We start from the raw sequence: 60948 nt of genomic DNA, 5'->3' as shown, positions 1-60948 counted from the left end.
CGGAATCGGAGCTGCCTGGACCTGCAGCCACAACAGCTGCCATAGGAACAGGAACCGTGGGGCCCACATGTGCAGCCCGGACATGACAGGCAGAGGTCCGGGGCACAGTGAGCCACCAAGGCGAATGGGGCAAGGAGAGTGACCCAGAAGACTGGGGCACAACAGGTAATCCAAAATAATGGAGCACAATATGCGATCCAGGAGACTGGAGCACAAGGAGCGATCCAAAATACTGGGGCACGTACACGCAACCCAGAGAAGTGGGACCAAGTCCCTGCGCTGAGCAGGAGCCCAATAATCTGCAGCCATGTCACAATTGGCAGCCATGTCACAATTGGCAGCCTGTCCTGCATGTGCCCCTTAGCAACCAAGCAGCCCTCCCCCACCTCAAGTTCTAACCTTTATTTAGGCAACCTTTATTATTCTTGGGCTGAAGTGCCTACAGAAGAGGGAGCCTTTTCCCCAAAATCACCAGCGACTAAATGGTTCCTTTCACCTGCAGAAAAGATAACTATCTCCCTCTGGGTCTCCCCTCTCCACTCACAGTGAGGCAGGATTTGGACTGTACACGTGGGTGGCCCCAGAGCCCAGGCATGGTGGGATGTGGGGAGGGGGTGTAAAAGAAGGTGGGAGGAGGGGAGTATTGAAGAGCTCTCCAAGAAAGCCACAGGGCCTGGCATCTTGTTATAATGTACCCCACGAATCACAGAAGGACGTCTCAAGAAGTCGAATTAAAGAGTCACGTTTATTGCAATCCGGGGCTCTGAGGGGGCATTTCACTCTCCCAAATCTCAAATTGATAAGATGGCCGCAATACCAGATTTATAGAGGCAAAAATCACAAAGGTATTGACTACATCCCAGGGTTTGGGATGAGGAACCTGGTTGGCAATAAAGCAGTTTGCAGAAGCAGAATTAAGCATGTTAATTATAGTTTTGGATCTCAGGATCACTGCCTTGTCAGAAACACATTATCTAGAGCCCGGGCTCTTGGGACCACTGAGTCACCAGGAACACATTATCTAGAGCCATCGAGGCAATTTAGAGTAAATGTGCTGTCCTGGTTTTGGGGACTAGAAGAATGTGCTTCCTAAAACCAGTAAGATCACAATCAATGGGATATTCACATTACAATCAATAAGGCATTCAATCGAATGGGATGATTTCTATAATTCAGAAAATCAAAATAACTTTTCTATTGTTAAGCCAAACAGCAGGGTTAGAGTTAAGCTACAGTTTCTACCTGAGATGGTTGCTACCATACTTTATTCTCAGGAAATTCAGAAGAGCTAGTCCAGTCTGGCAATCTGAGCTCCTCTTCAAAGCTGAAATCTGACAGTCTTCCTCCCATGGCCATACTGCTTCCTGGAAAAATAGCTGACCTACAAAATACACCAGTTACAGTGGTGTGGAGTGGGACACACTTTACAGTTCAAAAATGTTGCCATTTTCTTGAAATTCTCAATATCCATATTTGATTTTTTTTTAAAATTCGCACCCAAAGATATGTTTATTGATTTTAAAGAGAGACAAGGGGGTAGGGAGAGGGGTAGAAAAAGAGAAACATCAGTATGAGAGAGAAATATATCGGTTGCCTACAGTACACAACTGATATCACACGGCATCCTCACATGGAGAGTAGACAGAGAGGAAGCAAGCTCTTCATGACCCTTACAAGGACACTATTCTCATTCATGTGGGCTTCACCGTTATGATCTCCTCTAACCCTAATTACTTGCCAAATGAAATAATACTCTTGCATTGGTCATTGGGTTTCAACATATGAATTTGGGTTGGGGTGACATAGATATTGAACCGTAACATTTCAATTTTGGACTTAAGCTAAGTTTGTGGTTCTTGGTTACGCTAGACCTATCAAACTAATACAGACTCCAACTACCCTTCAGGAATGGTTTTGAACTTCAGTGATGAGTGGGTTGAGAAATCTTCTCAGGTCTCTTGATTAATATAAAGCTAACTGAAAATAGCATATACATAAATAACTTTCCTTAATCTTTAGAGAATAAAAGAATTATCACCTTTTAAAAATATATTTTTTGTTGATTTCAAAAAGTAGGGAGAGGGAGAGAGAGATAGACACATCAATGACAAGAGATAATCATTGACTGGGTGCCTCCTGCACACCCCACACTGGGGTTTGAGCCTGCAACCTGGGCATCTGCCCTGACGGGAAATCAAACCATGATCTGATCGTTCATAGGTTGATGCAGCCAGGCTATTTATTACCTTTATAAAGGAACATTTCTCAGCCAGACCCCACAATTAATTTACAGCTTGGGGTGTCAGGATAAAATCTGTGTATTTCCAACCACCCCAGGCAGTTGATCCATAATCCACCAGAGACGAAGAACTTGAAGAGCCCCAGATAAGGTCAGTTAATTAAAAAATGAAATTATGTTCTAGGACTCCATCTACAAGGAAAAAATGATGAAAGAAAAATCAGAAACTCAAATCAAGCTCCAGATAACTGAAAATTCCAAAATCCTTTCTTGTTGGCTGGGAAAATCTACATCAAAGTATAAGTATTATTGTTCTGACTAATTAATGATGTCTATGCCCATGGGAATGCTGGCTAGCCATAAAACAGCAAGAAAGAACACTCCCCTAGAGCAAGCATGTCAAACTCGTGGCTGGCGGGAATGAGGCATGTGCGGCCTGCCGGCTGCAAGTTTGACATGCTTACACTAACAAAACCATTTAAGGCAGAGACTTAAAAAAATCAACTGAAATCAGCTAACAAATTCAAAGATCAAGTGGCTTGTTTTTCTGGGAAATAAATGAATAAGAAAACATAATTTTTGTTATTTGTTTACTCTTATACTATTTATTAAAGAACCACTGATGTGAAAGTAATAAACCAACTCATAGCCACAAATGCCATTGAAAGCAAGCTCTTGAAATTTGCTGTAATTCCGGTTCATTCAAAGAGCCCATGGTTCTCTGCCACCTTATTTTATTTTTGACAAAGTCTGGTTGCATTTTCCAATGAGTTCTGGTAAGCCAGCCAACAACTCTCTGACCTCTCCTATATTTTTTGGAATTTTAAGCATAAAGCCAGCAAGGACTTGCCTGGGGTTGAGGGAACAAAGTTATTTCCGATTAAGACTCTAATTGGATAAAAATCATTAAGAAAATAATTTAGTAATGCCAACTAAATTTACAAAGACTTATATTGATCCTTAAGTTAAAGATTGAGTGTACAATGGCAAGCTAAAATGAAACATTGTATACCGAGCAGTGCTGGGGCCGTGGTCTTCTTCCCGTGCCTGTGTGGCAGCCTTACTAACTCAGAGACTTAAAATAACCACAAAGGATGATCTGAAATTAAAACTGTTTAAAAAATATATATTTTTATTGATTTCAGACAGAGAAGGAGGAGAGGGAGAGAGGAACATCAAGGATGAGAGAGAACCATTGATTAGTTGCCTACAATATGGACAGGTGCCCTGACCGAGAATGAAACCCGGACCCTTCAGTCCACAAGTCAGCGCTCTATCCCAGAGCCAAACTGGCTAGGGCTGAATTTAAAACTAAAAGCAGTAGTCACGTTCTAGGCTAGAATCTTACCTGACTAAGTTCAATTTTCACCTTACTAAGCCTGTATGTTGTCTTTTTGCATCTACCATAATATTCCTTTGGAATCTCAAAATAATTTCCTTTTTCTAGACCCCTCAAAGCACAGATACCACATTAGAAGGGAGACCACAAATGCCCTCACTGTTATTGAACTAGTTGCTGACTATTAACTATCTTGTACCCACCTATGTAAAAGAAATATGTGCCGCTCTAACAGGTTTGGCTCAGTGGATAGAGCGTCGGCCTGCGGACTGAAGGGTCCCGGGTTCGATTCCGGTCAGGGGCATGTACCTGGGTTGCGGGCACATCCCCAGTGGGAGATGTGCAGGAGGCAGTTGATCGATGTTTCTCTCACATCGATGTTTCTAAGTCTCTATCTCTCTCCCTTCCTCTCTGTAAAAAATCAATAAAAATATATATAAAAAAATTAATAAAATATATTTTTAAAAAAGAAGTATGTGTCTATCATTTTACTTTTCATTCTATCACCAATGGATTTAATACATGTAAGTCTTATTTGGATTGTAATGTATCAAATAAGGTGCGAAACTGCCATTCTCTGGAGCATTTTCTCAATCCTTTGAGATTCTGCTTCCCAGCAATTGTCAGTTTGGCTCAAATAAACTCACAAAAGTTCTTACAGGTTTGAATATTTCTTAGGTTGACATAACCCAAACTGATCCATTTCCTCAACATAATTTTAAAACCACACAGCTAGGCGTGCAAAGGGGAGTGTGTGTGTGTGTGTGTGTGTGTGTGTGTGTAAGAAAGAGGAGAGAGGGAGAGGGAGAGAGTGAGGGAGAGGGAGAGAGAAAAAGAGGGAACAGGGAGGGAGACAACCTCTCTAAATCCTTAAGTCCCTTTTAAAGAACAGATATATAATATAAACCTAAAGGAAACCACATTAGAAACACAGAGAGGTTTGCAAAACAAGAGGCTTCTTTCATCCCAAAATACCAAACCAACACAAGGGGAGAAAAAATGAATGCAATGGATCCATGTGCCAAAGTTTTGGTCCTGCCTCATGGAGACACTGCAAGCAAAGCCAAAACAAATGTGATAATTCACCTGATTCATTCCCAGGCTGTGCCTTAAACACACTATGTATTTGCCGGCTCACTGGTCAACACAGAGAAAAACACTTGTTTTCATTCTCAGTAAGGAACTTTGGGAGGTAACTTGGGCAGGCACCAAGAGAACAGCATTAAAGAGGAAAATGGGAGGGCTGGGGGCAGAGAAAGAGCGAGCCAGTATGTGGCCTGCAAACTGAAACAAGGCAACCTCCATGAACAATTCGCTCTGTCCTCTGGTAGATGTAGGTGTGCTGTTGTGTTGTGTTGTGTTTGTTTCTATTGTGTGTGAGTGTCACTCGATGTGCCCTGGCATTTCTCCTCAGTCGGGGGAGTGGAGGTTGGGGTTCGGGTTTGGGAGAGCTCGGGTGAGGGCAGAGGAGGTGGGCAAGAGCCCTCAGCCATGGGCTGGGTGGGTACCTGTAGGCGCTGTGCCTCCTGAAGCTGCTTTCCCTGCAGTCACTGGCTGAGTCGGCCTCTTCCTCGTCCTCCCCTCCTCTTCCTCACCATCTACCCCTCTTCTCCATCTGTGGTCAACGTACAACACACACTATTTGGATCTGAGCCACGGAGCCCCTTATGGCAGTGAGGCGCACCTATGACACAAGAACTCATTTTTTTGGTTGATTTTTCTTTGTTAAATGGCATTTAAATATATCAAATAAATATCAAAAATATAAATCTTTGTTTTACTATGGCTGCAAATATCAAAAAATTTCTATATGTGACATGGCACCAGAGTTATTTAGGGTTTTTCAAAATGCTGACACACAGAGCTCAACAGGTTCGCCATCACTGCCTAATGGTCCCAGGAGCTCAGTGCCTGGATGGGGGGAATGTAGGGGAGGAGCTGGCAGCAGCTACCTCCTGTGACTGCTGTCCCCTCCGCCGTGCATCATCTAGGTCCCCACCTCAGCCACCTCACGGTGCTTCCATAGAAGAGGATTAGGCCAGACTTAGTTGGACCATGTGTCCCATGGCTACAGGTCCTGTGGAGAGGGAGCCTGCATGGAACGCATCATGCTTATAGGCAAGGTGAGGCAGGGACATCTATACCACCACCATGAAAGCTGTTGGATGAAAGAAATTATCTCATTGGAAAAGGGGGTTCTTTTTCCATTATGTGCTGGTACCTGCTGAGCTAGCGATCTGGTGAGCCACTGAAAGGGGTCAGGAAATGAGTCTCCAGGACAATCCCATTTGTTGTTCCTCACCTCCTGGATTCCTCACACCTCACTGATCCCCATTCCCAGGCTGTGCCTTAAGCACACTATGTATTTGCTGGCTCACTGGTCAACACAGAGAAAAACACTTGCTTTCATTCTCAGTAAGGAACTTTGGGAGGCAACTTGGGCAGGCACCAAGAGAACAGCATCCGCAAACTAATTAACCACGTAGGAACTGGAGGCCCTTGCACTCTGCCTAGAACCCCACCTAACCACTTCAGATAAGAATTCCAAATTGTCCCCATTTACCCTTTATTCTTATAGAAAATCTCATCCTCATTAGACAATCCTTGTCATGTAGCGTCTGTGCCATGTTTTGCTTGTATGTGGCATTGAGAGGTCTAAATGTATCCCTTAGCCAAGGCGGCTGCTTTCTCCAGAAAAAGCCCTCCTAGAAACAGACACATAAATATGAATTCTGCGTTTCCCTTGTTTCTCCTGCCACAAAACATGCTGTCCTGTTTCCCAGTCCCACTGCTCCACTAGGGGACGCTGTGCTATTGTCCTGTGTGTGGTTGGCACCATTCTGCATCTCAGATTGCTAAGCCACCAGCAGTTATCTGTGGTCATTTAGGTCTATTATTAAATCTTATTCACTCAGAATTTCTTTCACTCACTCAGGCATTTAACTCTCACTGACTTAATGTGATGTAGTAATGACTCTCCTCTCTTTGCAGGAGTAGAGGAACCAGTACATTCACTTGGAATCATGCGTCAAAGGATCTGTGTTGGACACAGAAGTAAGTAGGTAGGTTTGGTGCTGGGCTGAGCTGGAGGGAGCGGAGGAACACACACATGACCCGCAGTGGGGTCCACAGAGGCTGAGGCAGGACAAGTGAATGGAGCAGTGGCCCCACCAGTACGTTTCCAGAAATAAAGTCCTGAGGAGGGAAGTCGTAGGCAGTTACTGCTCACACATTCTTCGTTATCTCCAGCAACTCCTTGATAGCTGGCCAACAGTTAGGAAGGGATTTTTGTTGTGTGTTTAATAAAAATGCTTGATTATTTTTTTTAGTTCTGGATTTCACAGAGACAGAGAGAGAGAGAGAGAGAGAGAGAGAGAGAGAGAGAGAGAGAGATACTAGATGCCTACGGCCAGCCCTCCTACGAGAATTGAATTTGAAACCGGGCATTTGCCCTCACCTCCTGATGCATGGGACAAAGTTCAACAAACTAAGCCATGCTGACTTGAAGTAACCACAAAGAATGGTTTGAAATTAAAACTTTTTAACTAAAAGTAGGTTATGGCAGGTAGCTAGCCGGCCCCACCCCCTGGTTGAACTTCTGGTCAAGGAGACAATTTGCATAGTAGATTTTTATTACATGGGATATATATATATATATATATATATATATAGAGAGAGAGAGAGAGAGAGAGAGAGAGAGAGAAAGAGGAAATATGCAAATTAGGCCAGGACACCATAACATGTCATGACCATACACCAGGAGGTTGTGCGCACAGGTGAGGCCTGAGCTAATATGGAGACAGAGACAGGAGGGCTGGCAAGCCGTCGTGCTGGACTTGGGCCGGCCCCCTGGAGCCAGAGCGGACACAGACAAGGACAGGGCTCGCTGGCAGCCTCTGCAATGGAGCACAAGCCTGGAGAGGAGACTGTGGGCCCGCATCCCGTGGAAGCAGCAAGGCTCCCTCTGGCCTCCCGCAGAATTGGCGTGAGTCCCTCCCGGCTCCTGTGAGCGCTGGTGGCTCGATTCAGCCTCTTGTGGAAGCTTCGCAGCTCCCTGTGGTGCACCTCGGTTCCCCCTGGCGCCCGCAGCAGCAGCAGGTGGACTACTGCACACGATATCGCAGGATGGGCTACTAGTATCAGAATAACTTCCCCTGACAGTACATCAGGACTCAAATCCACCTATCACATTTCCTTATGTGCTTTTGGAATATGTTAAACCACCCCTAGAAAGTTTTCACTTCCAAAGCATACCCACATATACACATTTACCTGATTGGGGCTGGGGATGGGGTGAGGGTGGGGGGCTTCCTCTGGCTACTACCCTTGGGCAAGCTTAGCCCCATCTTGGGCACCACCTCAGCCTGGGCAACAGCCCACTTGCCCCGGCTGTTGCCTAGGTGCCTGGAGCAGAGCACCTCTCCACGTGGGTCCAGCATATGGGCATCTACCATGTGGGGCACAGACAGAGCTGGAGCTGGGGGCTGCATGAGTGGTCTGCCCCTGCTGGCCCCTCCAATGGGAGTGCAGGCAAGGAAAAAGGGAGAGCTGAGTGGGAGGTGCTGGGGCCAGGCAGGAGGTGCAGGCCTGCAGAAATTTGTGCAGGTAGAAGGCCCATCGGAATTGCTGAGGTCCCTCTGGATCAACTTCAGACTTTTCTTATCTCTGGCTATGTGACCAAAACTAACAATGGGTTTAGCATGGTCAGTCAAGGGAGCTATGTCTCCAAGGAGCCTAGAAGAGACTGAGCCCATGAAGGGACCACTATAGGGCATGCAGTGAGGTTGGGATAGGATGGGGGTGTGGGGGGTACTATAGGTAACCCAGGCGGCTCTGTACTGTGGCATATATCTCATCAGGGCCTCCCTCCTTGTCTCCCTTTCCAGCTTGGAGAGGAAGGCAGGGGAGGCCTCAAAGGTGTCCCCCTCCTGACCCTTTGATGCCAAGAGATCTCGAGGGTATTGCAGGGGATGGGGGAGGGCGGGGGGAGGAACTTATGCAACCCAAGCAGGCCAGGGCAGCAGTTAATCCACTCCATCCACAAACAGCCCTGCCTCTGACTTAAAACCCTAAGCCAAAGTGCTATAGATTTTAGGGAAAAAACTCAGTACTGATCAGAATATCCTATTTACATTTGACTCTTCCTCCTCTAGCCCCTCTATAAGAGGCAAAGGATTGAATATTTTCATGAGAGTTTATTTAAATCTTTGGAAGGTAATTTTAATGGAAGGCTACACAAGATCAGTATTTGAAGCAAAACCTTAACCAAAATTTCCCTCCTCCAAGCATCCTAGCAAGAAGTCATCTCTAAAATTTTAAAGTTAATGGTTCTTTCAGGTATTGCTTAAAATTAAAAAACAAAAACATGCAAGCAAAAAACCGGTGTTGAAAGGCAGAAAAATTCTGCTCAGAGGGTTAGTGGTTTAACAATGGGAGAACTTGATGATGTATTTGAAAAGATGAGTTTTAAATCAAAGAAAAAAAGAGAGGTCCCTACTACCCAAACACACTCCAGAAACAGACCCTCCTCCAGCTTACCCAAACGCTCCTCGGCCATGCCGACTCCGAGATTCCTGCACTCAGGATGACACCACCTGTAAAGCACAGAACTTCAGCTTTGCTTCTGAAGTGGTGCAACCACAATACCTTCATTTTCCCTTTCTTCAAGGTCAGAAAGATCCTGAAGCTGTAAGGATTTTGAAGTAAAGGTCCTTCCCAGAGTCTCAATGTAGACTTCAAAATGTTTTGTTATTAGAAATAAAAACTAAATTCCAACAATCCCAGCTATCAGTTGAGGTGTTCTGCGGCTTCAAAATCAAAGAAGACTTGCAGATGCATTACTAGACATAAACAATTGTTTTTATAAGTACCATAGAAATACCGGAGAAAATTATGGACAGCATCACCCAAGTCTATGAAATTATTATTAATTCTAGCTGGCAGTCCAATACTCAGATACTTCCACTTACAGGCCTTTCACATCTCCTCCCCACATCCCAGGTCTATTCTTGTCTCTAAAGTCTAGAATTTCAATGTTGAAAGGAGTCTAGTTAGTTCATTGGTCAGCAAACTAATTAGTCAACAGAACCAAATATCAACAGTACTTCTTCAAAATAGACTCGCCCAGGCCCAAAACCAACTTTTGCGCATGGGCCACAAAGTTTCAATCGCACTGTAAATGCACACCCACACGTGGTATTTTGTGGAAGAGCCACACTCAAGGGGCCAAAGAGCCGCATGTGGCTCGTGAGCTGCAGTTTGCCAACCACGGAGTTAGCCAAAGAAAATCCACAAAGTTTACCTTGATGATTCCTTTTGAACAATCACTGAAAACAATGTAGTAAATTGCCAGTTCTTAGTTAGCACTGGGAGCTGTTTAGGTCAAGGACCTCATGTTGAACTGTCCTATGTCTGATGCCAAGATGAACCATAGGACAAAAGACATAGACATAAGAATATCACAAATCTGGAGAAACCAAGATGCTGGCATAGGTAAACACTGGAAATTGCTGCCTCCCACAACAAATTCAAAAAACAACTAAAAGACAAAAGGACATCATCCAGAACCACAGGAAAGCTGGCTGAGTGGAAATACTACAACTTGAAAAAAAGAGAAAAGCACACTGAGACTCAGAGGAGGTACGGAGGTAAAGTGCAGAGGTACAGAGGCACACACGGCAAGGGCTGGCAGGAGGGAGTCACAAGCCCCCGACTGCTCTGAACTCCAGTTCCAGGTGAGTCTCTGGGGACCTAGACTCATACAGGGAGAACCTGGACTGTCTGGCAGCAGGCAGAACTCAGAACTCGAGGGCGGCTTTCTCTCAGGGGTGCCTGCAGCAATTACCGGGACACAGAGGGGGGGCGGGCCTTAGCGCAGGGCTGAGGATCAGCCATAGCTGCTTGCTCCACCCTGTTGTTTCCCTGAGACCCCACCCCACCCAAGCTGCTGCAGAGGCTTTTGCATATGAATGCCCTGGCCCTTTGCCATATGAACATTATCTAACAACTGCAGCTGGGACAGACAGACCCAGAACTTCCAAGAGAAGGCCCAAGGCCCCACAGCAGCTTGCATTGCTTCACAGCTGGGACTCATCTGGGCACCTCCAAACCCCAAACAAGGAAGGGGAATCTGCAGATATCTTCATAGCTCCTGTCGGGTAGCCTCAGGCAGAGGCTAAATTAAACCACCTTATATCCAAGAGCCAGTGTACCCAGTGGTCAGAGTGAGACCATCCAGATTACAACTCCTCAGATCCATAAGGGACACACTCAGGGGGCAGACTCAATGAGCACCAAAGCCCCACTGAAGCAAGTCTTGCCCCAGAAGGGTGTCTTCAGCACAGAAGTTCTCCCACTGCAGACACAGCTGATTCTCACAGCCAATTGGTCTGGAGGTCAATTCCTCCCAGTGATACCTACAACAATCAAGGCATAACTACAACAAGACTGTGCACAAAGCTCACAAAGGGCTGCACCAACAGTGTCCACCTCAGGTAATTGGGGAGGCTGAGCCACTGGTCCCTATAGGACACCTAGCACACAAAGCCACTCTATCAACACAGGGAAGCAGCCAAAATGTGGAGACAAAGAAACAGGTCACAAATGACTGAAATGGAGGAAAGCCAACGACTGGATGTAGAGTTCAAAACCATAGTATTAAGGTTTGTCAAGAATTTTCTAGAAACCGCCGATAAATTTAGTAAGAGGATATGAAAAAAGACCAACTAGAAATTAAGCATACACTGACTGAAATAAAGAATAATATACAAAGATCCAACAGCAGACAAGAGGATCCCAAGAATCAAGTCAAAGATTTGAAATACAAAGAAGCAAAAAATACCGAACCAGCCGAAACTAGTTTGGCTCAGTGGATAGAGCGTCGGCCTGCTGACTGAAGGGTCCCAGGTTCAATTCTGGTTGAGGGCATGTACCTGGGTTGCGGACACATCCCCAGTGGGGGGTGTGCAGGAGGCAGCTGATCGATGTTTCTCTCTCATCGATGTTTCTGACTCTCTATCTCTCTCCCTTCCTCTCTGTAAAAAAATCAATAAAATATATTTTTTTAAAAATACCCAGCCAGAAAAGCAAAAAGAATCCAAAAATACGAAGATAGTGTAAGGAGCCCCTGGGACAGCTTCAAGCGTACCAACATCCGAATTATAGGGGTGCCAGAAGATGAGAGAGAGCAAGATATTGAAAACCTATTTGAAGAAATAATGACAGAAAACTTCCCCTACCTGGTGAAAGAAATAGACTTACAAGTCCAGGATGCACAGAGAACCCCAAATAAAAGGAATCCAACAAGGACACACCAAGACACATCATAATTAAAATGCCAAGGGCAAAAGACAAAGAGAGAATCTTCAAAGCAGCAAGAGAAAAACAGCCAGTCACCTACAAGGGGGATACCCATACGACTGTCAGCTGATTTCTCAACAGAAACTATGCAGGCCAGAAGGGAGTGGCAAGAAATATTCAAAGTGATGAATGCCAAGAACATACAACCAAGATTACTTTATCCAGCAAAGCTAACATTCAGAATTGAAGGTCAGATAAAGAGCTTCACAGATAAGAAAAAGCTAAAGGAGTTCATCACCACTAAACCAGTATTATATGAAATACTGAAAGGTATTCTTTAGGAAGAGGAAGAAGAAGAAAAAGGAAAAGATAAAAATTATGAACAGCAAATACATATCTATCAATAAGTGAATCTAAAAATCAAGTGAATAAAAAATCTGATGAACAGCGTAAACTGGTGAATATAATAGAACCAAGGGCATAGAAAGAGAGTGGACTGACAAATCTTGGGGAGAAAGGGGTGTGGAGGTACAGGAAGGGGAAGAGGGTGGGGTGGGAACTGGGTGGAGGAGAGCTATGGGGGGAAAAAAGAGGAACAACTGTAATAATCTGAACAATAAAGATTTCATCTAAAAAAAGAATACCACAAATCTGACACAGAGACTTATTTTTAATACACCTGAAATTTATGAATTTCATAGTGATTGTGAATATTAAATAGGATACATTTTAAGCAATAAGTTCATAGTAAACTATAAGTATTATATTTTAAGCCACAGTACTTTTCGGCACCATTTCTAGGGGCCCTGGCTAACTGAAAAGTTGCACTGAACCCTGGTGGTGAAAATGATGATGGAACAACTTAGAAAGCCATGCCTATGCCAATATAGGGTTATGGGTACCCAGAGGCAGTAAATTGTTTTAGTCATCCCATCCTGTAGCTCCTGTTTCAGACTATAGCATGAAGAACAGAAAAAATGGACCTGCCACCAAGGTAGGATCTTAATTTGCAGCACTCCCCTCCCCAAGTTACTAACCCCTGTTAGAAGATACCTCTGCATAAATTTTATAAGCAACTAAAACAAAGGTCATCTGCATCTAAGATTCAAAGCTGTTTTCAGAATGCAAATCTTCAGTGTTAACTCTCTAAATAACTTACACATTCATGTGGATTTCTCATATCCCTAGACTTTCCTTAAAGGTGTATTTCAATTTTTAATGTACCGCAGGTCCTCAAATTCAACATCATTTTGTTGTGTCCTAATGTCCACAGGAACTTAACTCTTATCTTATTAATTAATCTATATGGTAAAATTGTTTTTGTTTTACATCATTTCACTTAAAAGTTGCAGAACATACCAGCATGGTTATGTGAGCACTTTGTGTACATGAATGGATTTATAAAATTCCAATAATACAAATAAAGTCAAAGCATTATTTTTATTGAGTTATTGGTACATCTTCCTCTATCACTAGTTTGTAAGCTCTTCAAGTGCTAGAAGGAACCATTATCTTATTTTTTCATCTCCAGAACCTAACACAGTTCTTGGCATATGATAGGAGATTGATAGTCTGTTGATTGAGTGAATGAATGAAATGAGCAAATATGAAAATGAAATTACTTTATCCAACTGAAGCTGACTGCTGACAAGCAGGGCTGAAGACAAATTTTTAAATGCTGACTGCTGCAGGGAAAGCCAGCCTGTACAGTGAATCAGTGAAGCAGCTCTGGACAACAAGGAAGCTTCCGAAGCTGGTCCCTGGGGAGCAGAGACAGTTGTCTCCTTGGATAACCTGGCCACACTGCTTGCTGGCAACCATTTTCCTTCATGATACTGAAAAAAAAACAATCTCTCTGATGCCTTAGGGCTTTCCTTGATTTTAAGACATTATTCATTTTCTGAATTTATAAAGAGTTTAATCATGTGTACTTGCCAAAAACATAAAGATACAAATAATCACTAATAATTAAGGCCCTGAATTTAAAAAAATAAATCTACAATACTCTCTTTTCTCAACTATATATTAACATGTGGAACATTTCCTTCATTACTCTGTCAGTGATGGGCTTTATGTTGTGAAAATCTCAAAACCTAAAGCTTATGCAATGAATAGGTCTTAATGTCCAATTGAGAGGGGAAGAAATGTATTACAACGGATACCAAGTAACTGTTTCCTGATCTTTCGAGTACCTGTAACATCTGAATGGCTGTGTGAAATGGCTACAGGCTTGAAAGAGGTAGATTGGCGTCTGCAAATTAATGTCTGCTGATCATCTTTTCAGTGACAGGATTGAAGAAGGTGGTGAGCAGGGGACACAAGTGAAGGTGGTCTACCTGAGTCATATCTGAGGAGAGTTCTCAGATTCAGTAGAAGTGAAGTCAATGAGGAAAGGAACATGGGTAAGAATAGGCAGCGAGGTCAATAAAAAGCCAGATCATGAAGTCAATCAGAGAAGCTTATGAAGGCATAATTATAACATGAAAAGTTTGGGAAATCTAAGCCTCACTCATTCATTCAGAGGATTCAAAATGGTCCATGAGAGATTGGATAGGTGGGAAGACATCAACCAAAGAACTTGCATGGGTATATGCATAACCCATGGACAGAGACAATAGTGTGGTAAAGGCCTGAGGTGGGGGGCGGGGGAGGACTGAAAGGGGTCAATGCGGGGGAAAAGGAGGATATACTTTCAACAATAAAGATTTTTTTAAAAAGTCATGGCTAATAATAATAAAATGGTCCATGAAAAAAGAATGATGGTTGAATTGAGGCACATACCTGGTAATTAACTATACTTCTGGGGCTCTGTGAAAGTAAAATTGGACAGCACTTAAATGGAATAATGTTTCTACAATGCATTAAAGAATGTTTAAACAGCCAAAACCGGTTTGGCTCAGTGGATAGAGCGTTGGCCTGCGGACTGAAAGGTCCCAGGTTCCATTCCGGTCAAGGGCATGTCCCTGGGTTGCGGGCACATCCCCAGTGGGGGATGTACAGGAGGCAGCTGATCGATGTTTCTCTCTCATCGATGTTTCTAACTCTCTATTTCTCTCCCTTCCTCTCTGTAAAACATCAATAAAATATATTTTAAAAAAATAAAAATAAAGAATGTTTAAACATTTTTTCTGGGAACTGAAGGGAGTTCTCAATAGGCAGTTTGGGAGTGATGATAAAGCATCCTTTGGGTTGTAACGCATGAGAAATTTTGTCAAGCATACATATCTTAAAACCACATAATAGTAAATGCAAGCAAGATTCTTCCTGTGAACATTTCTTAAATTAAGGGGCAGCATAAAATGACATGGGGCTTTAACATCATTAAATTTGGGTGTGACCTCGAGCTTCCACCGGTATTGTCAGGAACCTTAAGTAAGTCCCTTCACCCTCCTGAGTTTACGTTTCTTTATCTAATAACAAGAGTAATCACAATAAAACCGGACCCAGCGGCAGGGTGTAGGGAGGCATCCGCAGGCGTTCTGTAAGCCCTGCAAATGGCAGCCTGTTACCCTGAGTTCAGTGCTTCCTGCGGTGGAGCTGGGAGTGTGCACCTGGGCCCCTTCACTGGAGATTTCGGGGAAAGCTGCTCTGGTCTCAGGCCTTGGGCTCCGTGGGCATCCCTGGCTGAAGAGCAGGACCCTCCATGAAGGCACGGGAGCCGGGCGGCCCTGCAGCGGGGAGGCCAGGCTGGGAGCACCCGAGGACGCTGTGGGTGGTCCCCGGACATTTAAGTGAAATGTCAGCCGGGAAAACAAAACCGCCCCTTCCCGCCTCTTCCCCAAGGCACCTGCGGAGGGGTCATTTCATGAACCAGTTTTGTCTGAAATCCTAACATTCGAGAAGAACGAGGAGGCCACCTGAGCTGCTGTGGAAAGTTCTCTCTCGAAAATCAGTGCCTGCGAGCAAGGGCCCCGCACAGAGGACCTGAGGCGGCTGAGGTGCCGAGGCTGGACTCGGGGGCGCCCCGTCGCCCGGAAGCCGTGTCTCCATCCTCCCTCCACCCTGGGCTCAGCTCCCAAACCGCCATGGTTTTCTTACTGGCGGTCGGATTCGCAAAGGGCACGGACTCCCGCCTTCCACCTTGAAGGGTTCCGCGCAGACCCTTGAGTCGCCAGCGGCACTGCGCCTGCGCCAGGCTGTGCGAGGGGCGGGGCCAGCTCGGCACCTGACCTCTCCTTGGCCCCGCCCACTCCGGGATTCTTCGCCTGCAGATTCATTCTTCCCAAAACAGACTATGGAGTGCTAGGGAGTTAGCTCTAACTGCTGAATTTTTAGAAATGTTTCCACTTCCTGACTCTGAGAAATGACTACTAAAGATGTAATCCTTTGGCCGTGCCGTCAAGCGCTGGTCCGCGCGGGGTCATCCCAGCGCGGGTCCCCTCAGCGCTCCCACCACCCGCCTACTCCCACCCCAGCCCCACCCCCGCTGCAGAGCAGAGCCGTACAGAAGTAGGGTGATACACACCGACAAGGTAACCCTGGGTTATAAATTAGGTGAAAGTCATGACAGGCAGAGTGAGGTGAGGCGGGCGGGTGGTGACTGGAGTGACTGGAGGGCTTACTGGACGTGTGGGAGGGAAGGGTCTCCAAGAAGATGACATCTGAGAGGCACCAGCCACGGAGAGCAGGACAGGCGTAGTGCCCAGCCAAGTGCAAAGGTGCTCGGTGGGGGAGTGCCCGGGGCAGTAGAGGAGCCGAAGGCGCTTCTTGTAGCTGGAGAACTGAAATGTTCAATGGGGTGAGGTGCAGAGTGGAGCGGACCAGGTACAATAGGAAGCCAGCAGCCAGATTATGAAAGGCGCATAGACACTTGGATAAAGTCTGCAGTGATATGCATTGAAAGGTTTTTAGAAGGTGACCTGATACATTGTGATAGATGTTATAACAAGACCACTGGGTAAAGGGGGAATATCTATCTGCCTTGACTTATGTGGGAGATAAAACTGTCAGAACCAATTGTGGGAAGCCTTGGTTTCTGTTCTGAACCTCTTTCCCTCCAACGCTGGGGCTGTTTGGAGCAGAGGAAGCAAAGGAGTTTCTAAATGAGAAAACCAGCAGCTGCAGGACTCCAGGGCAAGGCCAGGCATTCCCAGGTTTCCTGGGCCTTAAGTCACTGGCAGTGCAGCAGGCAGCGCACAGGAATGTGTCCAGGCCAATGGTCTGGCAGGGGGGTGGGCAGCAGGCAGGCAAGGACAATGCAGCACTGGACCCTCAGTGCAGGCCCCTTAGGGTCCCCAGCTGTTACCCTACAAGGGTGGGGGGGGGGGGGGAGACAGACCCTTTTTGTACTTCCAGGCTCCACCCTGACCCCCAAGTAAAATGATCCTTGGGAGGCTCAAGGGCTGCCTAGGGGCTTCTGACGAGGATGGGGGAGAAAAAAATACAACTTTCATTCCTATTGATTTGTATTTTACTCGGGATTTTTAATTTATTGTGGGTTTTTTTTTCAAATAAGCAGCACATTCATATGCTTTAAAAATGTAAAGATACAAGGATCTCGAAGAGATATTGGTACCCCCATATTCATAGCAACATTCTTCACAATAGCAAAAAGGTAGAAGCAAAGGTAACAAGGGAGGACAGAATAAACAAAATATGGTATATACACTGGAATATTATTCAGTGCCCCCACTTGCTACAATATGAACTTGGAGGAAACTATGCTATGTGAAGAAAGTCAAAGACAACAAGGCAAATACCATATGATCCCATTTGTATAAGGTGTCAGAGTGGTCGAATTCACAGGACTAGAAAGGAGAGTGGTGGTTGCCAGGGGCTGGAGAGCAGGCATGGGTAGAGTTTCCGTTTTGCAAGATGAAAATGTTCTGGAGATGGATGGTGGTGATCATTGCACAACAGTGTGAATGTACTTAATGTCACAGACGTGTACACTAAAAGATTGTTAAGATGGGCCGGGTCAGTGTGGCTCAGTGGTTGAAAGTCTATGAATCAGGAGGTCTCAGTTCAATGCCCAGTGAAGGCACATGCGTGGGTGTGGGCTCAATCCCCACTAGGGTGTGTGCAGGAGGCAGCTGATCACTGATTCTCTCTTCACTGATGTTTCTATCTCTCCCTCTCCATTCCTCTCTGAAATCAACAAAAAATACAGTTTTTAAAAGGGTTAAGATGGTCACTATTATAGTATGGGCATTTTACCACAATTTTTAAATAAGAAAAATGCAAAGAGTACAGAAGTCACTCTTCCACTTCTGTCCAACAGCCATCCAATTTCTTCACCCAAAACACCTAACATCACCAGTCTTTGTGTGTCTTTCCAGAGTCTATGTATATACACGCAAATCCATAAGAAGATATAGACAGGTTCATATGAGGAGGAATTAACGCCTAATACACTGTGATACAGGGGTTCAGTGAGACAGACTTGAGACCCTTTGAGCTCTTATATTAACGAATGATGCCCTTATAATGATTGGGGACTTGACTCCATGCTCTAAGTCTTGCTCCGTATAATATCAGCCACGCTAATGTTATGGGTTGGCTCAACGAGATAGACCACCGACTCAGAATTTAAATTTGAAAGCCGTTTATTAAGCTGGCCAGCTGACCACAGCCCGTACCTTCCCCCTCTGGGAAGCCTCGCGGCATGTGGCAAAGAGCAAGTGTGCATTATGATTTTTATAACAAAACAGTGTTACCTTAGAAGCTCACAGAAAGTTCATAAGCACAAAGGGGGGGTAAACAGAGTCACACCTGGCTGGTCTAAGACAATCTAGCAATTTTTCTTCCATGGTTCCTAACCCTGCAACTCCCCTCCATTCATCAGTCCCTCCTCCCAGCACATACACAATCCTCATATCCTGGCAACACAATCCTTCTCCATACGTCAGTCCCCCCTCCCAGCACATTCTGTAACATTCTGTAACCCTTCCATGGCGCAGTCCCTCACCCTAGCACATTCCCTACTGGTCTTATGCCCGAATCAAATCTTTGATTCAGCGCCCTCCTCTACGTTATGAAATTGAGGAGGCATTTGGCAATGTAGGGGTCAAGCCGCCGGGGAAGAGTCTGGCATTTGATGGTGAAGAATTGGCCAGGGTCTCGGCCACTGACATAGAGTCTTAGTTCCTATGTCTTTCTCCTTCCCATTGGTCAGTTCACCAGGCGAGAGGCATGAGGAGGACGGGGTTACAATTTCCAGTGCCTCTTTCCTGCGACTTTGATGGCAGTTGGAGTGCTCAGCACCACCTGGTAGGGTCCATCCCATCTAGGTTCTAGGCTGCCAGGGTCGTGCCGTTTCACCCAGACGAGGTCACCCGGAGAGAAGGCAGGCTGCGTTGGACTGGTTCTCAGTGCGTCCTCCTCCGGTAGGGCTCTCACCACCCGTTGTGCTGACGTGGCGCTGCTCTACAAAGCCTGTAAGGACTTAAGCAAACTTTGGGTCGACGGCTGGGCAATTTCTTCCTCCCTTAGGCAGGGAAGAAGAGGTGGCGGCCTACCAAACATAATTTCAAAAGGGGTGAGTCCTTTTATATACGGGGTGCACCTAGCTCTGAGGAGGGCAAAAGGAAGGAGACTTACCCAGTTTTCGCCAGTCTCTAATTTTAACTTAGTTAATGTTTTCATTAAGATCCAATTTATTCTCTCTACCTGTATGCAATTTAACTCTTAGGGACTTAATTATGGATTGTAACATTGGCGATAAACGCCAGGCCATCGTCGGACCCCATGTATAGTGGCAGGCTAAACCAGGGGACAATTTCAGTGAGTTTTCTAATTATTACCTGTGCTGTCTCTGCCTTGGTTGGGTATGCCTCAGGCCAGCCAGAGAAGGTATCAATGAAAACCAGCAAGTATTTACACCCTCCTTGTCCTCCTGGTATCTCGGTGAAGTTCACTTCCCAGTGTTCTCCGGGGTTCTGACCTCGGATTCGCTGTCCCGGCGCGGCCACAACAGGGGCCCTTGGTTCACCTGGGCACACACTTGGCATCTTCTAGCCAACTCTTGAGATATTTTCTGGAGCCCTGGGATGTAAAATTCTCTTCCCAGTAGTTCTGATAGCTTCATTCCCCTCAGGTGGGTGCTCTGGTGGGTCTGGGAAGTGATGGTCCGCCCCAGGGCTTCTGGCATTATAGGCCTCCCATCTGGCAGAATTAGCCATTCAGCCTCTCCTTCCCGGGCCCTTAGTTTCTCAGCTAGCCTCTGCTCCTCTGGCAGATGAGTAGGCTTCTCTGGGAGCCTTTGTGCTGGCAGGGCTACGAGAACTTCTAGGAGCCCTACTGGTCTTTTAGTCAATTCCTCGGCCCCTATATGGCTGCCAGGTGGTTAAGTATCTCAGGAGCTTTTTCCTTTCCTCCTGAGGTCAGGAGACTTCTTTAAGGTGGCTCCCGTGTCCTCCTGTAAGGGCAGTGTGAGGAGATATATCCCTGTAGTCCCTGGGTAGGACTGGCAGGGCCAGTGCCGGGGCGCTTACCAGGGCTTCTTAGATCTCTCCTGGCTCCTCCTCATGTGCCCCCCGCTACCGGGTACCTTCCTCTGCGAAGCTGCTCCGGTAGTCCGTGTAGAGAGTCTCATCCGGATCCTGCAGGGCTGGTCCACAAGGTCCTCACGGAGGGAAGTGAGGGTAGTCAGTGTCTCCTCGCAGTCAGGCAAAGGGGCCTCTGCCTTCTCGTCAGGGAGGAGTGTGGCATGGTTCAAGGTAGCTGTTTTCAGGAAGCTGAAATGTTTACTCTTTTTCTCTTTCTCTACCAGAGGGCCTGAGTGAGTGCTATGAGTTCCACAAGGAAGTCCACCTTTTGGCCCCCCACTGTCGGGGTTATTCTGGGCTCCTGGGGGCCAGCTGAGCTCCAACAACCCCAATCCACCTCCTCCACCAGCATGGGAGGGAGTCGGTTCCCCCGCAGGTTCAGGGCACTCCCTTTTCCAATGTCCTTCCTTTCTGCAAAATGCACATTGATTTTTCCCAAGCCTAGGTTGGACTCCTTTTCTTCCGCGAGGCTTTTCTTTGCCCTTGTTGTCTCTCCAGCCCCTTGGGCCTTCCTCCTCGTTTAGGGCCAGGAGGACCTTGGCCATCCAGGTGTTTAAACCTGCTGTTGGGTCCTTCAGATTGTCAAAAACCTTCTGGGCCACCTCAACCAACTTAGAGATTGATTTCCCCTCAAAGCCTTTTAACTTTTGTCATTTTTTCCTAATATTTGGGGCCGACTGGGAAACAAATGCAACATTGATAGCCCTCCGACTTTCCAGGGCATCAGGGTTAGGCCCCTGGACTGTCTCTGTCACCTTAGAGAGGTTTGTGGGTCTCCAAACAGCAGCTCGGATGCCCCCTAATAGAGTCTGGCGATACCAATCGAGAGCCTCCTTTCCCCTGTCACTATAGGGGTTCCAGTTTGGTTGCCTGGAGGGAAACACAGCCTTCAATCTGTCTTTTATTTATTCTTTCAGAATGGACTAAAGGAGCTTTATTTCCCTACAGGGTCTTATATGTCACAGGACCTCACAGGGTCTGTAATTCCTGTAACAGAGGGCTAGTATTCACCACTTTATTAACCCCTCTATTCTAGACAGGCCTTCCCCAGTTTCCTACAGTTGAGGTTTTGTGCCACCCCTGACATGGGCATGGTCACACAGGCCTGTAAGACAGTATACAGGTTGCTAACTGTCAACTGTCTCTCAATAGAGACCAAAATTTAATGGGTATTCTTCTTTGCCCACCTGGGCAACTGCCCTCTCGGCAGCTAGACACCTTTTACTTTTTGGGTTCATTCCACATAGCCTTTTTCCAGGACAGTTTACACATAGGCCAGTTCTTTCTAGCCACAAATACAGCTTGTCCAATTTCCTTAAAATGTATTCTGGCACAGGAGAAAGTTGTTTTGCTGTACATAGGTAGCTTAATCCCTATACAACTGGGCTTGGACGTCTGCCTAGCAAATTGCAGTCTATAAGTTCAATATGCAGCCTCCGGTCCTCCTAACCCAATGATTTTTCGGCCAGTCTCTGTGTCAGACTTCTCCTCTCTTGGAGAATTTCAAAGTCCTGATGGCTTTGTTCCCCCCAGGTCCAGGGAGAGTGCCCTTTTCTTAACTCTGTTTATTAGTTACAGGGCCCTGCTTTCCTTGTCTTCCCACCAGTCCCCTTTATGGCAGAACAGCGACCAGGCCTCTTTGAAGGGAGTGCACTGGAAGGGGATATCAGCCCCTCCTCTTCCAGCAGCAACAGGTACTAAACCCTTTCAGTACATTTGCAAGCAGGGAGCTTTTACTAACTCTATCTGCAGCTTTCATAGATCTCAGGCTTGCTGCTCTATTCCTGGGGTTGTAGGTAGGCTAGTACCAGTCACTGGCTTCTGGCTTAACTGCTGTAGCCTGCAAGCCAAAGGCCCAAGTCTTGTGTTGCTTGTTGTAAAACACTCACTTTTCACTGGGCAGCAGCAGAGAGGCAGCTCTAGTGTCAGGTAAATTTCTGCTGTTCTCTATTTTTTCGCTGCTGCTGCTGCTTCTTTTTTCAGGGCCACTGCAGGCAGCTCAGGCATCCAGCCCCCCTTCTTTGTTCATTCACTCCCCAATCTGGTCTGGAGCTAAGAAATAGCGTCTCGATCTGCCTTGCTTCCCCAGAGGGCTGCTTGTTTGGCCCCAGATCTATAGAGGGCCTGCCTGCCATAGTGGCAACATAGGAACTGCAGGACTGGCAGATGTTGCAGGGTCCTGCAGTTTCCCCCGCCTCTCTCTCTCCCTCCATACGCTGTCCCTGTCTAGTATGGGACGGACTGAAGGGGTTGAAGGATGACAAAGCCCCTCCCGTCGGTGGGTGTGGAGGGAAGACAATTGGCATCAGGGGAGGCAGGGGCTCCCGGTCAAGAGCTGGTGGCGTGGCCTGGGCTTGAGGCCAGGGATCACCCAGATCTGGCACCAGGGGACCATAAGGGGCGGCCGGCTAATGGGCTCTTCCTGCTCTCCCTGAAGGACCGGGGGAGCCTTTCCCTTCTTGGGGCCCGGCCAAAAGAATTGTCTGTCTGTCCCAATTTTTCCCTTGGGAGGCAAGCCCTCATTTACCGGGGTTTCTTAGACAATATGTCAACCCAAACCTGAATATAAGGAATTTGATTAGGATGCCCTGGGCGGCCGTGTATGACGTAATGGACCCGGTAGGCAGTGGTCAGATCAAAAGACCCTGCATCCGGCCACCCCTCCTGGAAAGTGGGGCACTCCCATTCACAGAATCGCTGTAAATCAAAAGCATTAACATTATAACCTTTAAATCTACCCTAGAACTTCAGTTTAATACAGTAAATTACAACCTAGGTAAGAGCAGCTGATAGACAGAAATCTTTATTAACTAAGTGAGCTGATTCTCCTTAACAGTGAACAAAACACTCTGAGAAAAATAATTCTCGCAGCTGCCACGAGACTTTGCAGACTGCTAAGGGGCCAGCCCAAACGTTCAGCCAAGCGTATCAACAGAAAGCAGAATAAATCAAAGTAGCTCTTACTTTACACAGACCAGTAATGATTTACACTTTCTTGATAGACCAGCCCAGGCTGGAGCTGTATCCAGTCTCTCTTCTCTGTAGTAATTTGGCCAGTCCCACACAAACAAACTTTGCCCCGACCCCATGATGACCGGTGGCAAGAGACAGACAAGGGAAGGGGTGACCTGTTTTCACAGATCCTCACACAGGTGCCCGCCTGGCCGCGTCCCTTGGGAGCTTAGATTCGTAGTAGCTAAGGTGCACCCGTATAAACCCCGGGCCTGGTCACCTCCATGTGGGGGTGAGTCACCGTTATGCCATATGACGAATCGCGGAACCGCAGGTTGGGGCCCACTCGGACTCCGTAACCGAAGTCGTGGAGCCACATAAAGGAGAGGAGAGGGCAGGCCCCCTCCCTCCACACTCACACACTTTCACCAGACATTCACTCAGAGTTTAAACAATCCACCCAATTCCTAACAATTTCCTGATTCCTGAGGGAGCTCTATAGCTTCCCGGGAGGTGATCAAGCTCCCCTTCCACTCACCCGGAGTGGACCTGACTAATAGGGGGTCGACAAAGATGACTGACCCTATCCCATTTGACAAAGACAAAGACAACAAAGAACAAAGACAAAATAAATCAGCCAAATGCAACCTAAGGTTGCCCGGAACCTGCAGCTTGCTCCTTGAAGTCCTGAAAATTTTCAAAAAACATTGCAGCAGGGTATACACAGAAGCAGACAACTTTTTGACAACAAATACCAAGACAAACAAATACCAGACAGACAAACCCAGTGCAGCCTACAGCCGCACGAACCAGGGACCCCGGCCACCGTCGTGGCCGCGGGTCAGGACCAGGAGTACCGCTGCGTCCAGCCCTCCGTATAGGTCCTTCCGTGGGACGTCCCAATTCCTGTTTAACGACTGGTCCTTACCTCTCTCGAGAGTCCAGGTGGCTCGGTTTCCGAATTGAAAGTTTTGGGTGGACTGGAGGCCTCCTTGGTAATCATTCTCCACAGGTGTGGGGTATCTCGCTGAGTGCCCGGCGACCAGTGGGGGAGAGCCTCCTGCCTTGAATAGGGGGTCCCTCTCCTCCCTTCCAGGGGAGAGCCTCCTGCCCTAAACAAGGGGTCCCTCTCACCCCTGCCGGGGGAGAGCCTCCTGCCTTAAATAAGGGGTCCCTCTCCTCCCTACCGGGGGAGAGCCTCCAGCCCTAAATAAGGGGTCCCTCTCCTCCCTGCCGGGTATCTCGCTGCGGGCCTCCAAATGTTATGGGTTGGCTCAACGAGATAGACCACCGACTCAGAATTTAAATTTGAAAGCCGTTTATTAAGCTGGCCAGCTGACCACAGCCCGTACCTTCCCCCTCTGGGAAGCCTCGCGGCATGTGGCAAAGAGCAAGTGTGCATTATGATTTTTATAACAAAACAGTGTTACCTTAGAAGCTCACAGAAAGTTCATAAGCACAAAGGGGGGGTAAACAGAGTCACACCTGGCTGGTCTAAGACAATCTAGCAATTTTTCTTCCATGGTTCCTAACCCTGCAACTCCCCTCCATTCATCAGTCCCTCCTCCCAGCACATACACAATCCTCATATCCTGGCAACACAATCCTTCTCCATACGTCAGTCCCCCCTCCCAGCACATACACAATCCTCATATCCTGGCAACACAATCCTTCTCCATACATCAGTCCCCCCTCCCAGCACATTCTGTAACATTCTGTAACCCTTCCATGGCGCAGTCCCTCACCCTAGCACACTAACATCCTATAGATTTTTGTGGGCATAAAATTCCTTGAACCCAGCATGTAAAGAGGACACATGTGTCAATATAGTGTGGGTTATTTGGGGGAAGAGGGACTTCCAATCAAAATAACAGAGCCCTGGCCAGAGTGGCTCTGGGGCTTGTATGTTCTCCTGTACTCAAAAAGTTGTATGTTGGATTCCTGGTCAGGGCAAACGCCTGGGTTGCAGGCTCAATACGTGGCTGGGGCCATGCAATCAATGTATTGCTCTCATGTTGATGTTTCTTTCTCCCTCTTCTTTCCCTTATCGCTCTCACATTTTTCACATATCTTTTAAGCAATTTAAAAGAACAAAGCAGAATTTACTCAATCCCTATGTTTCCATAGAAGGGGATTAGGCCAGACTTAGTTGGACCATGTGTCGCATGGCTACAGGTCCTGTGGAGAGGGAGCCTGCATGGAATGCATCACACTTATAGGGAAGGTGAGGCAGGGACATCTATACCACCACCATGAAAGCTGTTGGATGAAAAAAAATTATCTCATCAGAACAGGGGGCTCTTTTTCCATTACGTGCTGGTACCTGCTGAGCTAGCGATCTGGTGAGCTACTGAAAGGGGATGGGAAATGAGTCCCCAGGACGATCCCATTTGTTTCTCCTCACCTCCTGGATTCCCCACACCTCACTGATCCCCATTCCCAGGCTGTGCCTTAAACACACTATGTATTTTCTTGGTCATTGGTCAACCCAGAGAAAAACACTTGCTTTCATTCTCAGTAAGGAACTTTGGGAGGTAACTTAGGCAGGCATCAAGAGAACAACATCAGCAAACTAATTAACCACGTAGGAACTGGAGGCCCTTGCACTCTGCCTAGAACCCCACCTAACCACTTCAGATAAGAATTCCAAATTGTCCCTATTCATTTACCCTTTATTCATATTGAAAATCTCATCCTCATTAGACAATCCTTGTTGTATAGCTTCTGTGCCATGTTTTGCTTATATGTGGCGTTGAGAGGTCTAAATGTATCCCTTAGCCAAGGCGGCCACTTTCTCCAGCATAAGCCCTCCTAGAAAAAGACACATAAATATGAAATCTGCATTTCTCCTGCTTTCTCCTGCCACAAAACATGCTGGGCTGTTTCCCATTCCCACTGCTCTACTGGGGGACGCTGTGCTATTGTCCTGTGTGTGGTTGGTACCATTCTGCATCTCATATTGTTAAGCCAGCAGCATTTATCTGTGGTCATTTAGGTCAATTATTAAATCTTGTTCACTCAGAATTTCTTTTACTTACACAGGCATTTAAATATCATGACTTAATGTGATTTCGTAATGACTCTCCTCTCTTTGCAAGAGTGGAGGAACCATTATCACTTGGTGTCATGCAGCCAAGGATCTGTGTTGGATACAGAAGGAAGTTGGATAGTTACTGCTCACACATTTTTCTTTACCCTATATCTTCAGCAATTCCCTGGTAGCTATCCAACAGGTTAGAGGGGTTTCTGTTGTGGTTTGTTTTTCAAAAGACTTTTGATTCTTTATTATTTTTATTGATTTCAGAGAGAAGAAGGGAAAGAAACATGCTCCCCTACTACCCTGACATGTGCCCTGACCAGTAATCCAACCATGGACTCCTGGTAAACGATACAACATTGAATCAACTGAGCCACACCAGCTGGGCTGGGAGTTTAATTTTAAAAAAATATCAAAACCTACTGAGAATTTTACACTAGCTTTTAAGGGTGAAGATCCTGCTACACCAGGACAGGGCACACATTTGTGTATGATCTTAAAAGCTTGGGGGGCAAATAGGCTCAGGGACCCAAATATTCTGACAACCCCAAGATCTGTTGAGAGGGGCGAAAGTGAATGATCCGGTACAGATAGGTTAAATATGTTATAAATAACTGGTGAGCCAGGGGGACAGAGCACCTGAGTAGCCTATACCCCTGGGGGAGGAGGTGTCTGCCAGTTCTCAGGGACTGAGTGTCTTGGGGAAACAAGGGAGAGAAGACCTCTTCACCTGGTTGGACCACACTGCTGCTTGAGGAAGTAATGTCTTCCCCAGGGATTCCAGCTTCAGCCCTGTTTGTCTTGCCTATGGCCCTTGTTATTTGCATATAAATACTTGACTATTTACACTATAATTCCTTACCTCAAGGCTAGAGTTAGCTATGAATTGATACATTTCAAATACATGCTTTATTAACTATACTAATAAAAGCCTAGGTCAAGGGTGGGCAGCCTTTTTGTGAGTGCATGCCCAAACCAGCAAAATCTCTGACTCAAAATTCTTCTGCGTGCCAACCCTAATTTTTTGAGAACATGTTAGGCCTACTTGATATCTCTTAAGGTGTACATATGTGAAGAAACTTGAAGAGACCTGACCGATTTGGCTCAGTGGCTAGAGTGATGGCCTGTGGACCAAAGGGTCCCGGGTTCGATTCTGGTCAAGGGCATGTGCCTCGGTTGCAGGCACATCCCCAGTGGGGGGTGTGCAGGAGGCAGCTGATCAAGGTTTCTCACTCATCGATGTTTCTAACTCTCTATCCCTCTCCCTTCCTCCCTGTAAAAAATCAATATATTTTAATAAAAAGAAATTTGAAGAAATAATAAAATTCATTTGAGCGACAAAAACACAGTATATGATGATGAAAAATACATTTATTTTTTAATGCATACATGTACACTGCTAATCCAACAGAAAACTTTATGACTCCATTTGATATTATCAGTGGGACTTTTGCTGCTGCATCACTGATGACAGAGAAATTACATCAGGTTTATATTTTGTGACCTTCAGAGATATGCACGAGCTACTACTTTCATCCGTCAGGCTACTCCTATTATGAGACTTAACAAAATTCATCACTGAGAAGAAAGATTCACAAGTGTATGTGGATGAAACCAAAACACTAGTCGGATCTAGGAAGGAAGAGACAGTTAAGGCAGAGGCATAGAAATTGCTCTCCCCCTCTCTTGTCAATCCATGTCTATGGTCTTTATGATAACTTGTTATGTAAAGTTATTTATTTATCTAAGATGTACCCACACTGAATTTATCTGAAAAGTAAAAAAGTCGATATTAAGAAAAAAATTGTAAATGGAAGCTTATAACAGAGGGTCTCAGGTGCCAGCAAAAGTTACTCATTATTATAACTCATTATAACTATTCATTATTTCCTCATTTTAGATAAGAACTCTAAGTGTTCCCAATTACTTACGTTTTTAGGAACAATTCCTCCTCCTGAGACTTCCACTCCCCCTTCTTGCGTTTCTTGCTGCCAAACATATGGTTCAGCCAAACATGGCATCCGTGTCAGGGGTTGCCCACCCCTGGCCTAGGTGGTCCTCACGACCTTGCATGCGACATCATCACAAGATGGCCACCACAAGATGGCCACATGCACCACGCAGGCGGTGCCCAGTGGCCGCTCCATGTGGTGAGGCCTAGGGGTCCCATTGCTCCACATGGTGCGGAAGAGGCCAGTATGGGCATCTCCGCCACCTCAAGTAAAGTAGGCGGATCCCAGTGGAGGAGGCGGGTCGCTATAGCAGAGGGCAGCTGGGGGCGATTGGGCCGGCAGGGGAGGGCAGCTGGGGGCGATCAGGCTGTCAGGGCAGCAGTTAGACATCAATTGGGCTGGCAGGGGAGCGGTTAGGGTGCGATCAGGCGGGCAGGCAGAAGCGGTTAGAGGCAATCAGGCAGGCAGGCAGGTGAGTGGTTAGGAGCCAGCGGTCCCGGATTGTGAGAGGTATGTCCGACATCCCCCGAGGTGTCCCAGATTGGAGAGGATGCATGCCAGGCTGAGGGACAACCCCTCCCCCCACACACACACACACACACACGAATTTCATGCACTGAGCCACTAGTGCTTTATTAATATGCCTGAGGATGGGGTTCACTCTGGAGATTCATTCAGGAATTTATTAGAGTCTAGCAGCTAACTCATAAGAAATGAGGAAGTGTAGCTATTTTTGATAGAGGATGCCCTCTCTGACTCAATGGTCAGCTCAGTGCTGGTGTTCTGTCGGCCTTGTAATGCTTTGATGACAGTTCCTTCTAATAGGAGTTCTTCATCTGTCAAAAAAGAAGAAATCACATCTGATATTGAAAGACTCACGGGACAGCTATTTGTCAGTCCAGAGCCTACATCCCAGTCCAATATATAGGGACTCAGCAAATATTTGAGTGCCATTTGGAGAGGAGAAAAATAAACCCCAACTTACATCTATGATTGTTGACACAACAAAAGGAGAAACTGTCTCTTTTTTTAAAGTGGTTACTTAGAACATTCCCTAGCATGACATATGGTGACTATATTTAGGACTATACCATTGGGCCCCAAGGGCCAACAGCCAGTTACTGGAGGAAAGCCAGGGCTGGAAGACCCACTCAGTTAGACACTCTGCAGATCTACTGTGAACTCACATTCACGCACCCATCCTGTCCTGCTTCAGATGCAGAGGGGGCCTGAGCCTTCCTCTCTCCACTCTTCAGGATGCTTGTGTTCTTGCTACCATCACAGATGACCACGATTAACACCCACGGCTAACACGTCCTCATCTGGACCCACCCTTCTGCACTAACTCACCTATTCCTCACTTGGGCCCTGCCTTCACATATGACAGCCCCATAACAGATGGCTCTATACAGAAAAAACAATATGTCTACCCTCACTCTGTGCTTAAGATTTAGGCAGGTACTCGGGATGTACGTTAAGAGACTTGCCAGGTTGTGTACCACTGTAGAATCTTCTATATATATAAAAGCCTAAGCAACCATCGCAACTGAACAGGCGACCAAACAGCCTGTGTGAGGCAACTAGGCTGGCAGGGGGATTAGTGAGGGGCAACCAAATGATCGAGCAGCAGGCTGCATGCGGTGACCAGGCCCACAGGGAGTTAGTGAGGGGTGACCAAACAACCAAGCAGCATGGTGCATGGGGCAACGAGACCCACGGTGGTGGGGGGGGGGGGGCAGTTGTGGGCAACCAGGCCGGAACGGGGGGGTGGTGGGGGGCAGTAAGTGGTGACCAGGCCAGCACAGCGGCAGTTAGGGGCGACCAGGCTGGCAGGGGAAGAGCAGTTGGGGGCAACTAGGCTAGCAGGAGGGGCAGTTGTGGGTGACTTGGCCAGCAGGGGGGGCAGTTAGGGCTGATCAGGCAGGCAGGCAGGCAGGCAGATGAGGAGTTAGGAGCCAGTGGTCCCATATTGTGAGTCAGACATCCTCCAAGTGGTCCCGGATTGGAGAGGGTGCAGGCTGGGCTGAGGGGATCCCTCATGTGCAAATTTCATGCACTGAACCTCTAGTGTTCAATAGATCTATGAAATAATTTTTGGGGTCCTAAAATACAGAACGGGAGAAACAACTTTTGTCAGTTGCCTACTTTGCTATCATTTCATGTAATTTCTTATATTTTCAGCTGTACTTAGGGAACCATCTAAAGATTCTGACTGTGTGAAGGTCAAGTGTACCATTGAGCAGCTGGGTTTATTTTCCAGAAGAATTGAAAGTGTTGCTGGTGATGATAAGGGTCAGAGAAGGGGGTAATGTTCGGGGAAAGAGGAGCATGGATGGTCTTGTGGAAAGTCCAAAACTGGGAGCTGGAGACCTGGGCTCTAGGTGACAGCTCTTAGCCCTTTCTGATCTTGTTTTTACTCACCTTAAAAGCAGATTAAAATGGCTATTCTGCCCACTGTTGGGGCAGAAGGGAGTAATATAATTGGTCAAAACATTGTTTTGAAAAGTAAGCAACACTGACTCTATATCAGTAGCACAGATCACTGATAGAAACTTGTATTTAAGCTATCTGGGCATGAAAACACATTTGGGAAGGTATCAAGTAGCTGCCAATAAACCTAACGTGTAGAAAAATACTTAAAAGCACACGACTGTTTGGTGGATAGAACACCTTGTGCTTCAGAGCAAGTTCAGAGTTGCACAGTCTAAAAAGAAAGAGCCCTCCCATGCCATAGAAGGGATGGGTAGCAGCTTCTGGTGATGGATCCAAAAACTCTCAGGTTCCAAATAAAACTTACATAAAACAGCATCATTTGTACTCTTTTCATAAACTTGCAAAACAAAATAAAAATGTATCTTTATCTGTCTACACTGCAAAGGGCAATTGAAACCTAATGCATACAAAAGAGTTTACAAACTGTGACACACTAATGAACAATTTCTCTTTTGGAAGCAAAGCACCCGGCAGAGAGCACAACACACAGGATATGCCCATTAATAGAAATACCCTTCCCTTCATCAGACTCTTAGCAAGGAGTAGTTCTTAATATTTTAGAGTTGAACTCTGAATAAATGAATAGAAATAATACGGTTACTTTATTTGCTTAAAATGTATCGTCATTGATTACAAATAAAGAAATTATACTAATAAAAAGGGTAATATGCTAATCAGACCGGACATCTTCCAGAAAAAGCCAGGGTGGCAGGGAATGAGGCAAAGGCAGTTAGGAGTAATCAGGCCAGCAGGGAAGGGCAGTTAGGGGCGATCCGGAAGGCAGGTAGAATGGGTAGGAGCAATCGGGCAGGCAGGCCCTTGATCAGTTAGGAGCCAGTGGTCCCGGATTGCAAGAGGGATGTCCTGGATTGGAGAGGGTGCACGCCAAGCTGAGGGACTCCCTGCCCGTGCACAATTTTGTGCACAGGGCCTCTAGTGAAAACATAAAATAAAAAAAAAAAAGTCTATCATCGGGCATTTCAGACTCATCACAAGGTGTGTTGGTCACACATTCAGTCTCACAATGCAGTTTCACTGTCTTGGCAAGACCTCAATATTATTTTTAAATTGGCAGAGGCAGCAGGCCAAATGGTTAGGTAAGATACTATAAATGGAAACATACAGAATTATATTAGTGACAAAGGAGTTACTTGGAAAATAGTTTTTTTTTAAGGTTAAACAGACACCTACTGTATGACCCAGCCATTCCACTTTCAGGTATTTACCAAGAGAAATAGAAGTATATTTCCATAAACAGACTTGTACATAAATATTCATAATAGCTTTTTTTGTAAGTCAAAAATTGGAACAACTCAAATAGCCATCAGTGTTGAAATATACTGATATATCCATTATTAATGGAATACTATTCAGCAATAAAAATGAATTATTGATATGCAAAACAACATGGACTAATCCTGCATAATAAAAGGCTAATATGCAAAACAACTGAATGACGAAATGACTGGTCACTATGATGCACACTGACCACCAGAGGGTAGACGCTAAACACAGGAACTGGCCCCTGGTGGTCAGTTCGCTGGCACAGGGGGAGCGCCTCTCAGCCAGAAGCTGGGCTCATGGCTGGTGAGTGCAATGGTGGTGGCTGCAGCCCCATCTGCATCCAAAGCAGTGCTAAGGATGTCTGAGTGCTGGCTAAGGCCCGCTTCCTACAGGGAGCCATCAGTTGGGCTTCCCCCGAGAGCTGGGCTGAGAGACCCCACTCCAGTGCACACATTTTGTGCATGAGGCCTCTAGTCTTAAAATAATCATCTGAGTAAAGGAAGCCAGTAAGAGAGAGTAGATGTAGGTGTGCTGTTCTGTTGTGCTGTGTGTGTTTCTGTTGTGTGTGAGTGTCACTCGATGTGCCCTGTCATTTCCCCTCAGTCGGGGGAGTGGAGGTTGGGGTTCGGGTTTGGGAGAGCTCGGGTGAGGGCAGAGGAGGCGGGCAGGAGCCCGCAGCCATGGACTGGGTGGGTACCTGTAGGCGCTGTGCCTCCTGAAGCCGCTTTCCCTGCAGCCACTGGCTGCGCCGTCCTCTTCCTTGGCGTCCTCGGAATCCAGGGCCTCCTCTGCTTCCCGGCTTCGTCGTCCTCTTCTCCTTCGTGGTCAACGTACACCACACAGCATTGGGTCTGAGCCAGGGAGCCCCTTATGGCCCCAGGCGCTGGGGGTCGGGTCGGGAGAGGTGGGGGAGGAGCTGGCGGCTGCTACCTGGGGTTACTGCTGCCCCCGCCGCTCCCCCGCCCCGAATCATGTAGGCCCCCACCTCAGCCACCTGGTCCTGCCTGGGAAGCGCCGCCAGGGGAGCGGAAGTGCCACCAGGAGAGCGGAACCCTAGATGGGTCCTCACGTGGGTGGTGGCGGGGCCAGCGCTGCCTGGGTGGACTGGCAGGTGGGAGGGGGCGGGGCCAGGGCTGCCTGGGTGGACTGGCAGGTGGGAGGGGGCGGGGCCAGCGCTGCCTGGGTGGACTGGCACGTGGGCGGGGGCGGGGCCAGCGCTGCCTGGGTGGACTGGCAGGTGGGAGGGGGCGGGGCCAGGGCTGCCTGGGTGGACTGGCAGGTGGGAGGGGGCGGGGCCAGCGCCGCCTGGGTGGACTGGCACGTGGGCGGGGGCGGGGCCAGCGCTGCCTGGGTGGACTGGCACGTGGGCGGGGGCGGGGCCAGGGCTGCCTGGGTGTCCTGTCCCAGTGTCCATTCAAGTTGAAGCTGGCCGCCTGGTGCGGGCAGGAATGAGGCCCTAGGGAATTACTGGGGCCTCACTCTGGACCGTCTTGAAGCCCTAAGTCCTATCCTCCAATTTTCTAGGTGACTGCTGGAACCAATGGTTGACAAGCAACAGGTACCACAGGCCTGGAGCAGCGTGGTCACCTGAGCTGCACCTCCCAGGAGCCTAGAACTGAATGAGCCTCACTGATGCACTAAAGCAGCGGTTCTCAAACTGGGGCTTGAAGGACCCTTTCACAGGGGTCACCTAAGACCATCGGAAAACACATATGTAATTACATCTTGTTTTGTGATTAATCACTATGCAATGAAAATACATCCTGCATATCAGATATTTACATTATGATTCATAACCTTATCAAAATTACAGTTAGGAAGTAGCAACGAAAATAATTTTATGATTGGGGGTCACCACAACATGAGGAACTGTATTAAAGGGTTTCGGCATTAGGAAGGTAGAGAATCACTGCTCTAGAGGGAAATGTGCATGCTGTCCAGACTGATGCCTCCCTGTTGCTGTTATGAGTATTTGCCTTTTAATATTAATTTGGAGACATACTATTTATTTATTTATACTAGAGGCCCAGTACATGAAAGTCGTGCATGGGTAGGCTGCCTAGCAGATGCTGGGGGGAAGGGGGAGAAGGGAAGAAGGGGGGGAGAGTTGCAGGGGGGCGGGGTGGGTGGGGAGGGCCTCCCTCCCCTGGCTGCCAGGTGGGACCTTCCTTCCTTCCATGCCGCCCCCTGGTTGTAGCGCACATCATACTGAGCCATCGAACTTACGGTCTCCCAGTCGAACTCCGGAGGAGACAGTTTGCATATTAGCCTGGAAAAACCCCACACAGTTTTATATATTTACATTCCATACCCTGCTAAATTTGCAGAAATGAAAGATTTTGCTACATAGCAACACAAGCAACTAAAGAATCTATGTTAGATACTTTTGTTTCTGAAGTCTCTAGGCTATTTCCCCAGAATGTGCTCCAGCTTTGTAGCAAATACCTTTTGTTACCAGTCAGGGCACATACCTAGGTTCAATCCCAAGTAGGAGGTGTGCAGGAGGCAGCCGATCAGGATTCTTTCTCACTGATGTTTCCTCTCCTCTCTCTCTCTCTCTCTCTCTCTCTTCCTCTCCACTCCTCTCTGAAATCAATAAAAATATATTTTTAAAAGGTTAAGATGGTAAATTTTAGGGTATGTGCATTTTACCACAATTTTCATGCATTGGGCCTCTAGTAAAAACATAAAAAGTACAGAAGTCACCCTTCCACTTCTGTCTTAACATCCATCCAATTCCTTCACCCAAAACACCTAACATCACCAGTCTTTGTGTATCTTTCCAGAATCAATGCCTATACAAGCAAATCCATACATACATGTAGACAGGTGCATATGAGGAGGAACTGAGGCCTAATACACTGTGATACAGGGGTTCAGTGAGACGGACTTCAGACTCTCTGAGCTCAAATATTAACCAATGATGCCCTTGTAATGGTTGGGGACTTGAGTCCAAGCTCCAAGTCTTCCTCTGTATAATATTAGCCCCACTAACTACCTATAGATGTTTGTGGGCACAAAATTCCTTGAACCCAGCATGTAAAGAAGACAAATGTGTCAATATACTGTTTTGTTGTTTTTTTGGGGGAAATAACCATCAGAATAACAACGGAGCCCAGGCTGGTGTAGCTCTGTGACTTGGGTGTCCTACCATGCACCTGAAGGTGGTTGGTTTGATTTCTGGTCAGAGGATATACCTGGGTTGCAAGCTTGATCCCCGGTAGTGGGCATGCGACCCATGTTCTCCTCTCACATCTATGTTTCTCTCTCTCTCCTTCTCCTTTCCCCTCTCTCTCAAATTAAAAAAAAGTATATTCATAGCAACATTCTTCACAATAGCAAAAAGGTAGAAGCAAAGGTAACAAGGGAGGACAGGATAAACAAAATATGCTATATACACTGGAATATTATTCAGTGCTCCCACTTGTTACAATATGAACTTGGAGGACACTATGCTATGTGAAGAAAGTCAACGACAAAAAGGCAAATACCGTAAGATCCCATTTGTATAAGGTGTCAGAGTGGTCGAATTCACAGGACTAGAAAGGAGAGTGGTGGTTGCCAGGGGCTGGAGAGCAGGCATCGGTAGAGTTTCTGTTTTGTAAGATGAAAATGTTCTGGGGATGGATGGTGGTGATCATTGCACAACACTGTGAATGTACCTAATGTCACAGACGTGTACACTAAAAGATTTTTAAGATGGGCTGGGTCAGTGTGGCTCAGTAGTTGAAAGTCAATCTATGAATCAGAAGGTTACAGTTCAATGTTCAGTCAGGACACATGCCTGGGTTGTGGGCTCAATCCCCACTAGGGGGTGTGCAGGAGGCAGCCAATCACTGATTCTCACTTCATTGATGTTTCTATCTCTCCCTCTCCATTCCTCTCTGAAATCAATAAAAATATAGTTTTTGAAAGGGTTAAGATGGTCACTATTATAGTATGGGCATTTTACCACAATTTTTAAATAAGAAAAATGCAAAGAGTACAGAAGTCACTCTTCCACTTCTGTCCAACAGCCAACCAATTTCTTCAGCAAAAACACCTAACATCACCAGTCTTTGTGTGTCTTTCCAAGTTTATGTATATACACGCAAATCCATATTAAAATATAGACAGGTTCATATGTGGAGAAATTAACGCCCAATACACTGTGATACAGGGGTTCAGTGAGACAGACTTGAGACCCTTTGAGCTTGTTCATATGTTAACAAATGATGCCCTTGTAATGGTTGCGAACTTGACTCCAGGCTCCAAGTCTTCCTGTGTATATCAGCCATGCTAACAACCTATAGATTATTGTGGGTATAAAATTCCTTGAAGCCAGCATGTAAAGAGGACACATGTGTCAATATAGTGTTTGGTTGTTTTGGGGGGACACTTCCAATCAGAATAACATAGCCCTGGCCAGAGTGGCTCTGAGGCTTGTATGTTCTCCTGTACACCCCAAAGTTGTCAGTTAGATTCATGGTCAGGGCACACGCCTGGGTTGCAGGCTCCATTCCCGAGAGAGGGCATGCAAGGGATGTTTTGGTCTCATATTGATGTTCCTCTCTCCTTCTTTCTGTTCTCTCTCACATTTAAAGAAAATCTTTTAAAAAATTTAAAAGAATGTAACAGAATTTACTCAATCCCCAAGCTTCCATAGAAGGGGATTAGGCCAGACTTAGTAGGACCATGTGTCCCATGGCTACAGGTCCTGTGGAGAGGGAGCCTGCATGGAATGCATCACGCTTATAGGAAAGGTGAGGCAGGAACATCTATACCACCACCATGAAAGCTGTTGGATGAAAGAAATTATCTCATTGGAAAAGGGGACTATTTTTCCATTACTTGCTGGTACCTGCTGAGCTAGCGATCTGGTGAACTACTGAAAGGGGACAGAAAATGAGTCTCCAGGACGATCCCATTTGTTGTTCCTCACCTCCTGGATTCCCCACACTCACTGATCCCCATTCCCAAGCTATGCCTTAAACACACTATGTATTTGCTGGCTCACTGGACAACACAGAGAAAAACACTTGCTTTCATTCTCAGTAAGGAACTTTGGGAGGTCACTTGGGCAGGCACCAAGAGAACAGCATCGGCAAACTAATTAACCACATAGGAACTGGAGGCCATTGCACTCTGCCTAGAACCCCAGCTAACCATTTCAGATAAGAACTCCAAATTGTCCCCATTTACCCTTTATTCTTATAGAAAATCTCATCCTCATTAGACAATCCTTGTCATGTAGCGTCTGTGCCATGTTTTGCTTGTATGTGGCATTGAGAGGTCTAAACGTATCCCTTAGCCAAGGCGGCTGCTTTCTCCAGAAAAAGCCCTCCTAGAAACAGACACATAAATATGAATTCTGCCTTTCCCTTGCTTTCTTCTGCCACAAAACATGCTGGCCTGTTTCCCAGCCCCACTGCTTTACTGGGGGACGCTGTGCTGTTGTCCTGTGTGTGGTTGGCACCATTCTGCATCTCAGATTGCTAAGCCACCAGCAGTTATCTGTGGTCATTGAGGTCAATCTTGTTCACTCAGAATTTCTTTCACTCACTCAGGCATTTAACTCTCACTGACTTAATGTGATGTAGTAATGACTCTCCTCTCTTTGCAGGAGTAGAGGAACCAGGACATTCACTTGGAATCACGCGTCGAAGGATCTGTGCTGGACACAGAAGGAAGTAGGTAGGTTTGGTGCTGGGCTGAGCTGGAGGGAGCGGAGGAGCACACACATGAGCCACAGTGGGATTCACAGAGGCTGAGGCAGGATAGTGAATGGAGCAGTGGCCCCACCAGTATGTTTCCTGAAATAAAGTCCTGAGGAGGAAAGAATTGGTCAGTTACTGCTCACACATTCTTCTTTATCTCCAGAAACTCCTTGATAGCTGTCCAACAGTTAGGAAGGGTTTTTTGTTGTGGTTTGTTTTTCAAAAGACTTTTGATTCTTTATTATTTTTATTGATTTCAGAAAGAGGAAGGGAAAGAAACATGCTCCCCTACTACCCTGACATGTGCCCTGAGCAGTAATTCAACATGGACCTCCTGGTAGGTGAGACGACATTGAATCAACTGAGCAACACTGGCCGGGCTGGGAGTTTTTTTAATTAAAAAAAAATACCAAAAACCTACTGTGAATTTTACACTAGCTTTTAAGAGTGAAGAACCTGCTATTCCAGGACAGGGCACACATTTATGCATGATCTTAAAGGCTTGTGTGTGGGGGATGGGGGGAGGGGGTGGAAATTGGCTCAGGGACCCAAATATTCTGAGAACCCCAAGGCCTGTTGAGAGGGGAGAAAGTGAATGATCCTCTATGGATAGGAGGTCAAATGTATTATAAATAACTGGTGAGCTAGGGGGACAGAGCACCAGAATAACCTATACCGAGGGTGGGCTCCTTTTTGTGAGTGGGTGCCACAACCAGCAAAATCTCTGACTCAGAATTCTTCTGCGTGCCAACCCTAATTTTTTGAGAACATGTTACACCTACTTGATATCTCTTAAGGTGTACATATGTGAAGAACCTTGAAGAAATCATAAAATTCATTTGAGCGACAAAAACACAGTATATGATGATGAAAAATACATTTATTTTTTAATGTATACATGTGCACTGAGAGTCCGACAGAAAACTTTATTACTTCGTTTGATATTTTCAGTGGGACTTTTGCTGCTGCATCATAGATGACAGAGATTTTACATCAGGTTTATGTTTCGTGACCTTCAGAAATATGCACAAGCTACTACTTTCATCCATCAGGCTACTCCTATTATGAGACTTAACAAAATTCATCACTGAGCACAAAGATTCACAAGTGCATGTGGATGAAAACATGGAGAGTAACGCTGTTGCAGTTTTTTAAACAGAAAAAATTTTCTGCAATGGCATTTCAAGTCCTCAATAGATCGTTTTCGACACTATTGACATTGCTCTTCCCCTCTCTCGTCAATCCATGTCTATGGTCTTTAAGATAACTTTTTATGTAAAATTATTTAACTAAGATGCACCTACACTGAACTTACCTGAAAAATAAAAAAGTCGATATTAAGAAAAAAATTGTAAATGGAAGTGTTAGGTCAGAGAGAGCCCAGGATCAGATACATGAAGACATGTGATGAGACAATGGGCTTCCCTGGGAATTTCTCACATGTCAGCGTGCCAGACAGATACTGGCTTCTCCCTGATGGCCCCCACACAGATACCGACTCCTTCCTGAATACCTTGCTGACCCCCTGCAGCTGAAACTTCCTCAGCTAGATACCTCAGCTCATGTCCCCGCCCCTCACCCAACCGCAGTATAAAAAAGCGCCCCCCCTCCCTGTTGGCGTGAATCCACGTGCCCTGTCTTTGGAGTACGTGGGTCTCCCGGGGATGCAGAAATAAACCTTTCCTTCTCTTTTCTTTTCTGATTCACTCGAATCTTTATTTCTTATGCTGCCTCCTGAGCCACCTAACCTAACATTTGGTGCCTTGAAACCTGGGTGGCGTGAGCACCTCATTTGGCCGTCCCTCTGCAGCTTGGGGTGCCTGCCTCTTCCTCCTTGTAGCTCTGGACCCATCAGGACCTCATCTCTTCAGCCCAGCAGCTTTTCCCAGTTTGGCAACATCAGCGCTGAGTCCCATTCCACCCCTTTGCCGGTCCCAGGTGGCCACCTGTCCGCCAGCATCTCTGTCCATAAAACGCGGCAGAGTCAGAGATTGCCTCTTTCCAGACCCTTCCAGGAAGGCTCCTCCGGACCAGGGAAGCAGTGGAGACGTCCCTACATTTCCTGGCCCAATCGTCCTTCCGTAGCGTGGGTTAAACTGCTGGGACGCCAGGCTTTGGCCCCTCTACAGGCCACGGGATCAAGCACAGGGGGAATCCAAATTCCAAACCTGACTGAGCACACCTCTAGGGTGCCGGCTCACCGATCTGGCTAAACACTATGCCTGCCCCGGAACTGCGTCCTATTTCTGTAATGTAGCATGGCCTCAGTCTGAAAACGGGACCTTGACTTTACCATCCGCACCGATCTCAGGAATTTCTGCCAGCGAACTGGGAAATGTGCCCAAGTCTCTCTTTCTCAGTCCCTCTCTCTCAGTCCCTCTCTCCACCCAGTCTGTGTCCCCATCTCTTCCCCCCACAGTTCCTTCTGCGGTCTCTCCTCGCCTGGTCCTTCCTCCTCCCTCTGGGCTGTCCCTGCACTGCCCAGCGGCCTTGCGTGCCTCCGAGCCCGCGGTGTCTGTGGTGCGTGGGGGGGTGGGTTCATGTGCTGTGTGTGTGTGGTGGCGAAGGCACTGCCATCGTCTCAGCGTCCTCCCACCCCACCCCACCCCCACACTGGAGACCACCCGGAACATCCCCTGGCAAAAGCCGCCTGTTCTCCCACCAGCTTCTGTGCCCCTGTCCATCCACACTCTCCCCTCCTCCCTGCCAGACCCTCCTCCAGCCTCGCCTTCTCTGCAGCCTCCTGGCCCCGCCTCCCTTCTTCCATCCGCCCCCACAGAAGCCAAAAACTCAAAAGGCCTGGACAACGAGGACAACAACCCCACGCTCCTGCACGCTACCGCTGTGTGCACTGCGCCCTCGTCCTCAGGCTACACACACACACACACACACACACACACACACACACACACACACACACGTCTGTAGGCTCCACCTTCCTTCTATCTCTCCTCCCCTTTGCCCCGCCCCTGGGAGGTTGTGACTTTTAACTACAATTGAGAACCAGCTGGTGTCTTTCTCTGCCAACCCCACTGCGTTCATCAAAGAATTCCGGTAACTCTCCCACGCCCACCCAGGCCACCTCTCCCGCTCTCTCCCCTCCCCTTACGGGCCTGCCTAGTAACCTGGACCCCATGCAGTACCCTCTGTAAATTCTAATTGCCCGCCTTCCTCTGTGCGCTCCACCGAATCTCCTCCCTCATGACTGCCAACACTTTAATTCACAGGTGGCCGGCCAGTTCCCTTTGGGAGAGGTTGCAGCTGGGCTCTTCAGACCCTCTTAACCAGCAGCTTCCTTCTCCCCTATCCCTGAAAGCCCAAATCCTGAGAACGTTAGCTCCAAAACAGCCTCTTCCCTCATACCCCGGTCCGAGATCAAGTGAAAAATGGCCTTGAAGGTTCTTAATGCCCGTGAGGAGCAGGCACAGTCAGAATGGCAGGCCTGCCTTTCACAGAAGGTAGATGTGCAGACACGCCTTGGTTTTGGCCCTGAGGTCAACGGCAGCCACGCATGGCCCTAACGGGGCTGTGCGCAGTGGGGTGCAACAAAAGGAACGCCACCGGAGAATGCTTCAAATGCAGAGATGAAGGCCACTGGACAATGCAGTGCCCCCAGCCCCAGGCTCCAACCAAGCCCTGCCCAGCGTGTGGTCAAAGCTGCCACTTGAAAAGTGACTTCCCCTGGAAAGGTGGCAGGCCCTCTGCACCCCAGTGTGGAGGGGCCACCCTTCCAGGTCATGACCCACCGCTGGCCATGCTGGGACTGGCTGAAGACTGAAGATGCCCAGTCCCGACGGCCCCCACCACCATCGCGAGTCCAGGGCTGCACTGAAGGCAACAGGTCACCTTCCTGGTCGACATGGGGGCTACCTTCTCTGTCCTGCCCTCCTTTTTAGGGCCCCTTTATCCTTCCAAGATCTCGGTCATGGGTATTGATGGCAAATCCACCTGCCCGCTGGCCACTGGACCCCTTCCCTGCCTCCTTGATGATAGCATGCCCCGTGCCCCTTTTAGGACGAGATATTCTCACCATCCTAGTGGCCACTCTGCCCTTCAGACTCCCTGCTCCTGTCCCCCTTTACAGGGATGCCGACCATCCACTGCCACGAGGCCCCTTATGGGGCCCTGTTGTCCCAGACCTCAGTCTCGCCTACCTCAGTGGCCTACCTCAGTCTCGCTGTGAACACCTGATCTCCTTATCTCCTCCACGACTGTCCCCTTTTCTTAACTGAGAACTACTCTGACCTCAGCGCCTTCTCACCCCATCCCGCTCCACCCTTCCCAAAGGAAAAAATGCAGCAGTTTTATAATCCAAGCTGCTAGAGGCCTGGAAACATGCAGCACGACCTGCTCCCTCCCTCCCCGCCTTTTCTCCAACCTCCAGATCCCTGGCTTCCACTGCTCTGTCCCTTTCTCTTTTCCCTTGGATAACAGCACATTCTAACATTTCCTCTCACTTTCACTGCAATACCTACCTCTCTCAGGCTCACCAAATGCCTCCCACCATCCCTGAAGAAGATTCGGCGACACCATCCAGGACCTGATGGATGACCCATCATTCCTCACAGGCTCTTACCTGGCAAGGGACCCTCCAATTTTGCTCAGGTTTTTTATATTTTCAGGTGAAACGGACATGGTATGATGAGGGAGTCATCAATTCTACTGTCTGGGATGGGAAATCCTCTAGTGTCACTCTCTATTTATGAACCCTGGACCTACTCCTATGCCCACCCTCAATCACACAACTTTCCATGTACTCTCCAACATCAATCCCTCCTCTTCTACATCCTGCTGGATTTGTCTGTCACTGGCTCGAACCCTCATCATAGCCATTCAACTCCAATGAATTGGACCATCTAACTAAACTCTCTCTAGAAATTCACAGCTCCTGGCCAGACCTCCTGCCCATGGCCCTGACCAAATTCTGCTACACCAAGGAGCCCTGCCTTCTTAAGTCCTTTTGAACTTCTATATGGGAGACCCTTCTTGCTCAACCACCGTCTCCTTACTGATCCCCCTCCCCTGGGAACCTACATCCACAAGCCTTGGAGCCTAGGTGGACGGGACCTCACATCGTGATCCTTACAACACCCACCGCAGCCAAGCTGCTCGGTGACCCATCGTGGCACCACCTCTCCAGGCTCAAGAGGACTCCGGTGCAGCATGACTTCTGTAAATGTGAGGTGTTGGGACCCACTAAAGTCCGCCTCAGCCACCCACCCCCTCCTCCTTCTCCTCCTGGCCCTGAGCAACCTACACCAACCCCTACCTGCTTATGTGTGGAGGTTCAAGGTCCATGAAACTTACCACCAGAATGGCAAACAAGTCACCCAGCAGGTAGGATCTCAGGATTGCCCCCTGGTCAGATGCCAGACAGGGATCAGGGTAACATCCGGTCAATATACAATGGTGGCTGACCCTATGCCTGTTTTGCTTATGACCAAGAGGACCCAGACAGGTGTAATCAAGATGTTGACACCTATGGGGGTTGCCGCTGGAGAGACTGTGTTGTCAATGATGCCTACAGGGGTGGCTCCTTTATCGGGGAGAAGGGGGCCTTCCACATCATAATCCGAGATCCCTGAGACCAGCAATGGGTTACAGGTGTTGTGGGAAAGCTATACTTAAGTAGTTGGAGCTCAACCCCTTCAGGGACCATTTACATCTCCTGGGAATATGACCTGGCCCAAGAGGCCCAAGTCCAGGTCTCCAACAGCATCCTACAGGCCGAACAGTCCCTTAAAGGGAAGCTGCCTGACTCCCCCCAAGTAGAAGTCCTGTCTTCTTGGCTCCGACTTATTCAACACACCCTACTATTCCTCAATGAGACCCACACCCTGCCCAATGTCTCGCACTGCTTTCTATGCACCTCTCTCCGAAGGTCTTTGCTGGCTGCCATCCCACTCACGACTTCTCCAAGAACCCAAGGGAAAGGTGAATGTCAGCCTCCTGTGGCTGGCATTCCCCTTTGGGAACCTGAAACTCCAGAGCCCACCCTGCCCCCAAGGATATGCTACCAGACCAGTAATCCAGTAATCGGAGGGCGAGTCACTTGGAACTGCACCCAGAACTATATCCCATCCAGTTTCACCAAGGCCAGCCTGGGTACCTTCTTTTGGTACAACGGCATCTTAAGCAACTGCATAAACTCCTCTGACCCCAGTCCTTGCTTCGTGGTCATGGTAGTTCCCCAACTAACCTTGTATGGAGAGTCGGAGCTCCCCTGGCTGCTCCCTCCATCCAGCCCCCGGGCCTGCTAGGCCGCCTTCCTCCCTGTCACTGGAGTATAGCTACCTCCATAGGCCTTGCCGGGGAGGGGGGGCGGGAGAGTCCTCAGGATTAGTCTGGTCATGGCTCAGGACTTTAATGACAAGCTCCAGTTAGCCCTGGAGTCCACTACTGCTTCTTTAGCATCCCTACTGCGACACATAACATCAGTAGTCCAAGTAGCCCTACAGAACCAGAGCGCCTTAGACCTTCTGAGTGCAGAAAGAGGAGGAACCTGCATATTCCTTCAAGAAGAATGCTGCTGCTACATCAACGAGACTGGAGTAGTGGAGTAAAACGTAAAGACCCTGACTAAGCTGAGTGAAGAACTACATGCAGGACACTTCCAGGACAACTCTCCTTTCAGCTGGTTCCAAAGCCCCTTAGCTACCTGGGTCCTACCCAGGGTAGGGCCCCTGATTCTCATCTGTGTCTTTTTTCTCCTAGCCCTCTGCCTCCTCAAGTTCATCTGCTCCCGGATTTCGGAGATGTCTCGGGTGACTGTGAACCAGCTCCTGCTTCATCCCTACACTCGGCTCCCCTCTGACCTGCCTCTACCTGACCCTGGCCTTTAAACAACCCCCACACCCCCATGTCCCTGGTCAACTGGAAGTAGCCAGAATGAGTCGGCATCCCCTATCACCAAAAGGCCAGGATGTTAGGTCAGAGAGAGCCCAGGATCAGATACATGCAGTCATGTGATGACACAATGGACTTCCCCTGGAATTTCTCACAGATCAGCATGCCAGACACAGATACTGGCTTCTCCCTGACGGCCCCCACACAGATACTGACTCCTTCCTGAATACCTTGCTGACCCTCTGCAGCTGAAACTTCCTCAGCTAAATACCTCAGCTCAGGTCCCCGCCCCTCACCCAACCACAGTATAAAAAAAGCGCGACCCCCCCCCCCCCACCCCCGGTTGTGTGAATCCATGTGCCCTGTCTTTGGAGTACGTGGGTCTCCCGGGGATGCAGATATAAACCTTTTCTTTTCTGATTCACTCGACTCTTTATTTCTTACGCCGCCTCCTGAGCCACCTAACCTAACAGGAAGATTATAAGAGAGGGTTTCACGTGCCAGCAAAAGTTACTGGCGTGCTCTGTTTGGCACGAGAGCCAGGGGTTGCCCACCACTGCCCTATACCCCTGGGAGAGGAGGTGTCTGCCAGTTCTCAGGGACTGAGTGTATTGGGGAAATAAGGGAGAGAAGACCTCTTCACCTCCTTGGACCACACTGCTGCTTGAGGAAGTATTGGCTTCCCCAGGGATTCCAGCTTCAGCCCTGCTTTTCTTGCCTATGGCCCTTCTTATTTGCATATATACTTGACTATTTACACTTTCATTCCTTACATCAAGGCTAGAGGTAGCTATGAACTGACACATTTGCAAAACATGTTTAATTAGGCAGAAGATGGCCTTGCTCTGTGAAGGTATCAGGCGCTAGTTTCTCCACCTGTGTCAGAAGCAGACTCGGACATGTCCATCCTTAAGGAATCAGCAAATTTACTCCACTCCCTGGAGTAAGAAGAAGACAAAGGTCAAGGCTTTGACTCTTGAAAGATACAATTAAACTATTCATTATTTCCTCGTTTCAGATAAGAATTCTGAGTGTTCCCAATTATTTACGTTTTCAAGAACGGTTCCTGCTCCTGTGCCTTCTGCTCCCCCTTCTTGTTTGTCTTCTTGCCAAATACATGCTTCAGCTTAAACGACCGCCTGCTCCAAAATCCATGTTGCTAGAAAACAGATGGGGAGACATGAACTCTACGTTTCCCCTGCTTTGTCTCGCCACAGTACTTTGTCCTCCTCAAATTTACCTCTATATCAATGTCAGACGAAGATGTCAATCTGGAGAAAAAGCTGCTTGGAGGAAAATACATACCAACAGTTAGTGATTCATGCCATTCTCCATGTCTCTCACACATACAGTTCTGGTCTTATTCGGACTAATTGGGTACTTGGGTCTATATTCCTGAGCAAAATCACCACACACCTGGGACCTGGAAAATGATTCCTTGCATGCTGGGCTTCCAATTCTCTGTGACAGTTTAAAATGGCCCTGCAATGTCTCTGGGGGACCTATGTATGTAGCTTCGCATAGGATATAGGCAGGATTTTCAGTGTGTTACTGCATTTTTAAGCATGTGCAGTGTGGACAAAAGGGATCACACCTAACCAGACAAGCTCAGGGGAGGTCTGCATGGCAGTCTTTCAGACTCAGAGACCTAAAGTAACCACAAAGGATGGTCTGAAAATTCAATATTTAACTACACACAGGTTATACTGGGTTCTCATGTCCTAGGCCAGTATTTTCCCTGACAAAGATCAACTTAGATCTTTACTGAGCCCATTTGTCTTTTGCCTCTAAGATAACATATCTGTGAAATGTCTGGGTAACTTGTAAATTCCTCTTTTTTCTGGACCCTTCAGGGTGCAACAAATAGCACCAAGACATTCCCTCATTGTTATGTTATCAAGTTAATCGTCAACTGTTAATTATGTTGAACTGTCCTGTATCCATCTATGTAAAAGCAGCACATGTCCATCAGTTCACTTTTCTCCTATCCCAGAGGTTTTCCTGCTTTGCTTTATCCCACCTCCTTAATCTATCACCAATGGAGTTCATGTAATCCACCTACATCCCTTTCCTTTGATTGCAATGTATAAATACAGATGTAACCCACCATTCTTTGGAGCATTACCTCAATTCCTAGAGGTTCTACTTCCCAGCATATGTTGACAGTTTGGCTCAAATAAACTCAAAAAAATTCTTTACAATGGTTTTTTTACGTTAACAGCAGCAAAAATTCAGCACTCTTTGGGGTCACCAACCTGCACCCAATCCTGCACCCAGCCCCTCCATTGGAGCACGCCTACCAACTCCACCACTATAATGACAGAATGGCACACATTGCTCCTATAAGGTGACATCCTTCAGATGCTTGGTGGTTTTCAGATATGCATACCCTTGATGACCTGTGTAGTTTTCACCAGTGTCCTTAAAGTAAACACAAAGGTTTAAATCTCTTGACTTTCGTGATTTTGTGGGGTTTTTTGACTTAAGTGAATAATGGGCCATTTTCCGAGATCACCCCTGGCTGCTTACAGAAAGAGGAAGTTCCTCTCCTTAAAAAATTCTACTTTAAAAATCACCAGACCCATATTTACCTTGAGCTTCCCTTTTTCTTTAGCTTCCTCCGAAAAATCTATTTTGGAAGAAAACGTCATGATTATTCAGCACAATGACCTCTAAAGCTTTATTCCTTCTCTTTTAAGTGAGATGATTAATTTTCTGAGGACAGAAACTCTGTCTAGTCCTTTGTCTCTCCCATAGTCCTAACTTAGGACCTTGCATGCAGCTGGCAATGCATTTTATTGGTTGTTTCAGATCACATTCAGCAGATAATTCCCGATAAAAACTCTTAGAAGTAGCAAAGAAAATGAAAGTGCCTACCAGAAACCTACACAGCAGGTTTGTTTTAGGTCAAGAACAAGAGTAGGAGGCCTGTTATTACTGATACTATTCATCATTGTTGAGGAGGTCCTAATTAATTTAATAGGAAAAATGAAGTACTGGAAGGAAAGAGACAAAACATATTTGCACGTGAGATAATGCACAACCTAAAAAGCCCAAGAGCATAGATTAAAATTTTAGTCAGTAAGATGGCTAAATCAAGACATGCAAATCTCAACAGCTTTCCTACATACCACAAATAACTAATAAAAAAATGAAAGAGTCCATTTACAATATCAATAAAATGTATAATGGAATAAGCTTAACAAAAAATGTGCGAGACCCATTAAAACTCTTCTGAAGGACTTGAGAAAGAATACACAAAGTGAGGTACCATGTTCCTAGAAGGTAGTAAAGATGCCAATTCTCCTTAAATTAACCTACAAATGCACTGTAATCCTATTCAAATTCCAAGATAATTTTTAAACATAAACTGACCAACTGACATTTGGTAGAGAAAATATGCAAAGAAATGTATGAAAAAGATAAGAAAAGGAGGCGTTTAACTTCCAAAAAGGAGTTTAAAATGGAACTGGAATTATATAGTGACACAGGCCGTAGCCAGTTTGGCTCAGTGGATAGAACATTGGCCTGCAGACTGAAGCATCCTGGGTTCCATTCTGGTCAAGGGCACAGTCCCAGGTTGCAGTCTTGATCCCTAGCAGGGGATGTGCAAGAGGCAGATGATCAATTTTTCTCTCATCATTGATGTTTCTATCTTTCTTTCCCTCTCCCCTCCTCCCTGAAAGCAATATACATATATAGATAGATAGATAGATAGATAGATAGATAGATAGATATAGATATATAAATATATATATATATATACTGATATATGTATATGTCTATATCATTATATATATATATTGATACTGCTACTGATAGTTCTACTGGTATAAAACAAAGATAACTGGGTCAACAGAATACAGTCCACAGAAAGGTAAATTTCAGATCAGTGAAGAAAGAATGAGATCTTCAATAAAACATTTTAAGACAATTGGATCTTCATTTAGGGGAGTAACAGTCAACCACAAGAAAAGCAAATAAAACCAATGATAGTTTTTTTTAATTTGAGAAAAAAAAACAAATATTACAAAAAGGACTAGAAGAAAATATCAGACAACTTTCATACTGTGAGGTGACAAAGACCTCGCTAATAAAATCCACACCCTATAAACCAAGAGAAGATGGACAGATATGGTGACAGATGTCTACACACAGCCTACTCATCACAGCCCTTGCCCTCTTCCACCCTAGATTGTCTTCTTCCTGTTGATTTATGGAACTCTTTTTACATTAAATAACTTAATCCTTAGTGGCTTTCACTGAATTTCAATGTTTCAAATATTCCCCAGTGTTCTTTTTTGTTGTTGTTAATCCTCACCTAAGGATATTTTTTCCATTGTTTTTCAGAGAGTGTGGGAGGGAGGGGGCAGGAGGGAAAGAAGAGAGAGAAATAGGAATGTGACAGAGGCACATCAACTGGTTGCTTCCTGCATGGCAGGTGCCCTGCTACCCAGGTACCTGCCCTTGTCCTGGAATCAACCTGGGACCCTTCGGTGCTTGCACTGATGCTCTAACTACTGAGAAACAGCGGCTATGGCCCCAGTGTTTTTGTCTTTAAGGACACAGAACAGTGGAGTAGGAAGCACGGACTTCGCAGTCAGGCAGAACAGGGTCCTGCTTTTGCCTTTGCCACTGGGAGCTTAAGTCCATCTCCATCTATGGGAGAAGGTGGTACTATCTTCCTCACAGGATTGTGGGGATTGAATCACTCATGTATATGGAAACATCTTCATCCTGTGCTTGGCATCAACCAGTGCTAAGTTTGCTAATGGTGTCACAGACAAGGTGGTCAAATCTATCAAAGTTTCTGCCTGTGGTATCAGGCTCAAAAAGCTGTTTCCCACCACCAGATTATAAATATATTGCTTCTGTTTTCTTCTAGTACTTATACAGGTTCTATTTTTTTTTTACATTTTGTAAATATGTTTGTTTAAGACGAGAATATAAATCTGCTATTATTTTCCCTCTCAAATAATTAGGTGGCTTTTCTATTCCCATTTTTCATTTTCTTCCACAGATTAGAATATTGAAATGTGACATTTCAAAAGTCTTAGGAACATATAGATCTGAAGCCACTTGGTCTTTACACATCTCTGCTCTGCTCCATGATGTGTTCACCCAGGTATTTCTCTCTTGGGGAGGCACATTTTTAAAAATTGTTTACCATATTTTTAAGTTCTCAGGGGATGGAACTGCCTTACTATTACCTCAAAGAAAAATAGTGACACAGCTCACAAAAAAACTAGGAACAGCATGGCTGGAAGACTCTGGGAAAGCTTCCTGAAGAAAGATGAACCTGAGCTGGCTTTTGAGATATTCACCAGACTTCCCCAGGGAGAGCACAATAAGGGAATTTTAGATGGGCAAAGGCATTTTAAAAAGTGGGAATGGGGCTGGTGTGGCTAGGTTATGGTGTGGGGTGCCTTTGGCTGGAATGGAGGGCTGTCATGACTGTTGAAAGGGTAAAGAAAATATGTTGGATTTATGGGGTAGAGTCAAGATCATCAGCTTACAAAATCGTTCTTTTAATGTCAGCAATCTGCCTATAGGGAAAAGTACACCATTATGTAATTGAACAAAAGGGACACAGACAAGCTCTAGGAACAGGTGACTCTAACATGACATGCTTTAGAGAAGCCTGATGCAGGATTTAGGTTGCAGTGTTTTAACTGAACCTACGAACACCATGCCTTACACACTGGAGAAGAAAGCTGCTAAGTATACCTTAAGAATTGACAAGATCACACTTTTATCATTATGCCATGTCCCATCTGCTAGGGTGACATAGCTCCATGAGGTTGGAGATTCTATATCTCTCCTCATTTTATCCAACAAAGTAAGAAATCAGGAAGAGAGTAATAGGTGAGTACATCAACTCAACCTCGTACATTTTGAGTTGAAGAAATTTTGCTATCATATCAAATCAGGCCTATAAAACTTAAGTTTCAAAATAGTCTAGTGGCTGGTATGGCTCAGTTGATAGACCATTGGCCTGTGGACTGAAAGGTCCCAGGTTCAATTCCAGTAAAGGGCACATGCCTGTGTTGCGGGCTTGCTCACAATAAGGGCCTTGCAGGAGGCAGCCCATCATTGATGTTTCTATCTCTCTCTCCCTCTCCCATCCTCTCTGAAATCAATAAAAATATATATTTTTGCCGAAACCGGTTTGGCTCAGTGGATAGAGCGTTGGCCTGCAGACCGAAAGGTCCCAGGTTGGATTCCGGTCAAGGGCATGTACCTGGGTTGCGGGCACATCCCCAGTAGGAGATGTGCAGGAGGCAGCTGATCGATGTTTCTCTTTCATCGATGTTTCTAACTCTCTATCTCTCTCCCTTCCTCTCTGTAAAAAATCAATAAAATATATTTTTAAAAAAATAAAATAAAAATATATATTTTTAAAATGGTCTAATGTCTTGTTATCTTGATTTCATTTCAGAGATTTCAAGGAGTGGGCTTCCTTTAGACATCCCAAGAATATAATTTGTAATAAAAAAATAGAATAAAGCATATCTCAGTGCTCATGACTAAAGAAGAGCATCAAGTAGGAGTAGACAGGACAGTGGCTTTGATTTTCAGGTTGTGGGTTCTGAACTTCCTCAAAGATGGACTATATATTGGAAATCTGAATTAACTGTTGTCTTACCACAAGGAGACAGAAAACTACAAAATAAAACGTTGTTACTGCAATCACAGGTGATGCAATGATGATTTCCTTCTTATATCTTGGCACTTCTTGCCTGAGCTAGAAGAAGGAGGAGGAAGAGGAAGAGGAGGGAGAGGAGGAGGGGAAGGTGGAAAGGGAGGGGAAGAAGAGGAGGTGGAGGGTGAGGAGGAGGAGGAGAATGAGGGGGAGGAGAATAAGAAGAACAAGAATAAGAACACCAACAACAACATTAAAAAAAAACCCACAAAGATACAGAAAGCATAAAAACTAACTATTCTCTAGCCTATTCTAATGAATTGCTAGCTATTCTTAACTACTACTCTAAAACCCCACCTTTCCACATGGTTCTTAAGCAATATACCAAATCTTATAGGTTTTTAAAGATCATAGCACATCTGATGTGTTATGTAATCTGATCATTTGCATGTTCTTGTACAATTTGTTTATCTTGGAATTTAGGTCCTCTTCTCATCTACCCTAGGAACAGTGGCACAAATCTCTAAATGAGCAAAGTGGAAGATCACTGTCTAAGCCAAAGTCACATGATCAAGACACGACTGAGAGGAGGTGCTCCTGGTCTTCCTACCTGGGTACTTTCATGGCATGTCCTAAATCAGTGATGGCGAACCTTTTGAGCTCGGCGAGTCAGCATTTTGAAAAACCCTAACTTAACCCTGGTGCCGTATCACATATAGAAATTTTTTGATATTTGCAACCATAGAAAAACAAAGATTTATATTTTTGATATGTATTTTATATATTTAAATGCCATTTTACAAAGAAAAATCAACCAAAAAAATGAGTTTGTGTGTCACCTGTGACAGGTGTGTCATAGGTTCTCCATCACTGTCCTAAACTGACTACAAGTCCAGGTCAGGTGTTTCAGGACCTGTCCTTACCTCATTAGACACCCTCTCTTCCTGCTTCCCGAGGGTTTGCATCCTCTCATCTTTCCATTGTTCCTCATTCCACTCTGGGTTGGATATCTTTACTTCCTGCTGCTCGGTGAGCAGTCTCATCAGAAGGCCTATTCCAGAAAAGAGTTTCCTCGGTTAATTTTTGAAACTTGAATGGTTAAGTTCAGGTTTAAGAGAAGGATTTCATCTGTTGTTTTTCAAATGATTCAGGGACATATCTGCATCATGTACATTTGAAAGAGGCAGTTTAATGAATGGTAATAAAGTTGATTCTACATCTTCTAGATTTCCCTCCAAGAAATAAGGCAATTGGTAATTTAGTGCACTATTAACATCACTTTTATCATTAAAGTCTAGCTGCTCACTCATAATGGAGGCGGAAGTGTCGCCTTTTTTGACTGAGGATGCCCTCTCTGGCTCAATGGTCAGCTCAGTGCTGGAGTCCTGCCGGGCCTGTAATGTGTTCATTAGCGGTCCTTTTATTATGAGTTCTTCATCTGTCAAAAAAGAAGAAATCGAATTTGATATTGAAGGACTCACGGGATAGTTATTTGTCAGTCCACAGCCATACATCCAAGTCCAATATATAGGGAATCAGCAAGTATCTGAGTGCCGTTTGGAGAAGAGAAATATAAACCCCAACTTACATCTATGATTGTCGACAAAACAAAAGGAGAAACTGTCTCTTTTTTTAAAGTGGTTAATTACTTAGAACATTCCATAGCATGACATATGGTGACTATATTTAGGATTATTCCATTGGTCCCCAAGGGCCAACTGCCAGTTACTGGAGGAAAGCCAGGGCTGGAAGACCCACTCAGTTAGATGCTCTGCAGATCTACTGTGAACTCCTCACATTCACGCACCCATCCTGTCCTGCTTCAGATGCAGAGGGGGCCTGAGCCTTCCTCTCTCCGCTCTTCAGAATGCTTGTGTTCTTGCTACCATCACAGATGACCACGATTAACACCCACTGCTAACACGTCCTCATCTGGACACACCCTTCTCCACTAACCCACCGATTCCTCACTTGGGCCCTGCTTCCACATATGCCAGCCCCATAACAGACGGCTCTAAACAGAAGAAAAAAAGTCTACCCTCACTCTGTGCTTAAGATATAGGCAGGCATCTAGGATGTACATTAAGAGACTTGCCAGGTTGTGTACCACTGTGGAATGTTCAATAAATCTATGGAATAATATTTGGGGTTCTAAAGTACATAAGGGAAAAATAACTTTTGTCAGATGCCTACTTTGCTATCATTTCATGTCATTTCTTATATTTTCAGCTGTACTTGGGGAACCATCCAAAGATTCTGACTGTGTGAAGGTCAAGTGCACCATTGTGCAGCTGGTACACAAGAATTTTCAGAAGAATTAAAAGTATTGCTGGTGGTGATAAGGGTGAGAGAAGGAGGTAACGTCCTGGGAAAGAGCATGGGCTTGTGGAGAGCCCCAAACTGGGAGCTGGAGACCTGGGCACGAGGTGACAGCTGTCAGCCCTTTCTGGTCTTGTTTTCACTCACCTTAAAAGGAGATGAAAATGCCTGTTCTGCCCACTGTTGGGGCAGAAGGGAGTAATATCATTGGTCAAAACATTGTTTTCAAAATAAGCAACACTGACTCTATATCAGTAGCACAGATCACTGATAGAAACTTGTATTTAAGCTATCTGGGCATGAAAACACATTTGGGAAGTTATCAAGTAGCTGACAATAAACCTAACGTGTAGAAAAATACTTAAAAGCACACGACTGTTTGGTGGATAGAACACCTTGTGCTTCAGAGCAAGTTCAGAGGTGCACAGTCTATAAAGAAAGAGCCCTCCCATGCCATAGAAAGGCTGGGTAGCAGCTTCTGGTGATGGATCCAAAAACTCTCAGGTTCCAAATAAAACTTACATAAAACAGCATCATTTGTACTCTTTTCATAAACTTGCAAAAACAAACAAAATAAAAATGTATCTTCATCTGTCTACACTGCAAAGGGCAATTGAAACCTAATGCATACAAAAGAGTTTACAAACTGTGACACACTAATGAACAATTTCTCTTTTGGAAGCAAAGCACCCGGCAGAGAGCACAACACACACGATATAGCCATTAATGGTAATATCCTTCCCTTCATCTGACTTTTAGCAAAGAGAAGTTCTTAAAATGTTAGAGTTGAACTCTGATTAAATGAATAAAAATAATACAGTTACTTTATTTGCCTACAAATGTATCGTCATTGATTACAAATAAAAAATGAAAACAAAATAAAAATTAAGAAGTTTATCATCAGGCAATTGAGACTCACCACAAGGTGTGTCGGTCACATATTCGATCTCACAATTCAGTTTGACTGTCTTTGCAACAGCCTCAATATGATTTTTAAATTGGCAGAGGCAGCAGGCCAAATGGTTAGGTAAGATACTATAAATGGAAACATACAGAATTATATTAGTGACAGAGGAGTTACTTGGAAAACAGTTGTTTTTTAAAACTTAAACATGCACCTACTGTATGACATAGCCATTCCACTTTCAGGCACTTATCAAGAGAAAATGAAGTATATTTCCATAAACAGACTTGTACATAAATATTCACAATAGCTTTATTGGTAATAGTCAAAAATTGGAACAAGTCAAATAGCCATCAATGTTGAAAAATACGGATATATCCATTTTTAATGGAATACTATTCAGCAATAAAAGGACGTGAATTATTGATAGGCAAAACAACATAGACTAAACCTATATAATAAAAGACTAATATGCAAATCGACCAAACTGAAGAACGACCAGTTGCTATGATGTGCACTGACCACCAGGGGGTAGATGCTCAATACCGGAGCTGCCCCTTGGTGATCAGTGCACTCCCACAGAGAGAATGCCTCTCAGCCAGAAGCTGGGCTCATGGCTGGTGAACACAGCGGTGGTGGTGGTGGTGGTGGTGGTGGCGGGAGCCACTCCTGCCTCCACAGCAATGCTAAGGATGTTCAAGTGCTAGCTTAGGCCCACTACCTATAGGGAGCTGTCACTGGGCATCCACCAAGATCTGGGCTGAGAGATACTCCCCCGCCCCCCTGCCCCCATTGCACGATTTTCATGCACTGAGCCTCTAGTCTTAAAATAATCAGCTGAAGAAAGGAGGCCAGTTAGAAAAGAGTAGATACTATACGATTTCATTTATATAAAATTCTAGAAAATGCAAACTAACCTATAGTAACACAAAGCAGATCAGTGTTTGCACAGGAATTGGGGAGGGCAAGGAGGAGTGGGAAGGAAGAATTATAAAAGGGACATGATACAGCTTTTTGAGGTTATAGACAGTTTGATTTAATGATGGCTTTGTGGTGTGCAGGAGGCAACCAATCAACCAATTGATATGTCTCCCTCACATTGATCTCTCTCTCTCTCTCTCTCTCTCTCTCTCCCTTTTATCCCACTCTCTTCCTCCCTTCCACCCTCACTAAAAATCGATAGGAAAAATATCTCCTGGTTAGTATTAAAAAAAGACAAAAAAAAAAACACAAAAAAACACTCCAGCCTGCCGGTGTAGTTTAGAGACTGAGAGTTGACGTATGAACCAAGAGGTCACAGTTGGATTCCGGGTCAGGGCACAGGCCTGGATGCAGGCTCAATCCCCACTAGGTTACATGCAGGAAGCAGCTGATCAATGATTCTCTCATCATTGAGGTTTCGGTTTCTCTCTCTCTCTCTCTCTCTCTCTTTCTCTCTCTCTCTCTCTCTCCCCTCCCTTTGCCTCTCCCTCTCTAAAATAAATAAAAATATATATTTTTTAAAAACTTCTGGTCTTCAGTGATAAGTTTAGTAGAAGGCACAACCTTGGAAAAGATATTTAGTAAACACATATCTTACAGAAAGGACTTGATATAAAACACTCTTAACACTTAATGATAAGATAAATATCAAATTAAAATGGATTTGAACAGACACTCCATTGAAAAATGTATTTTCACATAGACATCCCACACATCAGCTATTAGAAAATGCAAGTTAGAATCACACTGCAATACAAATGCATTCCTACTAAAAAGGCTAATTTGAAAAATCAAACAGAAATATAAAGGTCAGGTGAAACTGTGGAGCAATTGCAACTCTCATCTACTGCTGGTGGGAAGGCGAGATGGAACAACCACGTTAGAACACAGTTAGGCAGTTTCTTTACTAGTTAGATATGCACTCAGTATATAATGCAGCAACCCCACCCTTAGGTATCTTAATCCAAAGCAATGAAAACGTATGTTCACACAAAGACCTGCATGTGAGTATTTTTTGCATCTCTATTCATAATAGCCAAAAAACTAGAAACAGCTCAAATATCCATTACCCGATTACTACAGAAACAAACTAGTATATACACACAATTGGAATACTATGCAGCAATAAAAAAAGAAATGTACTACTGATAGATGCAACAACTAAGATGGATCTCAAAAGGATCATGCTACATGAAAGAAGCCACACACAAAAAGCTACACTACATACAGCATGTCAAACTCACAGCCCACGGCCACATGCCTCATTTATTTGGATCGTGTTAGCTTTTGAGTTTGACACACTTGCTCTACATGATTTCATTTATAAGACACTCTGTAAAAGGCAGGACTATAACAATAAAAAATCAGACCTGTACTTGACAGGGGCTGGAGGTGGGAGGAGGAACTGACTGCAGAGAAATATGAGGGGACCCTAGCCAGCTTGGCTCAGTGGATAGAGCATCAGCCTGTGGACTGAAGGATCCCAGGTTCGATTCCGGCCAAGGGCACATGTCGGGGTTGCGGGCTCATTCCCCAGTAAGGGGTGTGCAGGAGGCAGCCAATCAATGATTCACTCTCATCATTGATGTTTCTATCTCTCTCTCCTTCTCCCTTCCTCTCTGAAATCAATAAAGAAATACATTTAAAAAGAAGAAGAAATATGAGGGGCCCTGTGGGGATGATAAAAGTGTTCTGGATCTCTAATGTGATGGTGCTACATTTATCAAGGCTACACATTTATCAGAACTCACTAAACTGTACGCTTTAAAAGAGAGAATTATATTAAATACAAATTATACTTAAATAAACCCGACTTAAGAAAATAAAAAAGCAAACCATAAGAACCAAGTGAAAATAAATATAAGAAAAATCAACTTGCCGAAACCCGTTTGGCTCAGTGGATGGAGCCTGCGGACTGAAAGGTCCCAGGTTCGATTCCGGTCAAGGGCATGTACTTGAGTTGAGGGCACATCCCCGGTAGGGGATGTGCAGGAGGCAGCTGATCGATGTTTCTCTCTCATCGATGTTTCTAACTCTCTATCTCTCTCTCCCTTCCTCTCTGTAAAAAATCAATAAAATATATTTAAAAAACAAAAAGAAAAATCAACTTACAGTTTTTCTAATTCAGGAGCTGTCATGAGAATATTATCAAGTGTTGTCAATGTCACTTGTGTTCTTCCCATGTCTCTGAAGGAGAAGGACCAAACATGCATGATATGAACCCAAAGACAAAAATTTTATTCTTGAAAAAGACACTTAACAACATCTGTTGACCTAAATTCTGGCTTCTCTGTCAAGCCAGCTCCATAATTCAAGGTGCTTTAGTTAATTTTCCATACATAATCATTGTAGAGAGCTCTTCTTGAAGAAATTTAAATGTATTGCATCATCAAATTAATGTATTTTCATCATCAAACTAATGACTTTGGTGAACAGTACAATGTGTTATTTTGTTTTTGTGTTACCATCATCCTACTTCTCATTCTCTGTTCCAACCACTATTTGATCACTTTTTTTAAAAAGCACAGAATGTATAACTTATTCCTTTTTTCTTTTTGAGATCCATGGTATTTCTCCATGCATCTACATGTTTCATGTCCGAATGTGTTTTTCAACACTGCTCCCTTTCTCTGCTGGCTGTCTTGCCCTTGTACATTTTTTATCACTTTTCTGTGCCAATAAATCATTTTTGAGAATAACCCCGTTAAAATTTAAATTATGAGTTTTTTTGTCAAAATGCAAAATTGTTCTTCTTTGACAAAAGTAAGAAAAGAAATCATCTCATGAGCCATGAAATTGTTGCAATACTTACAAATATTTCAATGCTGGCAAATTAAAAAGATATGGATCTTGAACAGTCATCAGAGGATTTTTATGTAGAATTCTGGAAAATGCAATAGAATTAAAATTGTCTGCATTTTTAATAACTGCTATGAAAGTTTATATTCATTTTGTTGGTTCAAAACGTGAAGGTTAAAAAAATCATTTTTCGTCTATTCCCAGAGATCACCCTTAGAATCTTTAAAGCATTCTCTTTTGTTGTTGTTAATCTCACCTGAAGATATTTTTTCCACTTCTTTTTTTAGAGAGAGTGAGAGAGGGAGACAAAAAAACAACAACAACACATCGATGTGAGAGAGACACATGGGTTGGTTGCCTCCACCACATGACCCAATGAGGGCCAGAAATAGAACCTACCACTCAGCTATGTGCCCTTGGCCAGGTATTGAACCCAGAATCCCTTGTTGTATGGGCCAATGCTCCAACCACTGTATAACACAGGCCAGGGCTACAAAGGATTCTTAATTGGGGAACTACCCAAGTCTCTGAATGATAAAGTGCAGAAGAGAAAGTAAAAAATAAAAAAGAAGAAGAAAGAAGTGGATAGCAAAGAAAAATATACTGAAGAACCTTTCAGATTGAAAACCCCATTATTAACTATGCTGAGAGGAAGCTCCTGCTCTACAGAAAATCCATTTCTTTTTTCTTTTTTTCAATATTTCTTTATTCATTTCAGAGAGGAAGGGAGAGAGAGAGAGATAGAAACATCAATGATGAGAGAATCATTGATATGCTGCCTCCTGCACACCGCCTACTGGAGATCAAGCCTGCAACCCAGGCATGTGCCATTGGCCAGTATTTAAACTGGGACCCTTCAGTCCCCAGGCCGGTGCTCTATCCACTGAGCAAAGCCGGCCAGGGCAAGGAAATACCATTTCCAATGTCCTCATAATTCAAGGTGCTTTTCTATCATCTCCAGAACTTTTTAAAAATCCAGTGTAAACCATCCAGTTAAATAGAAAAATAGACCTAATTCCTTGCTTTTGGAGCCACAAATGGGATAGATGTAAGAGGAACTGGTGAAAGCCATGCTCCTATCACATACTCCCATGTGTATTCTTGCATCACAGGCTTCCTTACAATGTATGTAATCACCTATTTACTTGTCAATTTCTTGACTATTAGTGCCTGACATTTACTAGGAATTTAATGGATGTTTGTTTAAAAACTAAATAATATTTTGATTACATATCAATCAAATAAATAAATTTCTTAATTGACACAAACTTTTATTCCCAGTGCTGAAATAAATTTTCCTCTCAATTCAGTATTACCACCCTCCCCCCTCAATTCTTGAAAACAAAGAAGCCCATGCCAAAAGTCAGTTCTGGGAAAGCAGAGCATGGCATATGTCAGTTAAACAAGTCTCTTGGACACTTTGTACCTTAGTTTCCTCATTTAAAGAAGAAAAAAAAAAAAACTGAGCTTGTACCCAGCCAACCAATCACTGTATGAAGTTTTTACACATAGCTTTTTACATGTGTTCATCTTCTATTTCACTTACAACTTGTGTAACAGCTGCATTCCATGCCAGGTCTGAAATGTTCCAAAGTTCACTTTGGTGATTAAATTGCAACCAAGATTTCTATTAAAAAAAGACAAGAGCAAAAGAAGAGAAAAACATTCTTTCAGATCACTTATCCTTTAGCAGAGATTCTAATTTATATATCATAAAACAACCTCAATACTCCCTCTATATACCAAAATTCTTACTATGGGAGATATTTGCTTATGGTTTATGCTTTCATGTTTATACATGTGGTGCATTAGATAAAAAAAATGCTTCTATTAAACTGATCTATATTTCTCTGAAATAAAGCTACACAACCTCAACACTATTGACATTTGGGGCTAGATAATTCTTTATCATGGGGAACTGTCCTTTGCCTTGAACAATAATTCTGGCCTCTGCCACAAGATGCCATTAGCAAATCTACAGTTCTGACAACTACAACTCTCTTTGGCTATTGCCAAGTGTCACCTGGTGCAAAATCACCCTGGTTGAGAACCACTGCTATAGTATGGTTCATACTGTTTTTAACTTTTTGAGGAAAGTCCATACTGTCTTCCACAGTGGCTACACCAGTCTGCATTCCCACCAGCAGGGGAGGAGGCTTCCTTTTTCTCCACAGTCTCACCAGTACTTATCATTTGTTGATTTGTTGATGATAGCCATACTGATTGGTCTGAAATGTTATCTCATTATTGTTTTGAGTTGCATCTCTCTGATGATTAGTGACTTTGAACATGTTTTCATATGTCTCTGGGCGTTCTGTATGTCCTCTTTCACAAAGTGTCTATTTAGACCTGTTGCCCATTTTTGTTGGATTATTTATCTTCCTTTTGTTAAGGTGTATGAGTTCTCTGTAAATTTTGGAGATTATACCCTTATTGGAAAAATCATTGGCAAATATGTTCTCCCATGCACTGGGCTTTCTTGTTATTTTGTTGATGGTTTCTTTTGCTGTGCAGATAGAATGGTTCATTCGGAATGTGACAGAATTCTCACACTAATCTATGCTAGAGACAAATGGGATTTTCTACATAAATTTAGTAGTTTTTAGTAATAAAATTTTAATCTTACTTCAAAATAAATAACAAAAAGGTTTACAATTACGTTTCATGAAATTCCTAAACA

The 60948-nt window shown here is 45.4% G+C and overlaps 2 long non-coding RNA genes across 6 annotated transcripts; one reads left to right on the top strand and one right to left on the bottom strand.

Moving 5' to 3' along the window:
* Nucleotides 1–731: 731 nt before the first annotated feature.
* LOC139016133 (uncharacterized) lies at nt 732–15992 on the bottom strand. 2 transcript variants are annotated; one of them, XR_011472606.1, is made up of 4 exons: nt 15915–15992; nt 9117–9172; nt 5087–5193; nt 732–1381 (listed from the first exon to the last, which is right to left on the bottom strand). It is a non-coding gene; the product is annotated as an uncharacterized lncRNA (long non-coding RNA). The 2 variants fall into 2 exon arrangements; XR_011472607.1 differs by lacking the exon at nt 732–1381 and adding an exon at nt 2042–2431.
* A 2468-nt stretch (nt 15993–18460) lies between these two features.
* LOC139016131 (uncharacterized) lies at nt 18461–45042 on the top strand. Of its 4 annotated transcripts, none has more exons than XR_011472603.1 (5): nt 18461–19353; nt 26619–26695; nt 33605–33794; nt 37683–37753; nt 38037–38268. It is a non-coding gene; the product is annotated as an uncharacterized lncRNA (long non-coding RNA). The 4 variants fall into 4 exon arrangements; XR_011472605.1 differs by lacking the exon at nt 26619–26695 and adding an exon at nt 38728–39279 and having other exon boundaries at nt 18464–19353; nt 38037–38113; XR_011472604.1 differs by lacking the exon at nt 26619–26695 and adding an exon at nt 44491–45042 and having other exon boundaries at nt 18465–19353; nt 38037–38113.
* The last annotated feature ends 15906 nt before the right edge of the window (nt 45043–60948 follow it).

The sequence above is a fragment of the Myotis yumanensis genome, unplaced genomic scaffold (assembly GCF_028538775.1).
Source record: "Myotis yumanensis isolate MYYU_CA2020_CCGP unplaced genomic scaffold, mMyoYum1.0.hap1 SCAF_9, whole genome shotgun sequence".
NCBI lineage: Eukaryota > Metazoa > Chordata > Mammalia > Chiroptera > Vespertilionidae > Myotis > Myotis yumanensis.
The sequence above is the reverse complement of the archived record's forward strand: the minus strand, read 5'-3'. Positions and strand labels throughout refer to the sequence as shown.